This window comes from Polypterus senegalus, chromosome 5, assembly GCF_016835505.1.
Source record: "Polypterus senegalus isolate Bchr_013 chromosome 5, ASM1683550v1, whole genome shotgun sequence".
In the NCBI taxonomy this organism is placed as follows: Eukaryota; Metazoa; Chordata; class Cladistia; order Polypteriformes; family Polypteridae; genus Polypterus; species Polypterus senegalus.
This window is the reverse complement of record NC_053158.1, coordinates 14,299,667-14,371,755: the sequence shown is the minus strand read 5'-3', so window position 1 is coordinate 14,371,755 and position 72,089 is coordinate 14,299,667. Positions and strand designations below refer to the sequence as shown.

The 72,089-nt window shown below is 40.7% G+C and overlaps 1 long non-coding RNA gene across 1 annotated transcript; it reads left to right on the top strand.

Annotated features, from left to right (window-relative positions):
* The first annotated feature begins 36,160 nt into the window (after positions 1-36,160).
* On the top strand, positions 36,161-58,083 carry LOC120529957. The gene is made up of 3 exons (XR_005633828.1): positions 36,161-36,598; positions 51,100-51,338; positions 58,048-58,083. It is a non-coding gene; the product is annotated as an uncharacterized LOC120529957 (long non-coding RNA).
* The last annotated feature ends 14,006 nt before the right edge of the window (positions 58,084-72,089 follow it).

Genomic DNA, 72,089 nt, shown 5'->3' with positions numbered 1-72,089 from the left:
ACATTGGACAGTAGGTGACTGGAAAAGGGAATCATTCTGTTGCAGAAGACATTGATACTTGGTGTGTATTTAAGGATGAAGCTAACTGAGGACCTGTAAGCTGTTTGTTTCTCACACTGCACTCTCCGATGACCTTATTCATTGGTGCACCTGAGCCTGCCTCTTTCTGTTCTGCTCTGGTAAGATGCCATTTTTCCCTCTTCTCTCTAGACACCTTTGTATGAGATCTTCAGTTTCTTGGTAGATGATATATACAGTATCTGCATCCAAGATTTGGGTGGAGCCTGAAAAGTCTGGTTACCACTATATCACTCATGCCCATGAGTAGCCCCTCAGAGTATTATATATTTAAACCTTTAATTGCCTTTTAAAATATTTATTTTAGGTAATCAGGCAAGGTGACCGTCCTCCAGTAAGAATTCACGCAGTCCACCTCCTTCCTCTAAGGGGACCATGTGCTCCCATCCAGCAGGCTGGTGGCCACCATTGGCTCCTGACTTCCAGGCCTCACCTTGAAAAGTGTAATTTGATCAGCCCGTCATGCTGAAGCAACAGTCTACTCTTCTGCTAACATACTGTGGTCTCAACGTCTCTCCCACAGTTTCGCTCTTTCTTTCTCTGGCTCTCCATAAAGATTGATATTCCTGTTACCTCTTGGGTTGCCTGTTGTTTTGTCACAGGTTGGAATACAAAAACATGTCTTGTCGTGTCATTTTCTAACCCACTTAATCCAGACCAGGGTCATGGGGTGGGGATGCTGGAGCCGATACCAGCTGCCATTGGACACAAGCAGGAACAAACCCTGAACAGAGCGCCAGTTAATATATTACAGGATGAACACGTATACAGACACCCAGTTATTAAATGGTTCCTGTATATTTCTTTCAATTGTGCCATTGCCTACTGATCTTCTGGTACACAGGTAGGCCCTCCATTGTCCCTCTCTCTTTGTTTCTCTCTCTCTTTATATATATTTATAATATTAAACTCTGTATATTTCTCTCTCTATAAAAAATCCAACATCTGTCTGTCTGTCCGCTTTTCACGAGAAAACTACTTAACGGATTTAGATCTTTTTTTTTCTATAATTTGCTTGAACATTCCGGTTGATTTTGTGGCTTCTCTCATTGTACTAAGTATCATAGTTCACTTGTGCAAATCCAAGAGTGTCTACGGGCCGAGTGGAGTTGGGAGCCTCACTTCAGGGGTAGGGAGCTGGGCAGGGCCCTTTCGAGTCAGTCTACCACTCGCCACGTGTTGGAGCGTAACTTGCCTCTGCTTAGCTAGTGATACCTCTGTGTTCAGCAGACATTATCATCTAGAGCAGGGGTCCTCAATCACGGTCCCGGAGGGCTTCAGTGGCTGCAGGTTTTTGCTCCAACCCAATTGCTTAATAAGAAGCCCTAATTGCTCGAGTGACACTTCTGCTTCAGTTTAGTGGTCTCGTCCGTGACCCTTATTGCTTAGTTTAGTCTTAAACAGCTTTATTCTTGTTTGTTAATGGCTCCTAATTAGCAGTAACATGCAAATGACAAAAGAGACCAGCATTTCTCCTTTTACCTTGTTACCATTCACACCTGTGTGTCTTTATCATGCACTATTAGGTTTCATTAAATACTTTAAAGAACAGTGAAGAGAAAAAAGTAAAGGACTGAGAATTACTTCTCCATTTTAGCCTTCAAATCATTTTCATGATATCCTTAGAAAGAGGAAGAAAATCACAGATATGAGCGTGAGCTGACATAGCAGAGTTAAAGCACCAACAAGCCATGAAATTAAATTATTGGCAAGAATTGCTTTCTAATTAAGCAACTTAGTTAGAACAAAAACCTGCAGACACTGCGGCACTCCAGGTCTGCGATTGAGGACTCCTGATCTAGAGATTGTTAAGGAGTAATGTTTGACATTTTTGAGAGAGAGAAGAGAGCTACGTGTGTTTTAGAGGGTACCTGCTGATTGGCAGAGATATCACAGCCACATGCTCTTCTCCCCACGTGGGTGACGCTCTCCCATCAGGTGAACACAATCAGAAATGGTGCCAACGTTTGATGTGGGAGCGTCCCTACCTTCCGCTTCACCAGAGATACCTTGACAACTTTTAACATTTTTGGCAAAGAGATCACAGCAACATTCTTGCACCCAATAGCAAAACCAAAAATATTGAATATCAAGAGGCCCTCGGATACAAAAACTATCAATATAATTTTTTCTCAATACAGAATCTGTACATTTTAAAAAAAATATATTTATTGATTTTTAAAGTTTGTCCTGTTTCACTACTACGCAGGTGGAGCCGTGGGAGTCAGCTAGCATATATACATACATATAAATATTAATACATATAAGATAAGATAAGAACTTTATTCATCCCAAGGGAAATTCTTATGTCATTGGCAAGTTCAGTGCAACAAAAAAAATAAAAATAGTACAATAAAGATTACAAAAAAAAAGTAATTGTACAAATATACAAAATTACGACAGAATATGACAAGCATATGACAATTGTGCAATATACAAAAATATAACAGATTATTATTAAATACAGATTATTTGTGTAGGTTATGAACAGTGACTTAGTACCTGTGACTGAGTAAAATGAGCTAGCCGCTTGTGATGACAGAATGGGACTAACATACCACCATAAAGGCTGAAAAAAGATCACCTACAGAATGAAGAGGAGTTATAAAGCCTTATTGCCTTATTGTGTTCAGTTCTGCATTTGGGAGCAATGACTCTTTTGCTGTGTGTGCTCTGATGGTTCCTCAAGGAGGCGTGCATGGGGTGAGAGGGGTTGTCCATGATACTGAAGAGCTTTTTCAGCATTCTTCTCTCGGACACCTCAGTCAGATCCTCTAGTTTGATGCCTGGGACAGAACCAGCCTTTTTAATCAGCTTGTTCAGCCTGTTATGATATGTTATATATATAATTATTGATGAACACTTGGGGTTCCCGGACCATATTTAAAGCACCTTCCTTTGGGAGCTGGTCAGTCATTCCTCTGAACTGAAACATTAGTATTTTTGACTTGGCTCTTCTTCTTTTTCTAATTATTTACAATTTGTAGGAAAGAGGCAGATAAGTTATATATATACAGTATATATATATATATATATATATATATACAGTATATATATATATATATATATATATACAGTATAGTGTATACGTTCTCCACAAGGGGGCAACCGCCCTGGATGATGAGGGGACCATGGGGACGGAACAAATAGGCTCAAACCCATTGGGGCCCGTGGCCACTGCCAGGGGGCAACCTAAGCATCGGGGAGCCCATTCGGGACTTGTGTTTGAGGACACTTGATTAATAAAACGTGTGTGTTTTAAGAACTGTTGGTGACCTTCTAGTTGTGTCCGGGCTGATTATCTCACTATATATATATATTGTCAGGGATGCCAGGGGCAACGACCCGGCTGGAACACCGTGAGGGACCGGATGTGAGTCTAAGCCCACCCTGGATCACGTGGGGGCCACCTTCCTGGTTGCTCTGGGGGCCACGGGTACAGGGCATGGAAGCTCCACCCTGTAGGGGCACTTGGTCACGCCAGGAGGCGCTCCAATGCCTGGGGACCTGTTACCCCAGCACTTCCGCCACACCAGGAAGTGCTGGGGAAGAATTAGGGCCGGCGCCGGAGAGCTGCCGGGAGGACAGCCGGCACTCCCGCCACGCTGGGGCGTGGACAGAGGAGGGGCCGTCTCCATTCATTCAGCGCTAGAGTCGGGTGGAAGAAGGACAAGGCAAGAGAGGAGAGTGGAGGCGGCCCGAGAAGAAGGCATTTGTGGCCAGGAGTGTGACTTTGGGGTTTGTGCTTTATTTTGGACTGGGTCTTAGTAACCATATTGTTGTAAATATTGTAAATAAACGTGTGGTGGTATTTTAACAACATGTCCGCCTGTCTGTGTCCAGGCTGTGTATCCACAATATATATATATATATATATATATATATATATATATATATATATATATATATATATATATATATATATATATATATATATATATGTATATATATATATATATATATACATATATATATATATATATATATATATACATATATATATATATATATATATATATATATATATATATATATCTATATATATAAAATTATATATATGTGGTGCCAAACTTGCAAATACAATGATTTTCTGAATATATAAAGTCATTCCTGATTATATAAAGTCAACGTCGGAGTATATAAACTCATTCCTGAATATTTAAATTTAAAGTCACATTATATATAAAGTTATTCCTGAAATATATAAAGTCAAAGTTAAAATATATTGATTGAAACGACTCAGGCACATTTTTAAATGAGTTCCTAATGTAACGTAATGAAAAAGGTTAACTAAAACTGATTCAGAAAAATATTTAAAAAAACCACTATTCAGTTAATGTATATCAAAATGATGTATGTGCCTGGCATTTAAAACACTATATTTAATTATTCTTTTTCTATAGGTACTTATTTGAACGAACCTCACAAGACTGATCGACATTTACCTTTCACTAGTACAAGTGAAATGACAAGCACAGAAATTAGAGAATATTTGATGGAACTAGACCATTTTATTTGTGAATTGTCCTAACTTTAAATATTCAGAAATTACTTTATATATTCCAACACTGACTTCATATATTTGGGAATGACTTTATATTCTCTGACGCTGACTTTATATAATCAAACTCTGACGGTATATATTCAGAAAATCATTGTATTTGCCTGTTTGGCGCCCCATAATATATGATACACTATATATATATTGGGGAAGATCAGCCTCGACACAGACAGACAAACCAACTCAGAAGTCCCAAAAGCACAAACATTTATTAGTTTGTTCTTTTCAGCACACAGCACAATGTACAAATTACCAATCCAATAACTCAGTCCTTTTCCTTTCCTTCTGTACGCTGGCCCCTTATATAAGGTGCTCGTTGCCCCACTTCTGACAGCACTTGGACTCAGGAACAGCTGCAGTGCCCCCAATGGCAACTCCGGATCCCAACAGGGCTGTAGACAACTCCATCTGCCATGAAGCCCTGCGGGAGTCCAAGGCAGCCCTGCAACCCACGGGGGATGCCATCTAGGGAGGTAACGCCCTGTCCAGGCTTTTTCCCCCAATCCTTCCCAGGCAGAGGCGTCCTGGCTGGACAAGTGCCCTGGCCATCCATGACAACATATATATCAGCTGCAACAACTATAACACCACCTGCCTAATGCTATGTAGGTCCCCCTCATGCCGCCAAAACTGCCCTGACCTGTCGAGGCATGGACTCCACAAGACCTCAAAGGGTGTCCTGCAGTATCTGGCACTAAGATGTTAGCAGCAAGTCCTTTAAGTAAGATGTTTGTGATTTGGGGAATTTTGTGGCCAAGCCAACACCTCAAACTCCTTGTCATGTTCCTCAAATCATTCCTGAAAATTTTTTGCATTGTGGCAGGGGACATTATCCTGCTAAGTGGCCGCTACCATCAGGGAATACCACTGCCATGAAGAGGTGTATATGGTCTGCAACAATCTTTGAGTTGGTGGTACGTGTCAAAGTGACATCACAGTAGAACATTGCCCAGAGTATCACACTGCCTCTGCTGGCTTGCTTTCTTCCCATAGTGTATGCCTGCTGTCCTCTCTTCCCCAGGTAAGTGACACACATGTACCTGGCTGTCCACATCTAAAAGAAAATGTGACTTGTCAGTCAGGCCACCGTCTCCCATTGCTCCATGGTTCAGTTCTAACACTCACATAGGCACATTCATTGATGGACAGGGGTTGGCATGGGCATTCTGACCAGTTTAAGGCTGCACATCCCAATACACAACAAGCTGTGATGCACTGACATCTTTCTCTCATGATCGACTTTAAGTTTTTCACCAATTTGTGCTACGGTAGCTCTTCTCTAGAATTGGACCTGGTGGGCTAGCCTTCACTCCCCAGACATGTCAGAGAGCCTTAGGTGCCCGTGACCCTGTCTCCTATCCTCGGTTCTCCCTCCTTGGACCACTTTTGGTAGGTACTAAGTACTGCATACTTGGAACACCCTGCAAGACCTGCTATTTTGGAGAAGCTCTGACCCAGACATCTGGTCATCACAATTTGGCCCATGTCAAAGACCCTCAGATCCTTAGGCTTGACCGTTTTTCCTGTTTCCAACAGATCACCATCAAAAACTAACTATTCACTCACTGCCTAATATATCCCACCTCTTGACAGGTGCCATTGTAAGGAGATAATCAATGTTAGTCACGTCACCTGGCAGTGGTTTTAATGTTGTAACTGATCAGTGCATAGTCATGGATGGAACCATATTTTCTTGCCTGGTTGGCAGACCATTATAATGGAAGGTCTGGAAGAAAGGGCAGGGAGTTCCCTGTCTCACGCAGGAGGCTGGCTTAGGTTTTCAGATTTGTAGTAGAAAGAGATGGATTGGCGTCCTGCTGAGGTTGGACAGTTCTTCCTTACCTGACTGGAAAGCCAGTATAATGGATGGATTGTATAAATGAAGGAACATCCTGAACATGATGTTTTGCATTCCCTTGCCAAAACAGGGGTTAATGGGAGACTACAGGTTGATTCCCAGTACCTTGGGTGGCAGCCTCCTTTTTAGCAACCTCCCATTCGGACATCTGCAGAGCTTCATTAGAGCATATTGAAAGTTATGTATAAGATATTGTTACGGTAAGTAGGATATGCAAAATAAATGAAACACAACATCAGTCCAATAGGGGTACTTGGCACACAAGATTATAATAAAATTGTCTATTGCAAGAAGGCTTTCTTTGTGACACACTGAAAAACCCTTTAGGGACTTGCTTACTGGAAAACTATTCCCATCAGAACTTCCTAATATAAACCAGGCCACAAATGATGCAATCAAAGTCTTCCAGACGCATGTGTGAGTACAGTATGTGACTATGTCTGTGCTGCTCGAGTACATAATACCAATGCTTCTTCTCTCTGTGTATGTACAAAATATATGCACAGTGCATTCAAAAAGTATTCAGACCCCTACACAGTTTCATATTTTTGCTATGCTGCAACCTTATGTTAAAAGCATTTAAATAGATTTATTTTCAAAAAGCAGTACTCTATCCCTTAGGATTACAAATTGAAAAGAGGATATAAGAAATTTTTGCAAATTTATTAAAAATAAAAAACTGAAATATCACATTTGCACAAGTATTCATCGAAGCACTGGAGATAAGATATGATAAGATTCCTTTGTTGTCATTACAAAACACACATAATGAGATTCCGGTACACTTTGGACAGCACTTATAGCCTGAAGTCTTTCTTGGTCTGATGCAACAAGCTTAACACACCTGGTTTTGGAGGATTTTCTGCCATTCTTCGCTGCAGATCCTCTCAAGTTCTTTCTGGTTGGATGGAGATCATCAGTGGACTGCTATTTTCAGGACTCTGTGGAGATGTTTAATTGTTTTTAAGTCCTGGCTCAGGCTGGGCAAATAAGAACATTTCCAGAGTTGTCTCCTAGCTACCTCTGTGTTGTCTTTCCTTTGGGCTTAGGTGTATCCAGCAGGGGGCACTTTTTCTCCACTGGGATTTGTTTCTTAATGCAGAATTGACTAGAACCAATGCCATCCCCTTTGTACTCATGGTGGAAAATAAATAAAAGAGAGAAATGTGGTACAAAAAGAGATTTATGTATTTAACTTTCTTTAACAGGTAACATTTATTCCCCTTAACACACACACACATACACATATATACAGTATATATACTGTATATATATATATATATATATATATATATATATATATACTTTATATATCTATACTAATAAAAGGCAAAGCCCTCACTGACTGACTCTGACAAAGCCCTCTCCAACTTCCCGTGTAGGTAGAAGGCTGAAATTTGGCAGGCTCGTTCCTTACAGCTTACTTACAAAAGTTAAGCAGGTTTCATTTCGAAATTCTACGCGTAACGGTCATAACTGGAACCTACTTTTTCGTCCATATACTGTAATAGCCTGCAGCTCGCTCGCCGTGTGAGGCAGAGTTGCGTCATCACGCCTCCCACGTAATTGAGTGCCTGCCCATATAAGGCCGTCCGTCAGCAATCCAATAGAAACACTCTGCCGCTAAATATTCACGGGTGAAGGGCTGTGCTTATGCAGACGAAGATGAGATGGTCAGGGTGGTGTTTGGCACAAACTCAGCAAAACTGCGAGAGAAACTTTTAAGTGCCAGGTCATAGCTAACATTAAATAAAGCCGTGGACATCGCATGAGATGTTACAAGCACAGCTGAGAACCTTCGATGCATGTACTTTGAGTGGCTCACATGGACTGACTGTGAACGCAGTACACAGACAAAAAGCAACAGCTCAAAAGAGAGCTGAACAAAAACTGCATTACACAATTGAGAAAGCAGCAAAAAAATATGAAGCGGGTGAGGCATACAAGCATATTCATAAGTGCAGCTACTGCGGAAACAAAGCACACGGTGGAAAAAGTCAATGTTCAGCTAAAGAAGGACAGTGTAAAAAAACCCGTGCATGCAGTGTGTCACGTCTCAGATAAAGAGGAAGACGAGCTGTTTATTGATGCAGTGAGAAACGAATCGAAGAATGAAACCTGTCATCTTTACAACGATTGACAAACATGGAATGTAAACGCCATACAAACTCCAAATATGAACCTGATTGAAAGAAATAATGATAATCAAATCCTTGATGACAGCAACACTCATAACAGTGACAAAACAATTACATTGACAATCATGTTAAGTTATTTTTAAAATGTTCCTTTTTCTTTTTCATAACTTCTTTAACAAACTACCTCTCCTCTGCGAAGCGAGGGTATTTTGCTATAAATATAAATATATATCCCGATCTACATACCGTCAAATAAACAGACCACACGGCTTCACCTCTAGCACTGACGTCCAAGGTTTGATTCCCGAGAGGGGGTGCAGTGAGTGTGTACGTCTGATGAGCCCAGAATTAGGTGAAAACATGTGTCGCGTACTCTTTGCATTATTTGACAATATTTGACAATAAAACTATTTATATATATATATATATATATATATATATATATATATATATACACACACATACACATACCGTATATATATATATATATATATATATATATATATATATATATATATATATATATATACACACACACACATACATATATATCAGCGCTTCCCGATTCATTTTATCCTCACACTCCCTGTGACGGACGAGGCCGACTTCGCACCCCCTTGGTTTGAGAAGTATGAGAAAATTTGAGGTTAACGCAGAAAGACAGATCATCAATTGAAGCTTTATGAATAATGGATACTTTATTCGCCATCAATAATTGTTTTGGTAAAGTCATACTCAGTGTAATTCTCCTTCCATTTTCTAATTTTTTCACGACTAGCCATGGTTAAATGAATGGTGAAAAAGAGTGAAGCGCCGGTGAGTTATATGTATATATATATATATATATATATATATATATATATATATATATATATATATATATATATATATGTGGATGTATGTGTATATATATGTGTATATGTACAGTAGATATGTATGTAAATGTATATATGTTTATATATGTGTGTATGTGTATGTATAAATACAGTATATGTATGTGTATGTGTATGTATGTGTGTATATATGTAGATATGTGTATATATACAGTATATATATGTGTGTATATATATATATATATATATATATATATATATATATATATATATATATATATATATATCTATACTAATAAAAGGCAAAGCCCTCACTCACTCACTCACTGACTCACTGACTCACTGACTCACTGACTCATCACTAATTCTCCAACTTCCCGTGTGGGTGGAAGGCTGAAATTTGGCAGGTTCATTCCTTACAGCTTCCTTACAAAAGTTGGGCAGGTTTTATATCGAAATTCTACGTGTAATGGTCATAACTGGAAGCAGTTTTTCTCCATTTACTGTAATGGAGATGAGCTTCAACGCCGGGGGGGAGTTTCGTGTGACATCATCACGCCTCCCACGTAATCACGCAGTACATAGAAAACCAGGAAGACCTCAAAAAAGCGCTCAAGAAAACATGCATTATATAATTGAGAAGGCAGAGAAACAATAAGAAGCGAGCGAAAGTGACATATACAACCATATTCATGAGTTCTGCTACTTGAAACAAAGCAAGATGTAAACCTACACTTTAAATTAAGTTCATAGACAGGCTGCGCTGGCGCTTGTAATTTAGTGCCTGCCCATATAAGGCCGTCCGTCAGCGCAATCCAATAGCAAACTGCCACGGGTAAATATTCACGGGTGAAGGACTGTGCTTATGGAGAGGAAGATGAGATGGTCAGGGTGGTGTTTGACACAAACTCAGCGAAACTGCGAGAGAAAGTTTTAAGTGCCAGGACTAAGGTAACATTAAATAAAGCTATGGACATAGCACGAGATGGCACCAGCACAGCTGGGAACCTTCGATGCAAGTACACCGAGTGGCTCACGTGAACTGACGCAGTGCACAGATAAAAGCAACAGTTCCAAAGAGCGCTGAACAAAACCGAATTACACAATTGAAAAGGCAGCAAAAAATATGAAGCGCCTGATAAGCATATTCATAAATGCAGCTACTGTGGAAACAAAGCACACGGTGGAAAAAGTCAATGTCCCGCTAAAGGAAGACAGTGTAAAAACCGTGCATGCAGTGTGTCAGGTCTCAGATAAAGAAGAAGACGAGCTGTTTATTGATGCAGTAAGAAACGAATCGATGAATGAAACCTGTCATCTTTACAACGATTGACAAACACGGAATGTAACTTGAACACAACACATAATACAAATACGAACCTGATTGAAAGAAATAATAATAATCAAATCCTTGATGACAGCAACACTCAGTAACACTCACAAAACAAATACTGTATATTGACAGTCATGTTACGTTATTTTTAAAATGTTCCCTTTTCTTTTTCTAGCTTTTTAACACACTACTTCTCCGCTGCGATACGCGGGTATATATATATATGTATATATATCCCGCTCTACATACTCGAATAATGGATACTTTATTCGCCATCAATGATTGTTTTGGTAAAGCCATACTCAGTGTATTCATTAGATGAGCGGTAAAAAAGTAAGAGCAAGGGAGGATGACTCATTGAGGCATGCAGGCTGTAGTCTTGCGTCAACTCTATCTGAATTGCGATCACATTTGAAAAATATATCTTTTCAAGTTCTATTTAGTCCATATGTGTCAAACTCAAGGGCCTCGGGCCACATCCGGCCCGGCGTGTAATTATATCCGCCCCGCGAGATCATTTTATATACTGTATTATTGTTATTAAAGCCCGGGTATATGAAGCGCTGGTAACACAATAAACTACAGATCCCATAATGCAGCGCTTCAGCTGCCTTGCCGAACACTTACCGCTTACTAGAGTTATTGCGCACTGAGTTTGCACGGCGCTTTGGTGACTTTGAAGAACAAAAAAAGTCCGTCTACATGCGGCTCGAACCTTGTGCATGTTTGGTAGCACATATCTGTGTGAGAAGCTCTTCTCAGTGATAAAGACTAACAAAACAGCACACAGGAGTCGCCTCACTGATGAGCACCTGCAATCCATCCTGAGAATCTCCACAACACAGAACCTCACACCAAACAGAAACGAACTTGTGGCCAAAAAAAGATGCCAGGCGTCCAGCTCTAAAATGACATAAGAACAAAGACAACTGAATGATTTGATTTGTTATTGCACTGATACGAAATAGCTGTGTGTGTATATATGTAGATATGTATGTATATGTATATATATGTTTATATATGTGTGTGTGTATGTATGTATATATAAATATATATGTATTTGTGTGTATATATGTGTGTGTATGTATGTATATGTGTGTATATATGTGTGTGTATATATGTAGATATATATGTATGTATATATGTGTATATGTATAGATATGTATATATATATATATATGTTTATGTGTGTGTGTGTAAATATATATATATATATATATATATATGACAACAACACTCATCACTCACAACAGTGACAAAACAATTACATTGACAATCAGGTTACGTTATTTTCAAAATGTTTCATTTTCTTTTCATTGCTTCTTTAACACACTACTTCTCCGCTGCGAAGCGCGGGTATTTTGCTAGTATACTAATAAAAGGCAAAGCCCTCACTCACTCACTCACTTACTCACTCACTCATCACTAATTCTCCAACTTCCCGTGTGGGTGGAAGGCTGAAATTTGGCAGGTTCATTCCTTACAGCTTCCTTACAAAAGTTGGGCAGGTTTCATTTCGAAATTCTACGCGTAATGGTCATAACTGGAAGCTGTTTTTCTCCATTTACTGTAATGGAGATGAGCTTCAACGCCGTGGGGAGTTTCGTGTGACATCATCACGCCTCCCACGTAATCACGCAGTACATAGAAAACCAGGAAGACCTCCAAAAAGCACTGAAGAAAACATGCATTATATAATTGAGAAGGCAGCGAAACAATAAGAAGCGGCGAAAGTGACATATACAACCATATTCATGAGTTCTGCTACTTCGGAAACAAAGCATGATGTAAACCTACACTTTAAATTAAGTTCACAGACAGGCTGCGCTGGCGTTTGTAATTTAGTGCCTGCCCATATAAGGCCGTCCGTCAGCGGCAATCCAATAGCAAACTCCACTAAATATTCACGGGTGAAGGACTGTGCTTATGCAGAGGAAGATGAGATGGTCAGGGTGGTGTTTGGCACAAACTCAGCGAAACTGCGAGAGAAAGTTTTAAGTGCCAGGACTAAGGTAACATTAAATACAGCCATGGACATAGCACGAGATGGCACCAGCACAGCTGGGAACCTTCGATGCATGTACACCGAAGGCTCACGTGAACTGACGCAGTGCACAGATAAAAGCAACAGTTCCAAAGAGCGCTGAACAAAACCGAATTACACAATTGAAAAGGCAGCAAAAATATGAAGCGCCTGATACATACAAGCATATTCATAAATCCAGCTACTGCGGAAACAAAGCACATGGTGGAAAAAGTCAATGTCCCGCTAAAGGAAGACAGTGTAAAAACCCGTGCATGCAGTGTGTCAGGTCTCAGATAAAGAAGAAGACGAGCTGTTTATTGATGCAGTAAGAAACGAATCGATGAATGAAACCTGTCATCTTTACAGCGATTGACAAACACGGAATGTAACTTGAACACAACACATCCTACAAATACGAACCTGATTGAAAGAAATAATGATAATCAAATCCTTGATGACAGCAACACTCAGTAACACTCACAAAACAAATACTGTATATTGACAGTCATGTTACGTTATTTTTAAAATGTTCCCTTTTCTTTTCTAGCTTTTTAACACACTACTTCTCGCGATACGGTATATATATATATGTATATATATATATATATATATATATCCCGATCTACATACTCGAATAATGGATACTTTATTCGCCATCAATGATTGTTTTGGTAAAGCCATACTCAGTGTATTCATTAGATGAACGGTAAAAAAGTAAGAGCGAGGGGAGGATGACTTATTGAGGCATGCAGGCTGTAGTGCGTCAACTCTATCTGAATTGCGATCACATTTGAAAAAATATATCTTTTCAAGTTCTATTTAGTCCATATGTGTCAAACTCAAGGGTCGGGCCACATCCGCCCGCGTGTAATTATATCCGCCCGAGATCATTTTATATACTGTATTATTGTTATTAATGGCCCGGTATATGAAGCGCTGGTAACACAATAAACTACAGATCCCATAATGCAGCGCTTCAGCTGCCTTGCCGAACACTTACCGTTAATCAAGTCTAGCTTATGATGCTGCAAGTTATTGCGAAGCTAGCTCACACGATGCTGAAGAGAAAAGTTGATTCTGAAAATAGAGCCTTTAAAACCGATGGGAGGCTGAGTATATGTTTACTGAACCCGTGTGTCTCATTTGTGGAGCTAATGTGGCTGTAATTACAGAATTTAATCTAAGACGGCACTATGAGACAAAACATCAGGGAGTTCTGTGTTGTGGAGATTCTCAGGATGGATTGCAGGTGCTCATCAGTGAGGCTGAAAGACCTGAATGCAATGCAGAAGATACAGAAAGCAGAAGAATTAAATAAGAATCTGACACTTCAGCGGACGTTTTACCCGTGCACAATCACAAAGTGATTTCAAGTGAAGCTGCTTTTATGGGAGACACAAATGCACCAGTTCACCTTGCCCCACTTTCCCTGTTGCCAAGTAATGTTAAACCAAGTCGTCACTACGGTGTTCCCAAATACGCACTTTGCTGATAAACTGAGCGCACTGAGTTTGCACGGCGCTTTGGTGACTTTGAAGAACAAAAAAAGTCAGTCTACATGCGGCTCGAACCTTGTGCATGTTTGGTAGCACATATCTGTGTGAGAAGCTCTTCTCAGTGATAAAGACTAACAAAACAGCACACAGGAGTCGCCTCACTGATGAGCACCTGCAATCCATCCTGAGAATCTCCACAACACAGAACCTCACACCAAACATAAACGAACCTGTTGCCAAAAAAAGATGCCAGGCGTCCAGCTCTAAAATGACATATGAGCAAAGACAACTGAATGATTTGATTTGTTATTGCTGAAAGGAACACATTTTATTTATATTTCCAGGTTTTGTTATGCAGCATGTTCATATTTGAATTTGTATAATTTTGACAGGATATATTTTTATGGAGAGCAAAATCTTTTGGGATATTTAAAATCTAAGTTTATTTTTTATATAAAATTACATAAGAGTAAAGAAATTTGAATGTTTGTTCTTTTAACGTTTACTTTATTTCTAACTTGTATAATGTAGACAGGATATATTTTTATGGAGAGCAAAATATTATAAGTTATTTAAGGTTTGAGTTGATTTATTCAAGAATAATATTCCTGTCTGTTTTTACCATTCCTACCAAAGATATTTCTGTCGACTAAATAAAAATTCCTTCTATTTAAAATTTAAATAGAACTTGAACAAATACGATAGTTCATAATATCCACGCAGACTTGCACGTAAAAGCGGGAGTTATCCGTTTTAACAAGCAGCGTATTGCACTGATACGAAATAGCTGTGTGTGTATATATGTAGATATGTATGTATATGTATATATATGTTTATATATGAGTGTGTGTATGTATATATATATATGTATATATGTGTGTGTATATTTATGTGTATATGTATAGATATGTATATATATATGTTTATGTGTGTGTAAATATATATATATATATATATATATATATATATATATATGACAGCAACACTCATCACTCACAACAGTGACAAAACAATTACATTGACAATCATGTTACGTTATTTTCAAAATGTTTCTTTTCTTTTTCATTGCTTCTTTAACACACTACTTCTCCGCTGCGAAGCGCGGGTATTTTGCTAGTATATATATATATGTATGTGACCAGAAAAGGTGTCTTCTGGACTAGAAGTGATGTCATGGAGATCAGGCGGAATTTCCCATAATGGGTCTGCGGTGGAAACAGAGAAAGGATCATTGTGTATCTCACCACTCCCTGGTCTGGTGTGGAATTACCTTTCTTTGAGCCCCTTAGCATGTGACAAACGTTAAAGGGTCTCGAGAAGCCATGGAGAATGTTATGCTGCCAGTTGCAGAGCCCTGGAATGAAGCACTTCCACCACACTCAGAAGTGCTGCCAGAAGACGATTTGAGTGCCCATTACGCATTTCTGCCACACCCATGTCAAACAAAGTGCTTCTCCAGAGGGTATCTATCTATCTATCTATCTATCTATCTATCTATCTATCTATCTATCTATCTATCTATCTATCTATCTATCTATCTATCTATCTATCTATCTATCTATCTATCTATCTGTCTATTCATGGTAGCATCTGCAAGCCAGTACACGTTCCTCAGTACATTTTTGAATGCAGCAACTGTCCTGCAATGGGGTTAGAAGTTTATGTGTGGTGTAGTGTGGTCAGGCCTCTGATATGTCATCTTGCTCCAAAGCAAGCAGCATTAAATTTGTACCTCACTGTCCTGGCAATATATCTGCAGGTAATTTCAGCAAGTGTCACTGCATATCTGACACAATCTCCTTGGATGTACCAGTCTGATGTTTTAGTCCTGCTCTTGAGGGTGACCAGATCTTGGCTGGCCATCTGTCTCTTCTAGGTCTGCTGAAATAGGACACAGTGGAGCACCTTAACGCATGGCCTCTGGCAGTGCTACATTATGCCTGCCTATAGCATACCACAGTTTCTTTCTCTTGCTTGTGGTGAAATGTTAGATTTTATGGAATTCACAAAAACCAGACTAACAGTGACATTTGATTTGTCACCTAAAGCAATTTTAACAGTGGCAAAGCCAAGGTGTTTCCCATGCACCCGTTTGTGGTAAAGTCTATTTAATGTGCTGTCACCTGCTTGTCAAGTTGCGCTTCCTTATTGCCCAACCTGTTTTGCCGGTTAGAGGGATGAAACAAATTTGGCACATTTTGTGAACGTACGTAAGCTAAATTATTTTGTAAATGCAAAAGAATGTCAGCTGGCAAGAAAATAGTGCTTTGATGTTGAAATATCACACAAAAGAAAAAATGTGCTTGGTGTTTGTTATAAAACAAAATAAGAAAATTGGTCAAGTGACTGAATAGTTTTGCAAGGCAGTGTAAAAGGGGTACACTGTGGCCCAAAGAGGTCATATGGTCAGTTAAAATGTTTAGGGAACCACACTGCCTATTACTTTCCATTTGATATGACATGTCTACTCTGGTATACTGCATTCAAAAACTAACGATAATAACAGCTATTTATATACAGTAGCGCCTTGCAATACAAAGTATCATTCAAAGAGCTTTATAAATGATTGTAAGTGGAAACAAGAAAAACAATAATCAAATAAACTAATACTAGCTGTTTAGAAGGTAAGCAGAGAGAGGAAAAAACCTCTGGGACTCTGAAACCAAAAGTCCACCTGGATACCGCATGGCTTTCCATTGAATATCTATGATGCAAAATAAAAGCAAAATAAAAATAAAGTAGAGAAGAGACAATCAACCTTTGGAGACATCATCAGGGATAGGACCTCAGTGTTGTTCTTCCTTTCATCAGCATTAGGGAATTTCATCTAGAAGGTGGTGACACAGGACTGCCACCGAATGCCAAGAAGAATAAGCAAAAAGACAAACTGTATGATTAGTCACAAATTTAACAAAAAAACAGGTTTAAGAACCTCGTTGTTGACCAAGGGAACACACATGTCCACCGACGACATCTGCAGCAACTGGGACGTCTGTTTTAATAACTAAGCAGTCCACCAAAATAAACAGGCGCACAGTGCCGCAATCATGTGGTATGCGATTCTAAATCAGAAGCTGCATTTAGTGACTTGAAACAGGCCCTTACGTCAGCTCCAGTATTGAAAGCTTTCTTTACCATTTATCCTCCAGACAGACGTTTCGGACACAGGTCTTGGTGCCGTGTTTAGCCAATGCGTCAATGGAGTTGAACAGCCTGTCATGTATCGTAGCCCGGAAACTGTTGGACCACAAAACCGGGTAAGCGGCAGTGGAACAGGAAACCCTAGCGGTTAAATGGGCGATCACCTAGCTGAGGTACTACCTCTTAGGCTGGAAGTTCACCCCGGTGAAGGACCATGCGCCCCTACAGTGGACGGCCTTACACAAGGAGTCGAACCCACGGTTCACAAGGTGGTTCTTGGACCTACAGCCGTACAAGTTTTCAGTCCTTTACAACGGGGTAACCTGCAGGCCAATGCCAATGCCCTTTCGAGGTGTCAGGACCTCTCAGCCAGGTAAGCCCGACCCAATGGGTCTTTGGGGGGCATGTTACACACGTGCGCTTAGGAGTCAACCGAAGGGGCTAGAAAACAACAATCCTATACCAGGCCACGGGGCTGGTGGTTGCGCTAAACCTCTCCATTTTCTCTCATCAGACCAAATATGAGAAATCCTTCCTGTCCCGGCCCGAGGACGTCACTTCCTGGGAACAGATTATAAAAACCCAACATCCTTCTAATCTAATCAGGTCTACTTTGGAGTTGAACCTGTACACATTGTACCCGACTAAAAGCCTTTTGCAGCTAGGAAAACTATACAGGTGGCTGCCCTAAACCGTTGTTTTGTGTCCAGTACAATAGTTAGACTATTCCAAATTTCGGCAGCATTACAACTAAAATCAGTCTCACCACATCTTTTATATTTTAATCTCAGTATAGCAAGAAGAACTTGAGGATCTAAGGATATGATTGAGAATGCAAGGGGACAAACATTCCAAACTATTTGAAGGAGCAAAATTATTCAAAGCCTTTAAACAATTAGCAGTGTTTTAAAGTTGATTTTGAAAGTTACAGGATGCAGGTGTAAGGATGCTAATACTGGTACACTATAGTCAGATGTCTTCTCAACTAAATGTACTAAAACTTGAATGGCCTCTTACTAGACTGGTGCAGCATTCAGGGGTCTCACTCCAAGCTGGCAAATGAGAATTTCACATGATGCCATGGATGGCGTTGTAGTGGGGCTACATAATAGTAGATATGTTTTGTGTTTGTGCTGAGTCGCATTTTGTTCACATCATCCTGTTTACTATTGTGTGTTTGTGTAAGTAAATGTTGTCGCCAGAAAACAAAAGGGGAAGGACGATGCAGGGAGACCGTGACCCTGAGACTGGAATTTCCTGTTTCCACAACCATTACTGTACATCCGGGATATTTGTTGTTTAAACAAGAGGCGCAAAGAACAGGGAAAGCAAGGAGATCGAGAGGAGAAAGGAGATCGAGAGAAGAAAGGAGCCACCTTACGCATTCTTTTTCCAAATCATCACTTACATTCATTGCGCAATTTCACTGCTTGCTTTTTCATTATCCTGAACATCATCACGTCAGCCAGTGCGGAGAAACCCCGGGGTTTGGATTTCAATCACCATTTACTGATGACTTACATGGTGAGATCGTTTTGTATTTTCGGAAAGGAGTAAGATATAATTTTAGCCAGTATTCAATTATTACAGGACTTAAATAACTTTGGACTCATATATCACATACATTTCAATTGCCGTTTGGTTTTTGATCTGTGTTTGTCTTTCGTGTTCAGTGTATATTCATTTATTGTTTAAGGGCAATGGAGGGCTTTGTATTTTTTTTTATTACTGTATATTCATGTGCTCGAGGAGGATATATATATATATATATATAATTTTTCACTGGTGTTTTTAGGATAGTGGGAAATCGTGTACATATACATAATATTGAGTATTTGTCTGTCCTTTTATATATGTTTGTTTCTCTCTCAATACATTTACAATAGATTTTACATCACTGTTTTCCATTGCCTGTTATTTCATCGCTTGGGGTAAAAGGACTGTTTGTAAGTAGTATGACTTGTTATTATCTTGAGAATCCTCAGGTTAGCCAAGTCAATAGTCTTGGTTGTGTAGTTGCCGGTCTGGGTAAAGGGGTCGGCCTTACAGTGTCACAGCTCCTTTAACCTGAATTGAAATTTTGGCTCAGGTGCTGTTGTGTGGAGGTTTCACATTCATTATACACAGCAAGTTAGATTGATTGCTAACTGTAAATTAGCCCAGTGTGTGAACGTGACACTTTTAAATTATTTTAGTCTTATTTAAGAAAAAACAGAACACACAGAACATTTATATAAATAGTAATTGCAGTATATGTACACATTACAAAAAATAATCTCACAAAGGGGTTTTCAGGAAAGGATTAGCTTCGCAAAATTTGGGAAGCCTGCACTGATCTTGTTAGTTGTCTTGGATAAAGGCGTATAATTACATATTATACATAAAAAAAATTGTTGGTATCCTTACAGTTCATTAAAATGTACTGAACGCCTCTGAAAGTTGATGACATGAAAGCAGTGGTCCCCTGAACACCTGCATGCCCTTGACATGTCATCAAGTAAAGCAAAGCAGGCGTGAAAAGAGATCAAGTATTGCGTATTCGACAAAGATCTTTTAAAATGGCCTCGACACATTTGTTTGAACCTCTAGAAAAGATACTGAGTACCATATATACACGAGGATAAGTTCTCCCACGGATAAGTCAGGACTTGATTTTACAGTATAATTTCCAGCATTTTATAATGTCGGTTGTATAAGTCGAATGTGGAAAACTCACGCTATTGATCCAAGAGATTACGAAATGCTAACATCCACCTGAGAGACTAACCACGGAACACGTTGACATTTTTTCTATGTATTGTGCCTACGTGATCACACGGTAATACCCAAAATATTCCAAAACGACGTTTGCACTGATTTGTGTTTTTTGTATCTCATACTCTCATACACATTTATCGTAAGAGCATCCCTTATCTACGATGGAGCGTTCAATCAGAAGAAAATATGAAGCTGGTTTTAAATTAAAAGTCGTTGAAGTAGCGAAAGAAATTGGTAACTGCGCTGCTGCAACAAAATTTGATGCGTCTGAGAAACTGATACGAGTTTGGAGGAGTCAAGATGGTGTAAAAAAAAAACTAAAGTGTCGCACTTTTGAACGGGTGTATAAGTCGGGGTCAGATTTTATGATCGATTATTTGGGTTTCAAGACCCAATTTATATGCAAGTATATACGGTAATTCCAGATATTACAGCTAAATGTGATTCTATATGACCAGTAACGGCACACTGCAGGATAACATGCAGTGAATACACTTGACTTGAGTATTCTTAATTTTCATCCTCTATCTCTGTACATTTAGCGTTCGTTTGCTCAGAGGTTGATGCGTTTGCAGCTCCCTCAGCAGATCTTCTTTTCTCGACCCTAGCAGCCCACTTCTTCTCTTCTTTCAGTGGCATCTTTTCACATTAAAACGGATTAAGTTAGTGTTTGCATTGCAATTACTTAGTACATTTTCCTTAATTTTTCACTTAAGGTGGCACTTAAGTCTTTACTCTGCCTCAAGAATGATTTAAGATATGACAAGGTAGGGGAAGTGATGGCTAAGGTATTAGGGAAGAGAACAGTGCCCGTACTCATCCCCTGCACGTCCGCCTTGCTGGCTGCTGCCGAGAGTTGATTCAACAATAAAATAAAATAAAAATAAAAACAGGAATAATATTGGAGGTCAATCTTCACCCTGAAAGTGGATAGTAGACGTCACGTAGTATATATGTACCAAATTTCAAGTCAGTAGGTCAAACGGTTTGCAAGCTACAGGTGATTTAAAATCCTGGACAGACAAACGAACAGCCACGGTAGCTTATTATATATAAAGATACTCTAAATAGTTATTCTCAGATAGATTTCGAATTTTGGATTGTTTTAGTTGAATAAAAATTGCAAAAAGTATAGTAGATTCAGAAAGTATTCAGACCTCTTCACTTTCAGTGCATCTTATTGTGTTGTATAATTCAATTTAAATGGATACATTTGCTAATTTTGCCCATCAATCCACACTCAGTAATCTATAATCACGAAGCGAAAATATGTTGTCAGAAATGTTTATAAGTTTATTAGAATTCAAAACTGAAATCATTCATTCATATAAATATTCAGACTCTTAATTCAGTACTTTGCAGAAAACCCCTTTGTAACAGTTTTGAGGCTTCTTGGGTAAGTCTGTATAAGCTGTGCACACCTCGGATTGGGCAGTTTATCTCATTATCCTGGCCGATCCTCTCAGACTTCTTTAGGATGCATGGGAAGTGTCTGTCAGCTGCCATCTTCAGGTCTCTCCACAGATGTTCTATGGGGTGTAATCTGGGCTTTGGCCAAACCACTCAAGGACACCCATGGACTTGTCCCAAAGCTACTCCAGAATTGCTTTGGCTGTATACTTTGGGTCATCACTTAGGCAGGTGAGGAGCAGTGCCTGGTTGTTGCCAAACAGAGTGCTTAGAGATCTTGATTTTGTCTTTTCAGACCAGAGAATCTTTTTCCTCATGCTCTCAGAGCATTTTATGTACCATCACATTTTTGAATGGGTGTATAAGTCTGGGTCTGATTTTATGATGGTTTTTTGGAGTTTCAAGACCCAACTTATACATGAGTATATATATACGTAATTGGATTTGAGTGATTTTTCTAACTTGCTATAATCTTGAATTCATATCAAACATCTCTTCAATTGTGCAATCAGTCGTTCTGTCAACTTAATTTGAAAACGGTCACACTGCTGTTTGGTGTCATCATGTGTCCCACACTGAACATGGAACAGAGAAAGCAAAGGAAAGAGCTGACTGAGGAGATCAGAAAGAAAATGTAAGACAAGCATATGAAAGACAATGGCTAGAAGACCATCTTCAAGCAGACTGATGTTCCTGTGATAAGAACTGCAAATATGATTAAAAAGTTCAAGGTCCCTGGATACAACTGCAAGAGGACAATCAACCCCACAAAGGGCAGAAGGATAGTGAGAATGGTAGACAAAAAGCCAAGGACAATTTCCAAAGACATACAAACTGAACTACAAGGTCAAGGTCCATCAGTGTCTGATCGCACCATCCATCGCTTATCTTAATCACATAAATTGAAATTCAACAATGTTTTCATATATATATCTATATATATATATATATATATATATATATATATATATATACTAGGGGGCTTACCTTCTGCTTGCTTCACTCGCCATCCCCCTTGGCCTGCGCTACGCGTCAGCCACTTTGCGTCTCTGCTGCTCGTGTTGTGAAGAGGGGGGCTGAATGCACCCCATGGATATGTGGTTGCTCCACTGAAACCCCCTTTTAAATGGTGATACAATGGGAAACAAATACAGTTTTTTTAACCTCCTCTTTGGTTGATCAGCTGTTGGCTTGCTACTGCTACTGCCGTGCCACGTGAGCTACATCTCGGCGCTTTGAATATTTAAAAGCTTCTTCAGCAGCTGTTCTACTCTTTGTCTTTTATTTCCGGCCCCGGGTGTGATTAAATCTTTTGGCACAAAGTTTTGTCTCGCAGAATGTGAGTTCTTGATATTTTTTTGTCTATAATTTAAAAACGGAGTAAGAATCTGAAAATCTAACAATATCACATTAAAGTTTGATTAATTCTGAAAAGAATGATACCAAACATATATATGTAAGTTTTAAAATAAGCCCAATTTAAAGTGTGACATAAAACCAATCCATCCATTATCCAACCCGCTATATCCTAACCACAGGGTCATGGGGATCTGCTGCAGCCAATCCCAGCCAACACAGGGCGCAAGGCAGGAAACAATCACTGGGCAGGGCACCAGCCCACTGCAGGATCGCACACACGGACAATTTAGGATCGCCAATGCACCTAACCTGCATGTCTTTGGACTGTGGGAGGAAACCCATGCAGACACGGGGAGAACATGCAAACTCCACACAGGGAGGACCCGGAAAGCGAACCCAGGTCTCCTAACTATGAGGCAGCAGTGCTACCAGTGCACCACCATGCTGCCCCTGACGTCAAATTGTTGATATATATATATCCATCCATCCATTTTCTAACCCGCTGAATCCGAATACAGGGTCACGGGGGTCTGCTGGAGCCAATCCCAGCCAACACAGGGCACAAGGCAGGAACCAATCCTGGGCAGGGTGCCAACCCACCGCAGGACACACACAAACACACCCACTCACCAAGCACACACTAGGGCCAATTTAGAATCGCCAATCCACCTAACCTGCATGTCTTTGTATTGTGGGAGGAAACCGGAGTGCCCGGAGGAAACCCACGCAGACACGGGGAGAACATGCAAACTCCACACAGGGAGGACCCGGAAAGCGAATCCAGGTCTCCTAACTATGAGGCAGCAGTGCTACGAGTTCACCACCATGCTGCCCCTGACGTCAAATTGTTGCACTTTTAGGCTTAGGATTTTATGTATAGAGAGTATATATACATATATATATATATATATATATATATATATATATATATATATATATATATATATATATATATATATATATTCATGGCATTCTAGTCTGAATTACAATCTGCTTGTATGGGTGGTGCTTGTAGTTGGTCTGCAAGTCGGCAAGCATCCACCTTGGTGCCCTGTTTCAGTTGCAAGAAGCAGGTCATAGAATGGTTGAATAGTTTACTGTCAAATAATGCAAAGAGTATGCGATGCGTGTTTCACCTAATTCTGGGCTCATCAGGCACACTCACCCACTCTCGGGGACCGAACCTCGGACGACAGTCAGCAAACATCCGCCACAGTGCCCTCTTCCAACCACAAGCGTTACTTGGTAGGGAACCACCCATACAATCAGATTGTGATTTAGACTACGAATGCCATGAATGTAATTACCCCGATCCACATGCTGTCAAATAAATGAACCATACGCTCTGGCGCAACGTAAAGAGACTTCGCTGCTGATATCCGAGGTTTGATCCCAGAGAGGGGGTGCAGTAAGTGTGCACGCCTGATGAGCCCAGAATTTGGGTGAAACGTGTCGCGTTGTTCGCATACTCTTTGCATTATTTGACAGTAAACTATTCAACCATATATATATATATATATATATATATATATATATATATATATATATATATATATATATATATATATATACTATATATATATATATATATATAGACCGCTGCTGCAGGGGGACACGGCGGCCCTTTAGAAACCCCCACTTAAACAGTTTTTCAGTGGGAAACAAACTCACTCTTTCAGCTCCGCTTTGCGGGATCAGCTGCTGACCTGCTGGCTTCGACATGCTCCTCATGCAGGGCTACGGACATTTAAAAGACCGAGCCACGGCTATACTTAGGTCTCACTCTCCTGTCTCTTTTCCCCCAGACTCCCTCCGCTCCGGCCGCTGCTGAAGAAGACTTTGTGCTCTTTTAGCAGGAGTCAGGGCCAGTGCATCAAAGCTGGACAGCTGTTCCTTGTGAGGCCGGATCGCCACTATAAGAGACTTGTGTTTTTAACTGGCAAAACAGCAACTCTCCTGTGAAACTTAAAGGGTGAAAATGAGTCACATATCTTAAAATACTTTTTTATTCCTAAGCTTTTGGCAGCCTGACAGGTGTCATCATCAACAGGTGAAGGGTGGAGATGGAGATTATAAGGAGGTTGGCGGTGGGTTAGTTAAGGTGGGGTTTGGAAGGAGCTGGTCAAAAAGTCTTTTTTATTACTTAGATGTTCTTCTTTTAAAGTCTGCATATCCTAGGTTTAATTCCAACTGTCTGTTAATGGCGTTTTCATTAGAGAGCCATGATTCAGCCAGCTCTCTGGCACTCTTAGTATTTGCCCTGATTTTTACTTTCACAGTGTTCCAGTTAAATATGTGTCTGGTAGAACTTGTATTTGTATTTCCTTCTTAACAGCATTGCAATGTTTCCGTATACGTGTTGCGAGTCTTTGTTTGTCCCACCTATACCGCTGGGGATGTTCTAAACCATGTTTCTTGTCTCTGTGTTTGACTTTTTTAATTTGGCATTAAAAAGTGCAGTCCGTAAAGTGTTTGCCGGTTTGTGCAAATGACCAACCCCTTTTCCTACAGTATGATGCTGTTGATCACATATTTAACCATGACTCTTATGTGGAGAAGAGAGCCTTATCTATCTATCAAGTGTCTTTAATGTCTGTATTATATAAGGCCACATATCTAACTACAATAGAGTGTGTTTCATATCAATCAAATAAAGTGCTATCTATCCATCTGTCTGTCTCTAGGGTCAGAAGTTTAGCAGGTGAGGACAGAGGGTCTCTGACACGTCACCTTGCTTTATGGCCAGCAGTACAGAGCCTGTACCTCACTGTCCCGTGACTGGTGTCAGTATTGTATCTGTCAGAAATTCCATCAGCAGGGTGGCTGCAGACCTAAACCAATCTTCTTTGGTGGACCAGTCTGGTGGGTTACTTATACTTTGATGTGATCGCTTCATGGTGATATTGTAGAATGTACAGAAAACTGACTCAGTATGGTATTTGTCTTGCTGCTGCCCATGGCTTTTTAAAGATGACATGGTCAGAGATTGTCTTAATTGCACTGTTTTAGGCTAAGGTGTATTTAAAGAGGTTTAGCCTGCCTAGTAAGTTGCAGTCTTTCACTAAACAAACCTGTATTACTGGTCAAAGATCTGAAGCAAACAGGCACAGTTCTGTGAAAGTGTATATATATATATATATATATATATATATATATATATATATATATATATATATATATATATATATATATATATATATATATATATACAGTATGTATATAAATATATATACATATTGCACTGTACATAACAAAACAAAACAAATCTGAAAAATATTATTGACTTAATGTGCTTTGAAGCTGAAATATTACAGTGCCCAAAGTAAAATTTCAGAGTATCATTTATTATTCAGAAAAATTCAAAGATTTGTAAAAGACTGCATACTTTAGCACAATACTAGCTCAACCCATCTGCTGAGAAGAGGTAAAAGAGTAAATTAAAAAACAGTTCAAATTTGATATCTTTTGCCAGTGTGTACTGTCACCATTCCTCCTGCACTTTTCTTCAGTGTCCTCTTGTGTCTTAACCTCTCTTGTCCAGCAGTTCTTCTCTCAGTTGTGATCCTGTACAGCCTGCTTCTCAGAATGTGTCATCATGAGGCACGTTGCTCATCTCCTGGCAGGGCCCTCTAAATGCATGGGCACGCTGGGCAGTTGTCCGGGGCCCCATGCATATCTAGGTATGTTGTGACTTGCTGTCAATAAATAAATATTATATTATACTGAAGTATAAATATTTGTAATTGTGTTACAAGTGGACATTGCCTCTGATTTAGTATCACGGTCACCTCTGCAGTCTGACGGTCTGTGTATGGATGTCACGCACCACATAACGTAAACGTAATACACACGGTAATACCCAAAATATTCCAAAACGACGTTTGCACTGATTTGTGTTTTTTGTATCTCACACTCTCATACACATTTATCGTAAGAGCATCCCTTATCTACGATGGAGCGTTCAATCAGAAGAAAATATGAAGCTGGTTTTAAATTAAAAGTCGTTGAAGTAGCGAAAGAAATTGGTAACTGCGCTGCTGCAACAAAATTTGATGCGTCTGAGAAACTGATACGAGTTTGGAGGAGTCAAGATGGTGTAAAAAAAAAACTAAAGTGTCGCACTTTTGAACGGGTGTATAAGTCGGGGTCAGATTTTATGATCGATTATTTGGGTTTCAAGACCCAATTTATATGCAAGTATATACGGTAATTCCAGATATTACAGCTAAATGTGATTCTATATGACCAGTAACGGCACACTGCAGGATAACATGCAGTGAATACACTTGACTTGAGTATTCTTAATTTTCATCCTCTATCTCTGTACATTTAGCGTTCGTTTGCTCAGAGGTTGATGCGTTTGCAGCTCCCTCAGCAGATCTTCTTTTCTCGACCCTAGCAGCCCACTTCTTCTCTTCTTTCAGTGGCATCTTTTCACATTAAAACGGATTAAGTTAGTGTTTGCATTGCAATTACTTAGTACATTTTCCTTAATTTTTCACTTAAGGTGGCACTTAAGTCTTTACTCTGCCTCAAGAATGATTTAAGATATGACAAGGTAGGGGAAGTGATGGCTAAGGTATTAGGGAAGAGAACAGTGCCCGTACTCATCCCCTGCACGTCCGCCTTGCTGGCTGCTGCCGAGAGTTGATTCAACAATAAAATAAAATAAAAATAAAAACAGGAATAATATTGGAGGTCAATCTTCACCCTGAAAGTGGATAGTAGACGTCACGTAGTATATATGTACCAAATTTCAAGTCAGTAGGTCAAACGGTTTGCAAGCTACAGGTGATTTAAAATCCTGGACAGACAAACGAACAGCCACGGTAGCTTATTATATATAAAGATACTCTAAATAGTTATTCTCAGATAGATTTCGAATTTTGGATTGTTTTAGTTGAATAAAAATTGCAAAAAGTATAGTAGATTCAGAAAGTATTCAGACCTCTTCACTTTCAGTGCATCTTATTGTGTTGTATAATTCAATTTAAATGGATACATTTGCTAATTTTGCCCATCAATCCACACTCAGTAATCTATAATCACGAAGCGAAAATATGTTGTCAGAAATGTTTATAAGTTTATTAGAATTCAAAAACTGAAATCATTCATTCATATAAATATTCAGACTCTTAATTCAGTACTTTGCAGAAAACCCCTTTGTAACAGTTTTGAGGCTTCTTGGGTAAGTCTGTATAAGCTGTGCACACCTCGGATTGGGCAGTTTATCTCATTATCCTGGCCGATCCTCTCAGACTTCTTTAGGATGCATGGGAAGTGTCTGTCAGCTGCCATCTTCAGGTCTCTCCACAGATGTTCTATGGGGTGTAATCTGGGCTTTGGCCAAACCACTCAAGGACACCCATGGACTTGTCCCAAAGCTACTCCAGAATTGCTTTGGCTGTATACTTTGGGTCATCACTTAGGCAGGTGAGGAGCAGTGCCTGGTTGTTGCCAAACAGAGTGCTTAGAGATCTTGATTTTGTCTTTTCAGACCAGAGAATCTTTTTCCTCATGCTCTCAGAGCATTTTATGTACCATCACATTTTTGAATGGGTGTATAAGTCTGGGTCTGATTTTATGATGGTTTTTTGGAGTTTCAAGACCCAACTTATACATGAGTATATATATACGGTAATTGGATTTGAGTGATTTTTCTAACTTGCTATAATCTTGAATTCATATCAAACATCTCTTCAATTGTGCAATCAGTCGTTCTGTCAACTTAATTTGAAAAACGGTCACACTGCTGTTTGGTGTCATCATGTGTCCCACACTGAACATGGAACAGAGAAAGCAAAGGAAAGAGCTGACTGAGGAGATCAGAAAGAAAATGTAAGACAAGCATATGAAAGACAATGGCTAGAAGACCATCTTCAAGCAGACTGATGTTCCTGTGATAAGAACTGCAAATATGATTAAAAAGTTCAAGGTCCCTGGATACAACTGCAAGAGGACAATCAACCCCACAAAGGGCAGAAGGATAGTGAGAATGGTAGACAAAAAGCCAAGGACAATTTCCAAAGACATACAAACTGAACTACAAGGTCAAGGTCCATCAGTGTCTGATCGCACCATCCATCGCTTATCTTAATCACATAAATTGAAATTCAACAATGTTTTCATATATATATCTATATATATATATATATATATATATATATATATATATATACTAGGGGCTTACCTTCTGCTTGCTTCACTCGCCATCCCCCTTGGCCTGCGCTACGCGTCAGCCACTTTGCGTCTCTGCTGCTCGTGTTGTGAAGAGGGGGGCTGAATGCACCCCATGGATATGTGGTTGCTCCACTGAAACCCCCTTTTAAATGGTGATACAATGGGAAACAAATACAGTTTTTTTAACCTCCTCTTTGGTTGATCAGCTGTTGGCTTGCTACTGCTACTGCCGTGCCACGTGAGCTACATCTCGCGCGGCGCTTTGAATATTTAAAAGCTTCTTCAGCAGCTGTTCTACTCTTTGTCTTTTATTTCCGGCCCCGGGTGTGATTAAATCTTTTGGCACAAAGTTTTGTCTCGCAGAATGTGAGTTCTTGATATTTTTTTGTCTATAATTTAAAAACGGAGTAAGAATCTGAAAATCTAACAATATCACATTAAAGTTTGATTAATTCTGAAAAGAATGATACCAAACATATATATGTAAGTTTTAAAATAAGCCCAATTTAAAGTGTGACATAAAACCAATCCATCCATTATCCAACCCGCTATATCCTAACCACAGGGTCATGGGGATCTGCTGCAGCCAATCCCAGCCAACACAGGGCGCAAGGCAGGAAACAATCACTGGGCAGGGCACCAGCCCACTGCAGGATGCGCACACACGGGACAATTTAGGATCGCCAATGCACCTAACCTGCATGTCTTTGGACTGTGGGAGGAAACCCATGCAGACACGGGGAGAACATGCAAACTCCACACAGGGAGGACCCGGAAAGCGAACCCAGGTCTCCTAACTATGAGGCAGCAGTGCTACCAGTGCACCACCATGCTGCCCCTGACGTCAAATTGTTGATATATATATATCCATCCATCCATTTTCTAACCCGCTGAATCCGAATACAGGGTCACGGGGGTCTGCTGGAGCCAATCCCAGCCAACACAGGGCACAAGGCAGGAACCAATCCTGGGCAGGGTGCCAACCCACCGCAGGACACACACAAACACACCCACTCACCAAGCACACACTAGGGCCAATTTAGAATCGCCAATCCACCTAACCTGCATGTCTTTGTATTGTGGGAGGAAACCGGAGTGCCCGGAGGAAACCCACGCAGACACGGGGAGAACATGCAAACTCCACACAGGAGGACCCGGAAAGCGAATCCAGGTCTCCTAACTATGAGGCAGCAGTGCTACGAGTTCACCACCATGCTGCCCCTGACGTCAAATTGTTGCACTTTTAGGCTTAGGATTTTATGTATAGAGAGTATATATACATATATATATATATATATATATATATATATATATATATATATTCATGGCATTCTAGTCTGAATTACAATCTGCTTGTATGGGTGGTGCTTGTAGTTGGTCTGCAAGTCGGCAAGCATCCACCTTGGTGCCCTGTTTCAGTTGCAAGAAGCAGGTCATAGAATGGTTGAATAGTTTACTGTCAAATAATGCAAAGAGTATGCGATGCGTGTTTCACCCTAATTCTGGGCTCATCAGGCGTACACACTCACCCACTCTCGGGGACCGAACCTCGGACGACAGTCAGCAAACATCCGCCACAGTGCCCTCTTCCAACCACAAGCGTTACTTGGTAGGGAACCACCCATACAATCAGATTGTGATTTAGACTACGAATGCCATGAATGTAATTACCCCGATCCACATGCTGTCAAATAAATGAACCATACGCTCTGGCGCAACGTAAAGAGACTTCGCTGCTGATATCCGAGGTTTGATCCCAGAGAGGGGGTGCAGTAAGTGTGCACGCCTGATGAGCCCAGAATTTGGGTGAAACGTGTCGCGTTGTTCGCATACTCTTTGCATTATTTGACAGTAAACTATTCAACCATATATATATATATATATATATATATATATATATATATATATATATATATATATATATATATATATATATATATATATATATATACTGTATATATATATATATATATAGACCGCTGCTGCAGGGGGACACGGCGGCCCTTTAGAAACCCCCACTTAAACAGTTTTTCAGTGGGAAACAAACTCACTCTTTCAGCTCCGCTTTGCGGGATCAGCTGCTGACCTGCTGGCTTCGACATGCTCCTCATGCAGGGCTACGGACATTTAAAAGACCGAGCCACGGCTATACTTAGGTCTCACTCTCCTGTCTCTTTTCCCCCAGACTCCCTCCGCTCCGCCGCTGCTGAAGAAGACTTTGTGCTCTTTTAGCAGGAGTCAGGGCCAGTGCATCAAAGCTGGACAGCTGTTCCTAGTGAGGCCGGATCGCCACTATAAGAGACTTGTGTTTTTAACTGGCAAAACAGCAACTCTCCTGTGAAACTTAAAGGGTGAAAATGAGTCACATATCTTAAAATACTTTTTTATTCCTAAGCTTTTGGCAGCCTGACAGGTGTCATCATCAACAGGTGAAGGGTGGAGATGGAGATTATAAGGAGGTTGGCGGTGGGTTAGTTAAGGTGGGGTTTGGAAGGAGCTGGTCAAAAAGTCTTTTTTATTACTTAGATGTTCTTCTTTTAAAGTCTGCATATCCTAGGTTTAATTCCAACTGTCTGTTAATGGCGTTTTCATTAGAGAGCCATGATTCAGCCAGCTCTCTGGCACTCTTAGTATTTGCCCTGATTTTTACTTTCACAGTGTTCCAGTTAAATATGTGTCTGGTAGAACTTGTATTTGTATTTCCTTCTTAACAGCATTGCAATGTTTCCGTATACGTGTTGCGAGTCTTTGTTTGTCCCACCTATACCGCTGGGGATGTTCTAAACCATGTTTCTTGTCTCTGTGTTTGACTTTTTTAATTTGGCATTAAAAAGTGCAGTCCGTAAAGTGTTTGCCGGTTTGTGCAAATGACCAACCCCTTTTCCTACAGTATGATGCTGTTGATCACATATTTAACCATGACTCTTATGTGGAAAGAGAGCCTTATCTATCCATCAAGTGTCTTTAATGTCTGTATTATATAAGGCCACATATCTAACTACAATAGAGTGTGTTTCATATCAATCAAATAAAGTGCTATCTATCCATCTGTCTGTCTCTAGGGTCAGAAGTTTAGCAGGTGAGGACAGAGGGTCTCTGACACGTCACCTTGCTTTATGGCCAGCAGTACAGAGCCTGTACCTCACTGTCCCGTGACTGGTGTCAGTATTGTATCTGTCAGAAATTCCATCAGCAGGGTGGCTGCAGACCTAAACCAATCTTCTTTGGTGGACCAGTCTGGTGGGTTACTTATACTTTGATGTGATCGCTTCATGGTGATATTGTAGAATGTACAGAAAACTGACTCAGTATGGTATTTGTCTTGCTGCTGCCCATGGCTTTTAAAGATGACATGGTCAGAGATTGTCTTAATTGCACTGTTTTAGGCTAAGGTGTATTTAAAGAGGTTTAGCCTGCCTAGTAAGTTGCAGTCTTTCACTAAACAAACCTGTATTACTGGTCAAAGATCTGAAGCAAACAGGCACAGTTCTGTGAAAGTGTATATATATATATATATATATATATATATATATATATATATATATATATATATATATATATATATATACAGTATGTATATAAATATATATACATATTGCACTGTACATAACAAAACAAAACAAATCTGAAAAATATTATTGACTTAATGTGCTTTGAAGCTGAAATATTACAGTGCCCAAAGTAAAATTTCAGAGTATCATTTATTATTCAGAAAAATTCAAAGATTTGTAAAAGACTGCATACTTTAGCACAATACTAGCTCAACCCATCTGCTGAGAAGAGGTAAAAGAGTAAATTAAAAAACAGTTCAAATTTGATATCTTTTGCCAGTGTGTACTGTCACCATTCCTCCTGCACTTTTCTTCAGTGTCCTCTTGTGTCTTAACCTCTCTTGTCCAGCAGTTCTTCTCTCAGTTGTGATCCTGTACAGCCTGCTTCTCAGAATGTGTCATCATGAGGCACGTTGCTCATCTCCTGGCAGGGCCCTCTAAATGCATGGGCACGCTGGGCAGTTGTCCGGGGCCCCATGCATATCTAGGTATGTTGTGACTTGCTGTCAATAAATAAATATTATATTATACTGAAGTATAAATATTTGTAATTGTGTTACAAGTGGACATTGCCTCTGATTTAGTATCACGGTCACCTCTGCAGTCTGACGGTCTGTGTATGGATGTCACGCACCACATAACGTAAAAGTGTACGTGTTAATATCGCATCAACTCAATTCACTACAAAGAAATTTCACAAATGCTTGTGTTGAACGCTTGATTAATAACAATTAATTCCTAGTATTTTCATACTGTGCCATCTCTGTCTGTATGGTTTACCAATTGATATTTATCAATTATTGACATTTATATGTTGAAATTTTTGTGTTTTCAAGGCTCATTTTATATTGCTCAAACGTTTGTGTTGATTCATCTTTGCTGTACAGCATGTTTTTTAATGTTTAAACACTGATTTTATTGGAAGTACTAATACAATAAAAATACTTAATTTCACTGACCATTTACATTTTTATACACAGTGAGTGGTTGTGTAGGTAGGGGCACCAGTGCACTGCTTTGTTTGGGGGCCTATAATGCTTCCTGGCCAATTGTTTGACCGCTGCCAGCGGTAGATTTTCCCACATTACCTGCTGAGGAAAAATCATTTGTATTCTTGCCAGTAGTTCCTGTCTTTGAAGGCGACTTGGGTTGTGCCTTATTAGTATTTAGCGACCCATCATTGCTCTGTCGGTTACTTGCTTTATTGTTGTTGAAGTGCCTCATTTTAACTTCTTTATTTGAAAATATTTATCCATCCATCCATCCATTATCCAACCCGCTAGATCCTAACTACAGGTTCACAGGGGTGTTCTGGAGCCAATCCCAACCAACACATGGTGAAAGGCAGGAAACAAACCCGGTGCAGGGTGCCAGCCAACCGCAGGGCGCACACATCCACACACTAATCTGCATGTCTTTGGACTGTGGAAGAAAACCAACCCACCCAGACACGGGGAGAACATGCAAACTCCATGCAGGGAGGACCCGGGAAACGAACCCAGGTCTCCTAACTGAAAGGCAGCAGTGCTACCACTGTGCCACCATGCAAATATTTAAATAAATAAATAATAATTAAAACAAAAAACATTTTTGAAAGCAGGAATTGGACTTCACACCCTAAAGGTATTGTGTCCTTATCCCTACCTCTGAGTTATCAAAACCAGGCTGTCCAATTAGACCAAAGCCAAGCTGATCTCATAGATTGCTCAGAGGTACTGGACAAACACACACACATGAACACAGAGTGAGTGTAGCATTTCATTTTATAGTGGATACATACTGCATATATAAATAAAGCTCAAGAACCCGAAGATTCACTGGTGACCACGCACCCAGGCCAATGAGAAGGACCTTCTTTCCGCAGTCCATCCGTATCCTAAATGAGAACAGTGCTCTGAGTTCCATGAAGTCAATTCTCTGTCGTATAACTGAGTTTTTTCTCAGGTGCTTTACCACAGTGGTGGAAACAGTAACCACATTCTCTTAACAATGAACAAATCTTGGAAAACAACAACGCATTCTGCAAGACTGAGTAGTCCAATCACAACAAGACATCCGTGCTACAAAACTGCATGACCCCCTCAAACAGTAACACACAGCATTACAACTGTAACACACCCAATCGTTTACTGGATATTCACTGACACGCACCACACTTCTCACTGAGGAGGAGCAAAAACTGCTTCCCACTTGACGCTAAACTACTGACTGCATAAAATGTAGCCAGGTGTGCCTACTGTGGTTGTTTTTGATTAATCTAAACATGGTGTATAGACAGAGAGCAAGAAGAGGGAGAGGAAGAGCACGAGCTCAGACCAGAAGAACTGTAATATCAGATGACCAGTGACGGCACACTGCACGACTTGACTTGACCAATCCTAGTTTCCATCCTCTTTCTCTGTACGTTTAGCATTCGTTTGCTCAGAGGTTGGTGCGCTTGCTGCTTCCTCAGCAGCTCTTCTTTTCTCCACCCTAGCGGCCCGCTTCTTCTCTTCTTCCGTTGGCATCTTTTCGCGTTAAAATTGATTAAGTCAGTGTTTGTGTTGGAATTACTACGTTTTCCTTATTTTTTCACTTAAGCTGGCACTTAAGTCTTCAATCTGCTTTAAGAATGATTTAAAATATGAATAGGTAGGGGAAGTTAGGTTCGCTTCCCAGGTCCTTCCTACGCAGAGTTTGCATGTTCTCCCCGTGTCTGCGTGGCTTTCCTCCTTGTACTCCGGCTTCCTCCCACAGTCCAAAGACATGTAGTTTAGGTGCATTGGCGATTCTAAATTGTCCCTAGTGAGTACTTGGTGTATGGTTGTGTGTGTGCCCTGCAGTGGGCTGGCGCCCTACCCAGAGTTTGTTTCCTGTCTTGCACCCTGTGTTGGTTGGGATTGGCTCCAGTAGACCCCCGTGAGCTTGTAGTTAGGATATAGCGGGTTGGATAATGGATGGATGGATGGTGGTAGGGGAAGTGAAAGCGAAGGAGGTAGGGATGAGAACGGCGCCCATACGCATGTGCCACACAGCCACCCTGTTGGCTGCTACCAAGAGTTGATTCTACTGTACAATAAAAATAAAAAGAGGAATAACCTTGGAGGCCAGTCATCCCCCCGAAAGCGGATAGTAGACGTCATGTAGTATATGTGTGCCAAATTTCAGGTCAATCGCTCAAATGGTTTGAGAGCTACAGGTGATTTGAAATCCTGGACAGACAAACGGACAGACACGGTAGTGTATTATATAAGAAGACAATGTGCATTTTGAAGGAATAAACAGTGTGAGTCTGTCAACAGTTGACTGTGTCCTGAAATGCAACCACAATAAGGATGAAACAAGCCTCCAGGGTACCATCTGAGTGAAACTCTGAAAGAGCAACATATTCACAAGTACGTAAAATTTTACAGTAAACCCTACACTAAAGACATAAAATACATCACACGGGGTCATTTACAATACTGAGCGGACTCTTTTTTTTCCAACCATGTACAGAGAATTTTTGACTTTGACTCAATGGAGAGGCCTCATGGATACGACTTCATGGATGAAGGAGGATTCAATCTGGCAAAAGGAGAAGGAGGGGCTGCAACATATTTGGTCATCATGCCACTAAAGAAGCTCTTCACTATACTAGCTAACATTCCTGGATGGTCTATAGGAAGCTTTGCACTGACATGAACTGAGAGGTGACAATCAGGCAGAGCATCCCATTTATGTTATCATTTGGAACAATTTGAACTTTCACCATTGTCCAAGAATATGTCATTGATTACAACAATAACCAGCAGTTTATGAATGTTTGTCTTCCACCATATTTAAACCCTTGTGGAATACTGGGGGTGTACGGCATCCCAAACCTGGACACTGACAGGCACAGAGACACAAGTCCAAGGTAAGACACGTTCATTTCTCGTGGGGTAGCACTGTTTCCCACTTCCCACTACAGAGCACAGTACAAAAGCACCAGCAGTAATGCTCAGTCCCTTCTTCTTCTTCTTTCTTCTTCTTCTGCCGCCTCCACTCCTCTCCCAGCAAGCTTTGTCCTCTACCTCCCGACTCTGGCTCCCAGTATGGAGTGAGGCGGCTCCTTTTATTTAGCACCTGGCAGAGCTCCATCATCAGGATGACCTGGAATCACTCCCAGGTGTGGTGGAAGTCCATTATAGGGCTCTGCAGCTCCCCCTGGTGGCCCTCACAAAAGCCAACAGGGCTGCACCAAACTCCAGCTCTCAGCATGCCCTGCGAGAATCTGTGGTGCCAAAGCCACTTAGGACGGTTGCCCTCTAGCGGCTCAGGGGAGGTACTGCTTCAGCGATCCCCTCTCCCCCAGTCATTCATTCCATTGGCATCCCGGCCAGGTAATGCCTGTGGCCACCCGCCACACCCAATTGAGGAATTTTTCTCAGCATGGCAGTGGAAAGTATTATGACGAAACCCCTACTCACAGGAAAGTCTAATCCAAGCAATGGATACAGCATGTAATGATGTACTAAGGGAATCTTGCCAAGGCTGGATTTGGCACGCAAAAGGATTCTTTCCACGTTGCCTTGCAAGAGGGAGCATTGCATGTGATGTAGATGAAGTCCTGTGGCATGAGGCATGATGCGGAAGCAGAATAAACAATTAGTTTTGCTGTAAAAATATATAATCCATCCATCCATCCATTATCCAACCCGCTATATCCTAACTACAGGGTCACAGGGGTCTGCTGGTGCCAATCCCAGCCAACACAGGGCGCAAGGCAGGAAACAAACCCCGGGCAAGGCGCCAGCCCACCACAGAATTATATAATCATATTGTGCAATTTTGTTTTTGCTGCAGTTTTTTTTTTATGATTTAATTTAAATAAGGTTTCATAAGAATAGGAATGTTCATATATTATAAATAAAGATTATTCTCCTATTATCCCAGAGTATTTTGCATTTATTTAGGTAGTGTTCAACGCATTGGTGGGTTTTGTACGTTTGAGTAAAGTTAATAGTTTGGGGTCAATTGTTGGACAAGACAAGTCCAAAGTTTCGTAAGTGGAGCTTGAATTTTAGGGTTTGTGCTTAGTGTTTTCAGAAAAGGAGAGGAGATTTTAGGAAATGCGTTTTAGCAGAAAAACTAATTTTATAGTTTTACTGCATGTATAAAGTGGATTTGTTTTTCTTTTTTGTGCATCGCTTTACTGTATTGCAGTATCATTTTGAGGCTCAATGCATGTGAGAAAATAAAAATTTGGAACTTGGTGTTGCATGTGGCGTACCTGAACACTTTAAGTATTGCGTGTCGAGTATTATCGATCGAAACCTTGATAAGTACGCAATATATGGCTCCTGGCATTGTTATGTTTTTGGAGTAGTGGTCTGAATTGATCTGAGTTGTGCCTTGTAGTCATCGAGTGGGTGATCATTTTTGTCAACTGAGCAGAGTGAATGAGTTTGAGATGTCTGTTGACTTTTGCTGGAATTCTGAATGAGATGTTATGATGCTGTGTTTAAACGTTTGAAGAAATGAGGGAACATTCAGTTCAATGTGTTTAAGTGATTGAGAAAAACTGTAAAATACACTCTATTGCCAAAAGTATTGAGACCCCTTCCTTTATCACGCCTGGACAAACTTGTTAGGAAGGCAGGCTCTATTGTAGGATTAAAGTTGGACAGTTTAACATCTGTGGCAGAGCGACGGGCACTAAGCAAACTCCTGTCAATCATGAAGAATCCACTGCATCCACTTAACAGTGTCATCTCCAGGCAGAAGAGTAGCTTCAGTGACAGACTTTTGTCACCGTCCTGCTCCACTGACAGACTGAGCAGATCATTCCTCCCTCACACTCTTCAATTCCACCCGGGGGAGTAAATGCTAACATTAATTTTATTTTAATTGTTTTCATTTTTTCATTTTTATTACTATTTAATTTAATATTATTTCTTTGTATCAGTATACTGCTGCTGGATTATGTGAATTTCCTCTTGGGATTAATAAAGTATCTATCTATCTATCTATCTATCTATCTATCTATCTATCTATCTATCTATCTATCTATCTATCTATCTATCTATCTATCTATCTATCTATCTATCTATCTATCTGTCTATCTATCTTTACACACACATGAACTTTAATGACATCCCATTCTTAATATATAGGCTTTAATATGGAGTTGGCCCACCCTTTGAAGCTCTAACAGCTTCAGTTCTTCTGGGAAGGCTTTCCACAAGGTGTTAGGAGTGTGTTCATGGGAATTTGTGACCAGGAGAGCATTTGTGAAGTCAGGCACTGATGTTGGACGAGAAGGCCTGGCTCGCTCACAGTATCCGCTCAAATTCATCCCAAAGGACTTCTTTTGGGTTGAGGTCAGGGCTCTGTGCAGGCCAGTCAAGTTCCTCCACATCAAATTTGCTCGTCCATTTCTTTAGAAACCTTGTTTCATGCACTGGTGCATGCGCAGTCATGTTGTCATCCCTAAACTGTTGGGAGCATGAAATTGTCCAAAATTTACGCGGCATAACAGAGGAGGAACCCATGACAAGCCCTTATGTAGAGTCTGCCATTTTCGTCACAGCATTAGAAGAATTTTCCAGATCGGATGACATTATCTCCCATCTGTCCGTCGGCTTCAAAGGTGTGCTGGGCAATGTTCCAAGGCTTTATATTCTTTCTCCATGTGCAGGCCTCTACTTAGGTAAATCATGCCATTCCAAACAAGGAAAGGAAGATCCAATGTCGTGCTGACTCTGACACACAGAAATAGTACAATGTCCATTTCGCAGTTGTTCTTAACTTGCCTTGTCTTAAAATGCTTGCCTAGCAGTTCTAAATGATGAGCCCCTGTGTGCTAAATCTGGCTTTGTGTTAGCTGTACATGTGAGAAGAAAAGAAAAGCAGATTTAAAATATTTGCACAAAGCACAGTAACATATTAAACATATTATTCTGATTACAAATTTACAGATTTCTGGTGGAGTGGTGGCTCTGAGGCTAGGGATCTGCACTGGCAATCGGAAGGTTGCCAGTTCGAATCTCATAAATACCAAAAGGGACTCTGTTCTGTTGGGCCCTTGAGAAAGGCCCTTAACCTGCAATTGCTGAGCACTTTGAGTAGTGAGAAAAGCACTATATAAATGCAAAGAATTATTATTACAGGCCTAGACTTAAACCCCATACAACATGTGTGGAGAGACACGAAGATCGAAGTTTACAGACGCTTCCCATCCAGTCTAACATTAGAACACTCTAGATGAGAACAGGCCATTCAGCCCAACAATGCTCTCCAGTCCTATCCACTTATTTCTTCCAAGAAAACATCAAGTCGAGTTTTGAAAGTCCCTAATGTCTTACTGTCTGCCACACTACTTGGTAGCTTATTCCAAATGTCTATCGTTCTTTGTATAAAGAAAAACTTCCTAATGTTTTTGCGAAATTAACTCTTAACAAGTTTCCAACTCTGTCCCCGTGTTCTTGATGAACTCATTTTAAAATAACAGTCTCGATCCACTGGACTAATTCCCTTCATATTTTAAACGTTTCAGTCATGTCACCTCTTAATCTTCTTTTGCTTAAACTGTAAAGGCTCAGCTCTTTTAATCTTTCCTCATAACTCATCCCCTGTAGCCCCTGAGTCAGCCTAGTCGCTCTTCTCTGTACCTTCTCTAGTGCTGCTATGTCCTTTTTGTAGCCTGGAGACCAAAACTGCACACAGTACTCCAGATGAGGCCTCACCAGAGCATTATAAAGGTTGAGCAGAACCTCCTGTGACTTGTACTCCACACATCAAGGTGCTATATAACCTGACATTCTGTTAGCCTTCTTAATGGCTTCTGAACACTGTTGGGAAGTTGATAGCTTAGAGTCCACTATGACTCTTAAATCCTTCTCAAAAGGTGTACTCTCGATTTTCCGACCGCCCATTGTGTATTCAAACCTAACATTTTTACTTCCTATGTGTAATACTTTACATTTACTGACATTAAATTTCATCTGCCACAAATCTGCCTAATTCTGTATGCTGTCCAAGTCCTCCTGTAATGATATAACGGATTCCAAATTATCTGCTAGTCCACCTATCTTTGTATCATCTGTAAACTTAACCAGCTTGTTACTTATATTCCTATCTAAATCATTTATATATATTAAAAAAACCACACCATCGCCCTCTGCTTCCTGTGTCTGAGCCAATTCTGCACCCATCTAAAAACATCACCCTGAACTCCCACTTTGAACAGAGCTAGAGTGGATCTGCCTGCATAAACTACCCAAATTTAGACGTGCAAAGCTTGTTGAGACTTACTTGAGAAGTTGTACTTGCTGCCAAAGGGGAATGTAAAGAGTACAGAATTAAGAATTGGAATGCTTACATGAATGAGATTTGAATTTTTAATTAATAAACAAACTTTTTCACTATGTCATTATTGACTGTCAATTGATGGGCAAAATAGCAAATACGTTAATTTAAAATTAAATCTACAGCACAGCAAAATGTGCAGGAAGTTGAAGGGGTCTCTGTACTTTCTGAATCCACGGCAAATTGTCTTTCTGTGGTGGTGACAGTGTGCAGCCCTTGGCAAACTGACACCTCCTGCTCCTGTGATCGATTGAATGAAAGGTCCAGGATGAATTCCAGGTCCTATTGTATTGCATTATCAAAGTTTTATTAAGAAATCCCTAAATGACCATTGAAACAAAACTTCTCATTTTCTCTTCATATGAAATGGATTCAGTAGGATGCACATTTAAAATCTGAATAAAAATGATCAGCGCTCATTGTAAATGTCATGGTCACCTGATAACCTTTAAGACAGCTGAATTTCTAAGTTCCAGCAAGTCATCTGTGACTTCAGATATGGTTCACAGAGGAGGAAACGTCTTCATATTAGGTCACAGTAAAAGTCTTCTGTCAGTCGATAAGGTCGGCTCTTTATATAAAACCTTGCAGAGGTCGTCAAAGCCGCCCTGCCTGGAAGTAATCTTAATCTTTAGAAAGTCAAGACAATTGATCTTTGCCTGTATATCATCTTGCTTCTACAAGTCCGCCTGGGCTGTCATTCTTGCTAATGTAAAACAGCAGCACACAGGGAGGCCCAGCCAATAGAATTCTTGTGGATTTTTAAAGTTTATTTTAATTTTGTATTAAATAAATATTGTAACGATTAAGATAAAGCCAAACAGCATAACAAGAATGGATTTAAAACATGTACAGAGGTTGGTAAGCTGCATTTTACTTCCACAAGGAATACAGATGGAAATGATTAGCAGTTCCCAAAATATCTCTCCTTGCTGAAATAGGTTAATTAGATGTACAAAATCACGCGACTACACTGTTATCTATCATCCAAATTCTTTATTTTAAAAATTTTTATTGATTTTAATTAAAAGCAAATAACAATTGATGCAATCAAATTAAACTTAACAAAATCAAAATTCAACCTGCACCCAAAAGTAAGAGAAGACAGCCAACCAACAGAACAAATATTTGAAGCAGCAAGGAAAAGTAACCTTCTTGCCAAAAATAGAAGCTTATTCTAAACTGTTATTGACTGTTATCTGCTGTATCTTAAATAAAGTGCTTAACTGGTCCTCTGAGTGAGATTTGGATCTTTTTTCCATTTCAGATTGTATAGGACATCAGTTACCCAAAGACTTAATAGTGGTGGGGAGGGATTTTTCCAGTTGAGCAAGATAAGTCTACGTGCTAGTAATGAGGTATAGCCCATTATGACAGTTTCTCCACCTTAAGCCCATCTGTGAGCCCACCAAACACAACTGTTAATGGGATAGGAGGGATTGTGACACCAAGGCGATCTGAAAGGCATTCAAAGATTTTTGTCCAAAATGTTAATTTGTTGCACTTCCAGAACATGTGGCCCAGTGAGGCTGGAGCTTGATTGCAACATTCACAGGTTGGCTCTTGTCCTGGAAACACTTTGAACAGTTTTAAACGAGCGAGATGTGCTCTAAAAAAGATTTTGAGTTGAAAAATTGAATGCTTTACACATATGGAGAGAGAGTGCATTCTGTGCATGACTGCCTTCCACTCCTTTTCTGAAATGTTAACTGAAGGATCCCTTCCCTATTGTCCCCTGGGATCTTTGAAAAGAAGATACTTTAAATACATTTTTATATATTGTGGAGGTGCTTTAATGAGCTCTTGAGCACGGCCATCAGCAGTGTGTCTGTCTGCGGAGAGAGTGCCGACCTCGTTGAGAGGTTTACTTACCTCAGCAGTGACATTCATGTCTCTGGTGACTCTTCCTATGAAGTCAGTAGACAGATTGTTAGAGCATGGGGGGTCATGAGGTCACTGGAAAGGGGTTTGTGCCAATCCCAATGTCTCTGCAAAAGGCAGAAGGTCCCAGAGTCCTGGTGCTTCTTGTCTTGCTATATGGTTGCAAGACATGGACGCTATCCAATGACCTGAGACAAAGACTGGACTCATTTAGTACTGGATGATCCTTGAGTACCGCTGGTATGGCTTTGTGTTGTTCATGGAGTCCAGAATGAGGCACATTATCTGCATTGTGAGGGAGCATCAGTTACAACACTATGACAATGTGGCGTGATTCCCTGTGGGTGATCCAGCTTGCAGGATCCTCACTGTTGAGGAGTCGAGTAGCTGGACACCTACAAGGCGACACCTACATAACACCTGGCTGCAGTAAATAGATTGTCATTTCTGGAGAGTGGGACTGGACAGCTTGTCTTCCTTGGGGGGGTTTGCCAACCAAGATCCTGAGCTGTTTCGTCATGTGGTGAGTGTGGTAACGCACTGTATCAGTGCATACTCCCCAATCTGACCTGACCTAACCTATGCCATCTGAGTCTACAAAACTGATCAGTGTTTCTTCGGGAATAGATCAAGGTGAGGGGTGAGGAAAATTGGGCAGGTTCAGCTTAGCAAAGTTTTTAGCTTGAAAGTAGAGGGAAAAAAAATTGTTGACGAGAACTTAAACTTGAAGCCTAATTGCTTGTTGGATGCAAAAACATTATTGATGTACATGTCTCAAAATTTTTTAATCCCAGACTTTTCCAAGCATTAAATACTGCATATGTCTGAGAGGGTGGAAAAGAGTGGTTTGTGATATAGCAGGCCCACAGCTCTGAAAGAATGGCGTTTTTTTTAAATAATCCATTTGGCCATGTCAGTCTCCGTGGGCACGATAGTGCAGCTGTGGGGAGTTGATGAGGTAATCGGGGCGAGTCGCACCTGCATGTGAGGGTGCCATCGTTCTCAATTGCTTATTTGGCTTCCTGCGGTGCAAAACTAAGCTGCTGTGCCCATGGAGCTGTATAAGTATGGGCTGGCATAGGAGATTGAGATAAAATGGAAAGGAGACATTGAGTGGAGGTTAAGGAACTGAAGAAAGACAGGAGTTGGAGTAAGCTGGTGCTTATTAGGAAGACGCAGGCGGACGGGGATGGTGTCTCAGGAGGAGGCATGAGGATCACTCTGAGCAGCCTGGAGTAGGAGTGATCGTTACGCTTCTTGCCGGGCAGAGCCTGGACTGGCAGCGGTGGGAGTGGGAGGAGGGTCTGGATCTCTCCGCGGGATCACTGTGGATCAGACGGTGGGGACACGGGCCAAGTGTAATGGATGTCTGTGCCTGTTGGCGTACATCTCTCCGTGCTACAAGGCCTAGGAAGAATAAGCTGGAGAGGCATCAGTTTGGAGAGGGAAGCACTAGGGAAGGTAAGATTTTAAATGCTCCTGGCAGTATTTTAACCTCGTTTTTAAAGGAATTATTTATTGACATTTTAACGTCCACTTCACTGTTTTTATGGGATTATTTATTAACGTTTGGTTCACTGCACTATGGACACTGTTTGGATTTATTTCTTTTTTTTTAATAAAAAGCATTTGTTTTGCCTTGGTAGAGTAACAAATGATTCTACTTTCCCTTTTCTATTATTAATATGTAGGCTTTGTCAGAATGCTTCAAATCTCACAGACTTACCACTCTTTATAAGGTTTTTAATATTCCTTTTTGTGGATACATCATTCACAAAGTGTGGCCTTGTAGAAAAGAATAATTACCTTTTAAGGGGTGTCACACACGTGCACATGGGAGACAGCCACAGAGACCAAAAGAAGGGAATTCCATGCCCAGCCCTTGCGGGATGCATTCAACCCTCTTAATTTGTCCCCGCAGACCAGACACAGGAAATCTTACCTGATGTGACAAAATATGATGCTTCTCGCACCCTTGTACCCTCAGACTATACGTCAGACACCAGGTAAAATCCAATGATGATATTTTATTATAATAATAAAGTGCACAAAGCACGCTCCTCTCCACAATTCTTCAATAAACAATAAATCACAAATACAATAAACCAATCCTCCACTCCTAGACGCTTAGCCACCCTGCCTCCCAACTCAGCTCATCGTCTGGGAGCTCCCACAGTCCTTTTATATTCCCTGACCCGGAGGTGTTCCTTCCCAACAGTCCACAAGTCCTTATTCCTTCCGGGTCAGGGTAAATAATGTTTCTCACCCCGAAGCCGCCGCTCTTCCTATGACGAACTTCCAGGTCATAGGGCATGAAGAATTCTTCGGTCCTCCCTGCAGCTCCTCTCGTGGCCCCATGGCATCCAGCAGGGCGGTGCACAAAAACTACATGGTCCATAATGCCCTGCTGGTCTTCTGGGGACCTCCATGCTGCAAGGAGGGCTCCACCTGGCGGCTTGGGGGTATTGGCCGGGGTACATGGCCGGCCATATCTTACACTGAATATGAAGACGTCACTTCCGCCTCGGGTCTGAGGACTCCGTCACTTCCTGTCCCAACCCCAAGGACGACATCACTTCCTGTCCCTGCCCTGACAATGACATAATTTCCACAAACCTCCATATGATACCCCACTCCCTTCCTCTTTTGATCAGTTCTGTTTTGGACTCCGTTCTGTACATTGCTGTGCTGAACACTCTGTCTTATTTTGAAGCCAAGGTCAAGTATATGGGTGGCTGCCCCAAACCTTTGTTTTGTGTCAAGGCTCTTTACTTCACAGGGGATAATTACAAATTCAGGTGTAAAAATGTACAAATGTACCCTGAAAGTATTGGGGTAATACATGCACTCACTCACACACAGAGACCCTGGTAAGTGGCTCAATGTATTGATAAGTAAAGTGTCCTTCCACTATCATGGCCTCCTCTTGAAAAAAGACACCAGCAAACAAATTGTCCCTCTTATACAAAAGGAATTCCGACCTGGTAAGGAACCATTGATCCCATCAGGGATGCCCGCCAACTCTTGTTGTCTGTGACACTATTGTATGAAAGGCAAGTTTTCAATTCTTTTTAACTTCATAGAAAATGGTAACCCTGCTTGCCCTTATTAGATACATAGAATAAAGGAGCACTTCCAAAGTGGTGCTAATCATTGAGGAGTGTCTTTCGTGTTACCACCTTTAGCTGTCTGTTTTATTACTTGACCCACAGAAAGTAGTCACCATCCTGGAATGATTTTGCATATTTCACTTTGTGATTACAAGAATCAAGTAGGCAGCAACTTACAAGTTTTTATTTTGTAAGAACCAAAAAGTGAAGTTTTTGTGTTTCTTCTACAAATTGTAAAAGTCCAGTGGAGAGTGACAATGGTGTCTTCCCCACTCTGGCAATATGAGTCACGTCTGGATTTCAGCTTGGCCTCTCAAGGACACCATCTTAATTAACAGGAGTGTTGTTTTTTGTGCTATCCATGTGTGACAGAGTCATGGCTGTTAGCCATCTCTCTCACGCCAGGATGTGAAAACAGGTCCTAATAATCGATTTGTCTTTACCAGGATCCAGGAAGAGCAAACATCTTATCTACTAAAAAGAAAAAAACAGTCCATTAATCAAGTTATTATTTCAACCTCATGTTCTTTGTCATGCGTACACAGTATAGGGAAGTGTCCCCTCCGAACAGTGAAACTGATACAACAACCTCATAAAAAAATACCACAGTACGTTAAAGAAGCCAGTTTAAATCTGGTATACCTGCTGTGAGTGCCAAATTCCACTATTGTTTGCTAGAAAGAAGGAGTGAGAAAACCAACCACGCCTGACACCTGAGGTGTTTCAGAATCCTGCTTGCCTAAGGCAGTTTGTGTTATTTATGACCTGCACAGAGAGGAGTGGCAAGTCCACAGGGTGCTCTGTGGAACTTTACAGTCTTCAGGTTAACTGGGTGGTCAGTGAGGATGGATTACACTGTACACCTGAAGAACTTCATGAGAATAGATGGAAGTAGAGGAACATGTGAGCCTTCTTGACAATAGTTGCAATGTGATGTACCCTCTTCAGTTCCTCACTGATAATGAACAACAACGACATTTATTTATAGGGCACATTTTCATATCCAGAGTTCATGTCCCAGGTCCTCCCTGTGAGGAGTTTGCATGTTTTCCCCAAGTCTGCATCCTCCAGGAGCTCTGGTTTCCTTCCACTGTCCAAAGAGATGCAGGTTAGGTGAATTAGCAAAATGGTGTTGCTAAATTGTCCCTAGTGTGAAGCACTCCAGACGTCGTTGGCAGGTTCATCCGCCATCTTGCCTGGTTTGGCGGAAGTGACAGTTCTCCGGGTCCCACGAGGCTTGAGGTGCCCCCTGGCGGTGGCCATGGTTCCTAACAAGCCAGAACCTCTTTGTTCCTTTCCCGTGGTCCTCTCCTAGTCCAGGGCAGTTGCCCCCTCATGACCCGGGAGCTATTAATGTCCCTTTCCGGTCCCTCCAGGCATCCCGGCCAGGTAAGAACCCCAGACATCTGTGACAGTATCTTAATTTGTTGTAAGTCACTTTGGATTAGAGAGATATGCAAATGTTGTTGTTGTGCATTGGATGGGAATTGTCTGTAAGCAGTCATCTTCAGGACTCTCCACAGTTGATGGGGGCTTTGGCTGGACACTTTCACAGACAGACAAGTCTTACTGCTGTGCCTTGCGCAGCTATGAAAACAGTAACTAGATATACCTGTATATAAACAAAAGACCTGTGTGTGAGTGCATGCACGCACTTTTACATTTTTTGGCACTTGCATGCATCTCACTTCTCACTATGAAAGACCAGCTTGCGGCAAACACCACCGAGCAGCAATGACATTCTGCTAATGACACAGAAGAAGAGACCCAATGTCTACATGAAGAAAATGGGGAGGCTCAGCAACGTGCAAGTGAAACACCTCAGCAACAGAGGGCAAGGTTTGAAGTTTTCACTAAAACATTGTCCATCTGGAGATATTTTCTCCAGACAAAGATTACTAGGACTCATATGCCAGCCATATGGCTAAGATATGGCATTGCCAGTGTCTTCTTATGAAAGTTAGTGGGGGCAGCAAGCACAAGGTGGGTCCATATTCTCTGCACTGGGTAATTTGTAACAGCTAGCTGATGCCTTTATGGTAAAACTGCTAGGGAGTCTTCAGGTTGTTTTTTTTTTTTTGCAAAGACCACATGTAGCTAGTAAAAAATAAATTAGAAAAATACCTTTTTAAAGATAATGTACTAAATAACAGCCAGCATGGGTTTCTGTGAGGAAAATCTTTCCAAGCCAATCTTTTTGATTTTTTTGGGAACGCATCTGCAATAGTTGACAAAAGCAAAGCACACAACATAATTTACTTAGACTTTCAAAAAGCCTTTGACCCAGTCCTCCATTAAAGATTGGTTCTAAAACTAGAAGATGTAGACATCGGAGGTCACCTACGGAAATGAAATGAAGTTGATTAACCAGCAGGAGAAAAAGAGAACAGATAAGAAGAAAATGGGGTCATCAGAGGAGTCCCTCAGGGGTCTGTCCTTGGACTGTTAGTTTTTCTGATTTATATTAATGACACGGATTACGGTATAGTTAGTATATTTGTGAAATTCATAGATAATGCTAAATTTAGAGCAATGACAGACACTGAGGAGGCAGCAAATACAATTCAGAAGGACCTGGACAAGCTTCAGATGACTTGGAAAATGGAGTTCAATGCACAGAAGTGTAAAGTGCTACATGTGGGCAAAAGGAACATCAATTATAAACTCAAGATGGCAGACAATGAGCTACAGGAAGCAGCTTGTGAAAAGGATTTAGAGGTTTACGTTAACATAACATGTTCAACATCTAAGCAGTGTGTAGAACTGATTAAAAAGGGCAAATAAAATATTAGGTTATAATGTTAAAAGTTTTGAATATAAATCAAGAGACGTTACGCTCAGGCTGCGTAACATGCTAGTGAGACAACATCTGGAGTGTTGTGTGTATTTCTGAACACTATGCTACAAAAAAGACATAGCAGCACTTGAAGCTGCGCAGAGGAGAGCAACCAATTGCATCCCAGGACAAGAACATGCCCTGCTGTGACAGACTCAGAGAATTACACCTGTTTGGTCTCAAGTAGAGATGACTACAGGGGTGGATCTAATCCAGGTCTTCAAAATTCTCAAAGGCATTGATAAAACAGATCCAGCAGAATTCTTTCAACTTAAGGATGAATCACATACTCAAGAACCCCAGTGAAAATTAAGATGTAGTACATGTAGTTCTGAAGCCAGGAATCACTTGTTTATGCAAAGAGTAATGGGACTATGATACAAACTACCAAGAAATGGAGTTGATGCAGAAAAGTTGACAGCCTTTAAGAAGAAGATGAGATATTTTGACAGCTTAGCTATTAACTAATCAAATGAATGGTCTCCTCTCCTTTGTCATATTTCTGTTGTTCTTATTATAGTCTCCATCACTGTCAACTTATATCAAACAAAGTAAACTATTTAAAATTTTTCCAATACACAGAGAGTACAATGCGTCTCATTGGACAGCGGAGGGACTTCCACTGATGACATTGTATAACCAGGGGAACAGAATGGGGAAACGTTTTCTATACAACATCACATATAGATCTGACTTTGGCGAAATTCCAAACACCAGTATTATTTTAACAACCTTCTACAGTTATACTTTTGGTTTAAGCTTTCTATCTTATCCCCCTTTGGAAAAGTCAATGTGGAGACCCTTACATTTATAAGTTTATAGCAGCAGCACCTGACTTTGCCCAGGTAAGTAATTTTAAGCTCTGGTACTTTTGTCTGCTAGTCTGTCTTCAGTCTGTTCCAGGTGGCACTGTCCTTACACTTACTTTAGTAAAAAAATAAAAACCCAAGGGTACCCCCAGGGTCAATAGTTTGGGGTTCCAAAGTAGTAATTACAGTCTCTTCAAGACAAAATGGGATGTGGGTGGAAAATTTTATTGAGATTGAACCAAGAGTGTGGAATTGTCTAAAGAATAAATACACATAGACATTGAGCTTTATGTAGTTTACAAGATTGTTTTAAAAATAAATGATTTTGAGCTTTTAATGATTTTACACAGTTTTTTAAAATCTGTTTAAGCACCACAAACACATCATCTGAAAAAAGGTATCTATAACAATGCAGTGAATTGAACTGCCTGATTTTATATCCCATCCCATGTTTGTTCCTGACATCTCCCTGCTGCACGGAAAGAAAAACAATGAATTCATTGAAAAATGTATACTTGAGTTTCAAATACATCAAAAAACATTTTCTAATAAATATAACGGATTCAGAAAGCATTCGGACTCCTTCACCTTTTTTCACATTTTGCTTTGTTGCACCCTTGTGTTAAAATAATTCAATTAATTTTTTCCCTCATCAAACAACACTCAATACCCCAGAATGAAAGTGAAAACAGGATTTTAGAAATGTTTATAAATGTATTTAAAAAAAAACCTGAAATATTACACTAACATAAGTATTCAGACTCTTTACTCAGTACTTATTTGACAGCGAAACTAGCCTGGAGTCTTTTTGGGTTTGACACAACAAGCTTCAGACACCTGGATTTGAGGATTTTCTTATATTCTTCTCTGCAGATCCTCTCAAGCTTTGTCAGGTTTAATGGAGTCTGTCGTTGGACAGCTATTTTCACGTATTTCCAGAGATGTTCGATGGGTTCAAGACTTAGCTTTGGCTGGGCAATTCAAGGACAGTCCCAGAGTTGTCCCTTAGCCACTTCTGTGTTGTCTTTACTTTCTACCTGTGATCATTGTCTGGTTGGAAAGTGAACCTTTGACCGAGTCTGACCACCACAGCACATTGGAGAAAGTATTCATTAAGAATAACACTGTACTTTGCAACATTCAGCTTTTCTTGAGCCTTATCTTGTTAATAAGTCCACCACCATGCTTTACTATTGGAATTGCATTGCATAGGTGAAGAGCAGTGCCAGGTTTCCTCTTGATATGATGCTAATCTTGGTTTCATCACATGAGAGAATCTCATTTCTCACATTGCAAATGTTATTTAGGAGTCTTTTTGCAAACTTCAAGCCTGCATCCATTTCTTATTTACTGAAGAAAGGCTTCTGTCAGGCCACTCTGTCATAAAGCCTAGATCAGCAAAGGGTTGCAGTGATGGTTGTCCTTTTGGAAGTTTCTTCCATCTCCACACAGGTTGTCCAGATCTCAGTCAGAGTGACCATCAGATTTTTCATCACCACTTGTACCATGGCCTTTTCCATTGACTGCTCAGTCTGGCTGTATGGCCAGAAATGGGAAGAGTCCATTTAGGAATCAAGAAGGACCTGGGGAACCTTCAGCGCTGGATTGTGACTTGACAAAATTCTGTCTCTAAGCTCTGCAGGCAATTCCTGTGGGACCATCTATAGACAGGTATGTTCTTTTACTAGTCATTTCATAAGGTGCAATTTACAAGGTTGAGCATTAAGCTAAAAGAAGTGGGAGTTCAAGGTGTTGTTTCTAGATGGATGCAAAACTGGGTCAGACAGAGGAAGAAGTGGGTTATGGTGCTCATTAAAACTGGCTGTCGTTAAGAGTAGTGCTCAACAGGGGTTAGTGCTAGGGCTGCTGCTATTTTAAATATATGTAAATGATTTACATAGGAATATAAGTAACAAGATGGTTAAGTTTGCAGATGATATCAAGCTTGGTGGATTGGTAGATAATGTTGAATCTGTTAAATTATTACAGAGGGACTTGGCCAGCATACAGGTTTGGGGAGCTTTTTGCCTTTAATCAATTTGCAAAAAAATGTAAAATCCCATTTTTGCTTTGTCATTCTGGTGTATTGAGTTGCTTGATGTGACTAAAACTGAATTTAAATGATTTTAACACTAGGCTGCAAAATAATAAAATTTGAAAAAAGTGAAGGGATATGAATACTTTCTGACTTCAATATAACTCAGTACAGTGATCCCTCGCTGTATCGCACTTCGACTTGCGCAGCTTCACTCCATCGCGGATTTTAAATCTAAGCATATCTAAATATATATCACAGATTTTTCGCTGGTTCGCGGATTTCTACGGACAATGGGTCTTTTAATTTATGGTACATGCTTCCTCAGTTTGTTTGTCCAGTTGATTTCATACAAGGGACGCTATTGGCGGATGGCTGAGAAGCTACCCAATCAGAGCACGTATTACGTATTAAATAAAACTCCTCAATGATATGCAATATGCTTTCCCTCGCGGTGCTTCGCATACTTAAAAGCTCTAACAGCCCGTATTGATTTTTGATTGTTTGCTTTTCTCTGCCTCTCTCACTCTCTCTGACAATCTCTACTCCTGACGGAGGGAGTGTGAGCAGGGGGGCTGTTTGCACAGAGGCTGTTTGCTTAGAAGATACGGATGCTCCTCTAAAAAATGCTGAAAGACTACCTTCACATTGATCCCTTTCTTGCAGCCTCTTTATCGCGGTGCTTTCACTTAAAAGCCCAACAGCCCTATTGATTTTTGATTGTTTACTTTTCTCTCTCTCTATCTCTCTGACATTCTCTGCTCCTGACGGCACTCCTTTGAAGAGGAAGATATGTTTGCATTCTTTTAATTGTGAGAAAGAACTGCCATCTCTGTCTTGTCATGGAGCACAGTTTAAACTTTTGACTAAAGGGTGTTATTTCATATCTAGAGGGCTCTAATAATGTTAAAAAACGTATTTAGAAGGTCGTAAACAGGTTTTCTATGCTCTAACTGCGATAATATTATTTATACATAAAGAATCCTACTTCTTGGAAATTAATTTATCGTGGTAGAGCCTGGAACAGATTAACCGCGAAAAACGAGTGTTTGCTGTATATATTTGATATAATACTTCTCTGAGTGAACATTCTACTCTGTGCTCTTTTATAGAATGCTCTATTCTTTATTGGATTAGCCAGGAATGATTGTAATTGAAATGGATTAGCCTAGGAGCCAATAGCCAAAAGTGACTGTCCATTGGAATTCATGGCAAAAGAAGAGTTGTATAGAGCCAAAGCTAGGATCACCTAAATCATAAGGAATTGCTTGTTAGTGACTAGTGATGTCATGTTTATAGCTTTCACTGGGTCATATGATACATTGAGGACTTAGTTCCACAGTTATACCTCATCTGCAACAATTTTCTACCAAAAATATGGAAAAGTAGTTTAAATTTATTTTACTGTGATCATTTATTTCCATAAAACATATAGGGTTACTAGTGACCCTGAATGCGGTAAAGTGTCCATTTTTTACATGCACATTTTAAGTGTTGTGTTTGTAAACAATGCTTTCATAAAATGTGCTTTTTTAAGGATTTCTTTATATCTCTGTATGTTTATTATAGCTGTGTTTCTATCATGTTACTTTTTTATGTAGGCATTTACGAGTTTAGAGAGGGAACAGCTAAGAAAAGTAATGTTGTAAGATTTATTTGCACAGGAGCAAGAAAGAGCTCCTGCCACAGATAGCAGTTTATGGGTCAAAGAGGGACACAGTGCGGAGACATATTTCTGATGCCATCAGATCATGAATGTTGTGAGTAGGGAATTGTAGAGAGCAGAGCTCAGACATGGAGGAGAAGAATGAAAGTGAAGGTGGCAAGCAGCTGCACAGAATGAAACAGCATAAGCCACATCAAATGAAACTGCTTCTTACACAGGAAAAAGTGGTCAAAAAAGCTTACAGAAGGTGTTATTACAGCTTTGATTCTATTTTGTTGCTCATTATTTAGGCACTTATGAGTTTAGAGAAATAAGACATAAGAAAAGAAGTCCCACTGATGCTTATCAGCATAGGAAGCTCTTAAAAGAGTTCTTCTCACTGACCGCAGATGACAAGACAGAGAGATTGAGAGGCACACAGCAGGGAGACAAACAGTGAACAATAGAAAAAAAAAGTGACACTTGTAATGCCAACAGATCAGGAATTTTCTTTACAGGGAATTTTAAAGGGGAGGTTGAATATGAAAGGGTCAGGCAGCTGCAGTAGACTACACATAGTGAAACAGTACAAGCCTCACCACCTGAAACAGCTTCTTACAGAAGCACAAGTGGGTAAAAAATGCAGAAAGTGCCACTGTGGTGCAGCACACCATGAAAAGTGATTATCACTTGTCACAGTATACCTCTTTAGAGCCTTACCTTTGCTTTTAAATAGTGTGAGACATGCCCGGACACCATCAGACTGAGACCACATCTGTATAAAACAGTTTGTGTTTATTTTCTCCACAACTAACACTGTCCCACACAGTACACTGTGCTCCCAGCACCAATCACCCCTACTCCGGGCTTCTTTCTCATATTTCCTTGGGCCACCTTTCCTCTCTCCATGGGAGCTTCATCCTGCTCCCACTCCCGACTCTCGCTCTCTGATTGTATGGAGGCGGCTCCTTTTATTCCCACCTGGACGTGCTCCAGGTGCTTGATGATGTCCTTCTGGCAGCACTTCCTGGGGTGGCGAAAGTGCTACCCTTGTACCCGGAAGCGCTCCGGGCATCCCTGAAAGCATCTTCCTCCATCTTCCTGGGTGTGGCGGAAGTGAATGTTTCCCGAGCCCCCTGGCAGTGGCCACGGGCCCCAACGGGCTTGAGCCTCCTTGCTCCTCTCCTGTGGTCCTCTCCTGATCCAGGGCGGTTGCACCCTCATGGCCCGGAGGACGTATGTGCCACCTCTTGGTCCTTCCAGGAGTCCCGGCTGGGTCTGTCCCCCAGCCTCCTGTGACACTAGCTATCGAGAAAACTGACACACTTACCCTGAGTGAGGAGGAGGTGTGACAAATCTTTGGGGGAGATGTGACTTCACAGCGGTTTCATGTCTGAGGCACGTGTCTGATTCATACAGCATTGCAGGAATTGGACAAACATCTGGATGGGAGAAGTCTGCTGCCTTTTGTGCCATGCCACTGTTTAAAAAGGGAGAACAGCCAATAAGAGCGGTGCATTGCCTAGTGAAAAAGGAGCTCTATGGGCTTTTCAGAGTCCTGAACAAAAAGTGTGAAAAGTGAGGAATACTTACAGGAGGGCAACTGCATGAAAGAGAGAGTGAGGCATTTCAGTTACCTTAGGGATCACATGCTGGCTGATGCCACAGTAAATGGGACAGTTCTGGGAGGAGTGGGAAGCGTAACGCATGCAGCATCACTACGTGTTTCTTGATTGGAGGAATGAAAGTATGTTGGTGGGGATTGGGTACCTCAATCTCCCTGCACATATAAACTTGGGTAATGGACACTAGAGGTCATCTTTTGACCAGATTGGGTGTTGGATTAACTTCCACAGCAACGCGAATAGTGAAAGTGGAGTGTGCATTAAAGCCCTTGTATATTGAAAGAAAACATTAACATGTTTTTCCTTTGATGTAAATAACTTTTGACTTTATTTTTCCCTGACTATTTAAAAAGAGAGAAGAAAGAACGTTTATTTTTATATATAGGTTGTTTCTTTCTCCTTGATTATTATTTCTGAAAAGAAGAAGAGAAAAGTCAAGCAAAATGACCCCTTTTATTAGCTAACTAAAAAGATTACAATATGCAAGCTTTCGAGGCAACTCAGGCCCCTTCTTCAGGCGAGATGTAATACAGAAACTGGAGTTTCCTGTGTTTATATATACACTAGGACAAAAAACAACATTGGTAAATCTTTAAAAAAAATCTTAAATGTAAAAAATTAATAGGTTCATTCAGGCTAAGATTAATTTAACAAGAGAGAGAAGAACAATGTATGGTCAAGATCTTTGGATAAGATAACTGTCCAACAAAGTCCTTTGTAAGTTTGTGATGAGTTTTTCAATATAATGTGGGTCTGTAGTCAGGTTATCTGTGTCAGTCTGAGAGATGCAAACAGTCCTCATATCTCGCCATAAAACTCTTGTCTTTATTCAAGCCATGTTGTATTGTATTAAAATTTTAACATGAGTTTAACTGCCTATTCTTTTCTCTCTTGCTGTGTTCTGAAGTTGCCGATAAGCACAGTGACTTTAAAGTCCCTCTCACAGTGTCCATGGCTGTTGAAGTGGGCTGCTACAGGAACATCTGTGTTGCCACGTTTAATGTGGAGGCTGTGTAAATTCATTCTCTGGCGGAGTGTTTGTCCAGTTTCTCCCACCTAGAGCGCAGTGTCAGGACATTTCATGCAGAGAATTAGGTAGACAACATTAGATGATCTGCTGGAAAATGATCCCTTTATGTCAGTGGTTCTCAACCTGTGGGGCGGGCGAAGTAACAAAAAGGGGGGGGGCGTGAAGATGTGAAAAAAAGAAAACAAGAATCAACAATATGAAAAAAACATCTGTTGAAACCTAAACAAATTAACTTAAAATACATTCTGATACTAGAAAAATAAATATAGAGTTAGATAAATGTCAATAAAAGTTAAGTAGGTATAATAAAATATGTATCTATATTTCAAAAAAATGTAAGGGGGGGCACGATTAAAACTGTTATGAAACTAAAACTCGGGTCGCAAATACTTAAAGGCTGAGAAACGCTGCTTTATGTGATGTTCTAGTTGGCAGTTTGGTATAACTATACGGTCTGTATTGTAGATGTGGGCACACGTTTTACATCTTTTCTGTAGGCAGGGAGGTGTGCCATTTTCTGTTGGTTCATTTAGGGAGCTTCAGACAATTCAATCAATCAATTAACATTTATTTATGTAGCACATATTCATACAAAAAAATGTAGCTCAAAGTGCTTTACAAAATGAATAGAAAAATAGAAGACACAATAAAAAATAAACATAAGTCAACATTAATTAACATAGAATAAGTAAGGTCCGATGGCCAGGGTGGACAGAAAAAACAAAAAAAAAAACTCCTGGAGAAAAAAAGTAAAATCTGTAGGGGTTCCAGACCACGAGACCGCCCAGTCCCCTCTGGGCAATCTACCTAACATAAATCAAACAGTCCTCTTTGTATTTAGGGTTTTCATGGAAGGACTTGATGATGATGGTCACCTAGACTTCTGGCTTTCAGTCCATCAATGTTGGTGCATCATGATGCTTTGAGTAGGTGGTGGTGACGCAGGCCGCCACCACAAAGAAACCGGAAAAAGAAACAGAAGAGAGAGTAGGGGTCAGTACGGATTGTAGAGCCACTGTGAATAGTTACTGTGATGAACTGAACATACAGAGTATCAGGATTAAGTTAAAGTGAAGTTATGAGAAGGCCAGGTTTGGCGGTTGTCTGTATGCCAGGAGGGGAGGTTCAGGAAATACATTTTTCAGTGTTTGGTCATTGTTTAGCATTGGCTGAAGTTCTTTTATGATTTTTCAAAGTGTTTCAAGATGTGGGTTGTAGGTGACAACAAGGGGGATGCGGTTCTTGTTGTCTTTGTTTTTATATTCCAGAAGGTTCTCTCTGGGTATGGCAGTAACTCTTCTTATTTAAGTGTCTGTTGTTTTGGGGGTATAACCTTGAATGATGAAATCTTATCTGAGCTCCTGCAGTTGTTGATCCCGGTCTGTCAAGTCTGAGCAAATACGATTTGTACCGTATTGCTTGGCTGAAAATAATGGAGTGCCTTATAGAAAAGAAGAAGATACATTTCTTTTTGTGTAAATAGTGTTATTGAGTAAGTGCGTATTATTGTTTTGCTTTTTCTGGAAATTATTTTTTTTTGTAAAAATTTGCTGTTTATTTTTTTTTTTACTATTTTTGCTGTGTGGGTGTCATTAGGACTGTTTTATTTAATGACACCATATACTGTAACTTTGTTTTGGGAATTTTGCTTCTCACCTTTGTGTGTGGAAAACCTATAAATAAAGAACACTTGTTTTTCTTCACTGTATAAATTTGTGTCTCTCTGCCATGAACATTTATACGTTTGGTTCATGAAGTACAAGAGCCTAAAATGTAGCACAGTGCCTATTTCCCCCACATATGTATGGTATCATTGAACAGCAAAGCAGCTAAGTGCAGTAGAATGTGCCAGGAGCCACACAGCAATGATTACAAAAACAGAACAGTGGTTTGAGATTATTTCACAGTATCAGACTATGATTATATAATTATATATTGTCACACATGTGAGAGTAGGAGGCAGCTAAAGGGCTCAAGTAATTGTAATAAAACATCCGACCAGGGGGCGGTGGAGTGCGCTGACTGTCTTTCTCTGTTCCCTACAGACCATTCCCGGGAAATCCTGCAAGGTTCCGGCACCTCTGAAGACGTCACTCCCGCCGCCCCTTTGATGACGTCACTTCCGGAGCCGGCCACTTTGATGATGTCACTTCCTCTCAAGAACTTTAAAGCCTCCATCTTAGGCTACTATAGCAGTTCTGTTTTGGACTCTGTGAGATGCACATCGATTCTTTGATAAAGGAAACCCTTTTGCAGCTGAGAAAAACAATATACGGGTGGCTGCCTCAGACCTTTATAATGTCTTGGACTCGTTTTTATGACAATATCTATCTATTATATAAAAAAAATTTGGGGTCGAGACGTGATCATCTCAAAGAGACATTTTGATATCCCGCCCCACTTACAAACAACTTCTCAGAGACACTTTAACGTCCCACGAGACAAGGAAATGGCACAAAAGGACAGCTGCTTTGCAGGCTTTTAAATGATCAACGCCAGTGCGACATGCAGATCACGCAGCTCGGTCCCAGCTAGCAACAAGCCAGCAGCTGACCTGTCTTTAGCTTGTGTTCAGACCCCATACTCCCCCAATTCACAACGTGAGTGGCAGAGAAGTTTAATTGGCGAAGGAAGCGCCTCTGGGGTGGGGCTTATGGGGTGGGCGAGTTAAGCGAGTAGGGGGCAGTATATATTAAAAATTTAAAGTAATTAAGTATTAAAAATGAGTATAAAAAGAAGTGAAATGTTCAGGGAAATGGTTTCAATAAAGGTTTGGACAGTTATGGCTATTTGTGGCTTGATATAAATATATGCTGGGTCTCTAAAACCCTAAGTATGTAATAGTGTTTGTTCAAAGTCTCATGAATGCACGTGTTAAGTCCTTATCACAGATTTTTATTGTAAAATAAAGCTTTATGGTTTAATGTTAAAATATTTTAAATCTGTTGTTTATTAAGCATTGAAATACAGGCAAAAAAAACTTCTTTCCAAAAAAGCATTCATTTTATTTTCGATTAGTAACCCAAATTCTTTCTTATTATTTCTGACACACCTTTAAGAGCTAATTCACCAGCAAATAATTCAAATAAAAAAGCCTTCCAGGTCAGGTTCTTTGGAAAAAAACTTTTTTTGTTGAAAGGTCTTCATTATCCATCCATCCATTATCAATGGCGTAGCTTGAGTTCGTGCCGCTCGGGGCGGAATGGGGTTTTAATTTGCCTCCCTCCAACATATTTGAATATGTTAACCTATTTGATTAGAAAATTAATATGACATATACAGAAAAAGTAAGATACATTTTGCATAGATTTATTCATATATACTGCATAGATAAACAGCAATACATTTTCACATATAATTATTTATAAGCATCAACTAGACAAGAATAATGTATAGACGCACTGATAAGCCATGTTCTGATTATTAGTTAGATAGATAGATAGATAGATAGATAGATAGATAGATAGATAGATAGATAGATAGATAGATAGATAGATAGATAGATAGATAGATAGATAGATAGATAGATAGATAGATAGATACTTTATTAATCCCAAGGGGAAATTCACATAATCCAGCAGCAGTATACTGATACAAAGAAACAATATTAAATTAAATAGTAATAAAAATGAAAAGAATTAAAATAAAATTAATGTTCGCATTTACTCCCCCGGGTGGAATTGAAGAGTCGCATAGTGTGGGGGAGGAACGATCTCCTCAGTCTGTCAGTGGAACAGGACGGTGACAAAAGTCTGTCACTGAAGCTACTCCTCTGCCTGGAGATGATCCTGTTCAGTGGATGCCGTGGATTCTTCATGATTGACAGGAGTTTGCTTAGCGCCCGTCGCTCTGCCACAGATTTTAAACTGTCCAACTTTAATCCTACAATTAAGCTACGAAAACCAGAACCAGTGTAGTGTACAAGTGATAGGTGGGGATGTTTTCTGCGCAGAGCAAGAACACATTCAGATTGATAATGATATGAAATTATAAATTAGTTGTTTATCTTCCTATAAATTATTATCAGTGTAATATTTATGTTTATTTTTGTTATTTCCTCATAAATTTCAAATGCTGTATCTGATGCCGTCACAGAAGGACAATCTGAAAATTATTTTTGAAGCATTTGTGGATAAAAATAAGAGAATTTTACTTTTTTCATTTACGAGTGATATTTTTCCAAACCCTGCTGCTTACACACGAATTGTACTGAGCCTTTTGGCCAATAATGGCGCCCCCAAAATGTGCCGCCCAGGGCGGATCGCCCCCTCCTAGCTACGCCACTGTCCATTATCCAACCCTCTATATCCTAACTACGAGGTCACAGGGGTCTGCTGGAGCCAATCCCAGCCAACACAGTGTGCAAGGTAGGAAACAAACCACAGGCAGGGTGCCAGCTTACACACACAATTTAGGATGCACCTAACCTGCACGTCTTTGGACGGAAACCAGAGCACCCGGAGGAAACCCACACAGACACGTGGAGAACATTCAAACTCCACACAGGGAGGACCCAGGAAGTGAACCCGGGTCTTCTAACTGAGAGGCAGCAGCGCTACCACTGTGCCATCATGCCACCCAGGTCTTCATTAGTAAAGATTAAATTTAATTAATGCAATGAAGGAATATTTTGCTGAAAAGGGTAAGCTACAGCCTTAAAGAACGATACATTAAACTAGCCAACCCACGGTGTACCATACGCCATATAATCAGGCCGTTTTTTTAATGATTTTTAAGCACAGGGAGAAAATTAACATTTGAAAAATCGGTAATGTAATAAATCAGCAAAAAAGCAAAAATTGTAACAATGCACAGAACGAACCAACACACAATCGTCTGAAGTGACTGAAAACTGGTGCACCGTCCTCGCGCCTTCTCCTGCCAGACGGAGGGATGGGAGTGCACGGCGCGGAGTGTGGAACGGGAGGAGAAGATAATGACGTCCATTCAGCTCCGTCCGTCATGCTAGTCTGCTGATTTTTCGTTCGGTTTGCACTGCCCGCTCATGTGCCCACCTCCAACTCGTCAAGTCGCCGTCTTTACATAGTCCAGATGTACCTGTGAGTGACGTAGACTTTTCATTGCTCTGTGCGGATCTGGCTGCTTTTCTATATATAATCCACCAAGACACCCGACCACAGTATTAGCAAGGTGGGAGGGGGGTGTGTACAAAGGGTCGGGACGCAACCAGTAGGAGCGTAGGAGTCGCACTTAGTGGGACTTAGTTTGCAGCCCGAATGGTGTTCAACGGCTTACCCACACCGGGTCGACACACGCTCAATGTCATGCATAACTATTTATTGAATGATAAACACTTCTGGAAAGACACGGTTGTCCAAAACGGGTTGGTGTGAGAATACAACAGTAAGCGAATGAAAAGATGGAACTCTGGAGAGAGCAAAATACAACATAATAGTGAACCCGCGGCATAACAAACGCCGCATAACTATTTAATGATGGTTAAACACTTCTGGAAAGATACAGTTGTCTAAAAAGGGAGGGTTTGAGGATACAACAGAATGAGAATGAAAAGATAGAACTTTTCATTGCTCTGTGCGGTTTTGGCTGCCTTTCTATATATAATCCACCAAGACACCAGATCACGGGGGGGTGTGTGAACAAAGTGCAGGAGCATCTAAGAAGACGCATGTTTGTCGCTGAAGCGAATTGCTGCATGTAGCGTGTAAAACAGTTTGCTATGGTGCACGAGGCGCGTCGTAACCGAAACCTCTTTTTTTTAAAGATTGCCTACTTCATTGTGTTTTAACCTCAGTTGTGAAGGAATGTTTTAACGACCCCATGGAATACCCCTTGGTTTTGGCTGCTTTTCTATATATAATCCACCAAGATACCCGACCACGGTAGGAGGGTGGTGTGCACAAAGGGTAGGGACGTAATGAGTGGGAGCGTATCACATTTAGTGGGAATTCCACGGCTTACCCATGCCTGTCTGCGCTGGGTAGACACACGGTCAATGTCATGCATAATTATTTATTGAATGCTAAACACTTCTGGAAAGACACGGATGTCTAAAACGGGTTGGTGTGAGAATACAACAGTAAGTGAATGAAAAGATGGAACTCTGGAGAGAGCAAAATACAACTCAATAGTGAACCCGCGGCATAATAAAATGTGCATGTGCACTTTTACCGCAGACGAAAGGGACTAACTGGGTGGTCGGTGAGTTTTTGCGTCCGGGCAAATGGGCAGGCAGTGTGAATGCATAGAGAGTAAAGGTAGACGCCGGCCAGTGAAAAAGGAGCGTTGGTGGGCAGGAAAACGTCTTCCGTGTTCCTACAGGAGCATCTAAGAAGACGCATGTTTGTCACGGAAGCGAATAGCTATATGTAGCGTGTAAAACAGTTTGCTATGGTGCACGCGGTCATGCATCATAACCGAAAAGTTGGTTTTTAAAGACTGCTTACTTCATTGTGCTTCAACCTCAGTTGTAAAGGATTGTTTTAAGGATCCCATGGGATACCCCTCGCAAACCGTTTTACACGCTGCATATGGAGATTCACTTCCGCGAGAAACATGCCTCTATGAACAGTGCACATGACATTAACCTGACCTGCACTGCATGTGGCCTCTACGACAGACGAATATAAATGACGCCATTTTTTCTGTGTCGTCGCGTCCGAGTTGGTGGGCGTGGCCCTGCGAGTTGTCGTCGTATCCAATGGTCTTGGAGTTGTTGGTCGTGGCTCTTTCCTGCGTGCGCCATAGGTGTCTCACTAGTCGGCAGCTTAGTGAATCCACACCTCTTCCGGCGTGCTTTCCATGGTTGTCTTGCCTTAGTGAATTATATATATAGATGATGTGAGCAGGATAGAATTAAAAAATTGTAACTGTCTTCAGGCCATGTGTTGTTAGGGCAGGGTGCCGCCACTTTTTTCACTGTGTCAGCCAAAATATAATGACTTATTTTGAGTCATACGTCTTCTTTCTATTCAAAGACTGAATTATTCCAATTCTCTTTTCAGTTGTGTTAAACTACACCTGTTTCAAAAAGCATGCTAAGAATGAGTGTTAAATGTGAGAAAGCCGATACCGAAAATCAGGTTAACTTTTAAAAAGACACATTTATATCTTCACTTTACCAACATATAAAAATCATTGTATTTAATCTGTAGGATGACAGTAGCATTCCTAAAAGTTAGTAGCATCAAGTGCCTTTTTAAATTCAAGCGCTGTCAGAACACACAAATCAGAGATGCTTGATGAACTTACCTGGAGTGTGAGAATGTGAGAAATGAGGTGACTTACAAGTTTTTGAGATCAGCAGACTTTACAATTCAAAGATTTCTTAGGCTAAATCCGTACTACAACATTTTTGTATAAAAACCCAGACATTAGTCTCCATTTTTCTCTTATGTCCAAACTACCCTGCTGTTTTTTAACCCCCAAAAATAGAGACTTTTGAAAATAGTGCTGTTTATTTCTGAAAACATTACAGAATGAAAAAATATAAATGAAGAGTTTTTAAAAATCGTGCTTATCCGTGACTGGATCCAGCTCATTACCACATTTCATTCCCTTCACTGGTCACCCTTCATGGAAGCAAAACATATTTCAACACTGCAAATATAGTGGAGTTGCTTTCCATAGTGCTTGCTGTGTTGCTTACTTCTATGTATCTAAAATGCATTTTGTACAGTTTGAGAGGTGCATACATGCACAAAAGGTAACTAATTTTCCACACTTAACAGTTCTGTGATAAATCCCATGGTCGACGGTGTACTCACCCCTTCAAAGAGGACACTTCTTCATCATGCTTCCATCGATGTGCACATGCCTAGTGTAGGCAAATGGTTACGTCATCGGCATTTTTAGAGTGGATGGAGTAACTTCTGGAAATGAGGTGAAAACGCTAGTGTGGAAAGAGATTGTTTTCATTTAAAAGTGTTATTTTTAAATGAAAATGTGGTACCGTGGACGTTGCCTTAAAACTAACTTCATATATTGTCTTTTTGTTTGACTTTACTAGCTATTTGGGTAAATTACATAAATTTTTTGTGGGTGTAGTTCTAGAATTCTTGTTGAAAGAGTCAGAGACATTTGTTTTGATTACAAACTATTCTAATTGCCTTTTCAACTAGTTTAAAAATCTTGGCACAGACTAAACACTGCTGTCATATTACTCCTCAGCTACTCAATGGCAGCTTTTTGTTTCACTCCTATTTAGGATTGTGTAATCCATTGTCTTTATGTAACTTTGAAGATATTTGTGGCAGACACACGTTTGTTTTGGTTCAGTGGGTACTTTAGAGCCAATGACCAGAACATTTCGCAGCACAACACTCTTCACCTTCTACCTCCTTCTTCTGACCAGGTATCATAACATCTGAGAAGAATAAAAGGAAAGTGTAAAACATTTTCAAGGTTGTCGTTCTAGCATTGGTGATCTTGTCGGTCTTACAAAGTAATTATTTGCTATAACAGGGTGAAACGTACAATTCCTAATGCTTCCTGACGTCAAAGTCTTGGAAAATGAGGCATTTTTTGATAATAATTGGCAAAATCATCGACTCTTGTTACTGGCCAACTGTATTTAATTTCAAAAGCCACAGGAGTGCAGTGCTATTTAAACATAAAGAATGCTGGCAGTCACTTTCAGTTCGCCCTCTGGTGGTCATTCCGTGTGTCAACTGGATGATAACATGTATACAAGACCGCAAGATCACCCCCCACCCTACCCAGTTGGGGGTGGGTTAGGGTTGATTTCACCCTACAGTATTTTTAGTTGACCAATGAGAAACATGTGTACCAAGTTTCATGAAAATCGCTCCAGCTGTTCAGAAGTGATGCCTGAAGACACATACACACACACACAAATACATTGACTTTTATATACAGTGGAACCTCGGGTCACAACCATAAGTCGTTCCAAAACTCTGGTCGTAAAATGATTTGGTCATGACCCAAAGTAATTTCCCCCATAGGATTGTATGTAAATACAAATAATCCGTTCCAGACCGTACGAACTGTATGTAAATATATTTTCTTTAAAGATTTTTAAGCACAAAAATAGTTAATTATACCACAGAATGCACAGTGTAATAGTAAACTAAATGTAAAAACATTGAATAACACTGAGACAAACACCCAGGCTCCCTGCTCAGCAGCTCGCGCGCTCTCAGCTGCACGCGAGCCCGCGCTCGCTCTCTCTCCCTCTCTCTCTTTCATGCTCTCTCTTGCGCTCGCTCGCTCATGCTCGCTCTCTCTCCCTCTCTCTCTCTCATGCTCTCTCTCGCGCTCGCTCGCTCATGCTCTCTCTCTCTCTCGCGCGCTCAGTCACTCTCTCTCTCTCTCCTGAACCGGCTTTCTCCTCCTGCTTCCTGCCTTCTCCTGCAACCACCCGTTCTTTCCTGTTCTCTTCTTTTTCCCTTTAGCCGACTCGCGCTTATATTTTTGAAGCAGCATGGTAGTTGTGGCAATCAGCAGCTCCAGGGAACAATTACGGATGCAAACTGCTTCTCACCTGTGCACTTAGGTGAGAAACGTCCACATCATGAACTCCTCAGGAACCGCTTCGACCACACACCACCATACCCCCGCGCTAAGCTGGGAGTGCGGCGATTATTTATATAAACTAGCCTTTTTGATGGGACCTGTGGATCCGCTATACCACAGGAGGAAACTGGGTTGAGAGGAGGTTACAGTTTTGAGTTCTGTGTGATGCACCGAGAATAATGTACAGTACAAGGAGAGACTGAACACATGTGGAAATCATCGGCACGTACAAACCGGAAGGGAAACTGGCTTGTTGGTCACCCGAGTGTGTGGTCGTGAACAGATGCAAAAGATTTTTGCAAACTTTTTGGTCGTAACCCGATTTGTACGTGTTTAGAGACATTCGTGACCCGAGGTTCCACTAGAGGTGCAAATCAACATGTCCATGAATGAAACAAAACCTAAAGCAATAACTACTGATATGTATTGATGAACAGGATTAGAAATGAGGACATTAGAGGGTCGGCTCAGGTTGGAAGGTTAGGAGACAAAGTCAGAGAGGCGAGATTGTGTTGGTTTGGACATGTGGAGAGGAGAGATGTTGAGTATATTGGGAGAAGGATGCTAAGGATAGAGCTGCGAGGGAAGAGTAAAAGAGAAGGGCCTAAGGGAAGGTTTATGGATGTGGTGAGAGAGGACATGCAGGTGATGGGTGTAACAGAACAAGATGCAGAGGACAGAAAGATATGGAAAAAGATGATCTGCTGTAGCAACCCCTAATGGGAGCAGCCGAAAGAAGAAGAAAAAACAGGAGCACAGTGCACACTGGGTAAGTTGAACATGAAGCTCGTATTTAGTGTTTTTTTTTTCAATATACTAGGGGCCCCTGCTCGCCAACCCCCACCGACCCCCTTCCCTCACCGCTGGCACATCTCTGCCGCTCACATGGTGAAGAGAGGGGCCGAAAGCATCCCAAAGAGACGTGGTCGCTCCTCCAAAATCCACTCTTAAAAGATGATACAATGATCTTTGCTCGATCAGCTGCTGACTTGCTGGTGCTGCTTCCGTGCCGCGTGATCTGCATCTTGCCCGGCGCACTTCTGTCATATCACCTATTTCCATATATTCAATCTCTTTTCGCTTTTACCTTTTCATCAATATCGCAATGAATTTTGATTCCGTGTTTGGAATTACATTGTGACAACGCAACCTATAACTGCTCGTGAGTGAATATTGTTTCTTTCTCTTTACAAGAAATGTGTCTGACAATAGCAGTCACACAAATGAGAAATGATTTCTCTTACGGGATTTTACTTTCACCAAACAACAAATCTGTTAATTCTTGCGGATACGCACCTTAATTGGGAAGAAACACTAATTTTTTTTTCCTTTATGGCAACACGAATTAGACGATCTTAAGTCTCTGACTTAAAGTTTAAATTTGAACTATATATTCAATCTCTTTTCGCTGTTCCATTATTTCACCGAGTACAAATTTCAGTTTGTTTGCGCTAATGTGATCTTTACTATCCTTTTTTTGAGACTTTCAAATTTTTGTACTTCCATTATCTCTAACCTGCTCTACATGTGTACCACACCAACGTTTTGAATTCTTTACGATGTTATATTTAGTCATCTTTTATTTCCGGCCCTGGGAGTAGTTAAATCTCTTGGCACAAAGACTCGTCTTGTGGGCCGTGAAAGCGTCTCTCTGAGAAAATCACGTCTTGTCTCCTTCCAACAATCCAAGATTTTTTTTTATAATAGAAATAATTTTTGCTAAGATAGCTTTTAATGTTAGAATTAACCCTGAGCTTTGATAGCAATGTCTGAAACCTTTTTCTTGTGCGGACAGAAACTTAAAAGAAAAATCAGCATAGTCTCTTATAAGTGCGCATTTGCTCACAGGAAGCTGTTGCTGTTGTAGACCCTTTTCTAAAGAACACCTCCCCACCTTATCTTCCTCTCTCACCTTCCTTTAAAAAGTGACAAAGAATTCTCTGTCTCAATCTTGCTAGGTCTTATTTTTGCTTGAAAACAATCTGAAAGGAAAAGGCCACTTGGGAATAGCATGGTCTTCAGCATCTTATTACTACTACTTGGACTCAATAAACAGTTAAGGCATTCAGGGTTGATGATTTATTGTATCACTTCTAATGAAACCACAAAGAGATAATAAAGAACTGGCCTTTAATGACCACTTAGGCACAGCCATCAGCAGTGTGTCTGTCTGTAGAGAGACTGTCAATCTTGTCGAGAGGTTTACTTACCTTGGTAGTCTCTGGTGACTCTTCCTATGAAGTCAGTAGATGCATTGGGAGAGCGGGGTTCATGAGGTCACTGGAAAGGGGTGTATGGCGCTCCCGATATCTATGCAAAAGGACGAAGGTCCAAGTCTTGGTGCTTCCTGTCTTGCTGTATGGTTGCTAGACATGGACACTATCCAGTGACCTGAGACAAAGATTGGCCTCCTTTGGTACTGTGTTTCTACAGAAAATCTTTGGGTACCGTTGGTTTGACTTTGTGTTGCTCATGGAGTCCTGAATGAGGCACATTACCTGAATTGTGATGGAGCGTCAGTTACAGCACTACGGCCATGTGGCACGTTTCCCCGAGGGTGATCTGGCTCGTAAGATCCTCATTGTTGGGGACCCGAGTGGCTGGAGGAGGCCAAGGGGTCACCCATGTAACACCTGGCTGCGGCAGATAGAGGGTCATTTCTGAAGGGTGGGACTGGACCGCGTGTCTGCCTGGGGGGGATGCAAACCGGGATCCCGAGTTGTTTCGTCGTGTAGTGGGTGCGGCAACACACTATATCAGTGCATGCTCCCCAACTTGACTTGACTTGGCTTGTTAGTGACAGCGCCCCCTCTCACTCCAGCAGGGTATTGCATATCTAGGATGAACCTAAAAGATGTTCCTCTGACTCTAATATACTCACCAACTAAATCAAACACCCCAGAAATATTATTATCATTGGATGCAGAAAAAGCATTTGACATGATTGAATGGAAATATCTTTTTACTATATTGGAGAAATTTGGGTTTGGCCCGAACATTTGTGCATGGATCAAATTACTGTATACCAATCCAGAAGCTTCAGTTTGTATTAACAACATTTGTTCAGACAACTTTAAACTAGAACGTGGTACCAGACAAGGATGCCCCTTGTCACTGCTACTGTTCGCAAATGCCATTGAACCACTGGCAATACACTGTTGAAACAATGATCAAATAAAGGGGATTATCAGAGAAGGACTGGAACAGAAAATTTCATTATATGCAGATGACATGGTACTGTATATATCAGACCCAGAAAATTCTGTGCCAGAAGTCTTAACAGCACTCACAGAATTTCAAAAGATCTCTGGTCTCAGAATTAATCTGAATAAAAGTGTACTCTTTCCAGTGAATTCTCAAGCATATATTAGATTAGATACTCTACCTTTTATCATTGCAGAACAGTTTAAATACCTCGGGGTAAACATCACAAGTAAACATAAAGTTCTTTTTCAACAAAATGTTGCCGTCTGCATGAAAAAAAATTAAACAAGACTTGCATAGATGGTCAACCCTTCATCTCACTCTAGCTGGAAGAATTAACACTGTTAAGATGAATATTCTTCCTAAGCTCCTTTTTTATTTCAAAACATCCCGATATACATTAATAAATCATTCTTTAAGCAATTAGATTCAACAACAATCTCATTTATTTGGAACTCAAAACATTCACGTATCCAAAGAACAACCCTACAAAGACAAAAGGCAGAAGGCGGCATGGCTCTACCTAACTTCCAGTTTTATTACTGGGCAGCATACATACAAGCTATAAAAACCTGGACACAAACAGAAGAACATACACAGGCTTAGTCTGCAATAGAAATACAATCCTGCAGTACTTCTTTGTATTCCTTGCTCTGTGCTCCATAAACACACATTATCGGCAATATACTAATAACCCAATTGTGCTCCACTTACTTAGATTATGGAACCAATGTAGAAAGCATTTTAAGATGGAGAAGCTTCTATCTGTGGCACCCCTGCAAGAGAATCACCTCTTTCAACCTTCACAAACATATGCAGTTTTTAATATCTGGAAAAAATTTGGAATTAACTTGTTTAGAGATCTTTATATAGACAACGTCTTTGCATCCTATGAACAATTACATTTCAAATTTAACATTCCAGCTACACATTTCTTTCACTATCTTCAAATCAGGAACTTTGTTAAACAGAACCTTCCAGATTTTCCTCATCTTGCACCCTCATCCATGCTGGAAAAAATCTTGCTCAATCTCAAGGACTCAGACACCATTTATGCAATATATAAAATCATTTTACAAACCCTCCCTTTCAAAGATCCAAGAGGACACTGGGAAAAAGATCTCTCAATTAATATATCAGAAAAAGAGTGGAAAATAGCAATGCAGAGAATTCACTCATGCTCCATATGCGCCAAGTATACAATTATTCAACTCAAAATTATATATCGAGCACATCAGTCTCGTCTAAAACTCTCCAAAATGTTTCCAGGGAAGGATCTAACCTGTGAACGCTGCAATCAAGCCCCAGCCTCACTGGGGTCACATTTTCTGGGCCTGCACTAAATTAACATTATTCTGGACAAAAATTTTGAATTTCCTTTCAGACAGCCTTGGTGTCACAATCCCTCCTAACCCATTAACAGCTGTGTTTGGTGTTCTTCCAGATGGGTTTAAAGTGGAGAAGGACAAACAAACTGTGATTGCATTCCCTACACTTTTGGCACGCAGACTGATTCTGCTAAACTGGAAGAATCCTAACTCTCCTCTTTTAAGTCAGTGGGAAACCGATGTGTTATCCATCCATCCATCCATTCTCTAACCCGCTGAATCCGAATACAGGGTCACGGGGGTCTGCTGGAGCCAATCCCAGCCAACACAGGGCACAAGGCAGGAACCAATCCTAGGCAGGGTGCCAACCCACCGCAGGACACACACAAACACACCCACACACCAAGCACACACTAGGGCCAATTTAGAACCGCCAATCCACCTAAACGGCATGTCTTTGGACTGTGGGAGGAAACCAGAGCGCCCGGAGGAAACCCACGCAGACACGGGGAGAACATGCAAACTCCACGCAGGGAGGACCCGGGAAGCGAACCCAGGTCTCCTTACTGCGAGGCAGCAGCGCTACCACTGTGCCACCGTGCCGCCCCCTATGTGTTATATTATTTGAAATTGAAAAAAATCAAATACTCAGTTAGAGGATCTGTACAGATTTTTTTCAAAACATGGCAGGATCTAATCAGTAATATTTTAAAATAAGCTCTTAAAGCACAGAGGAAGCAGTTATTTCTGTATTACTTTTTCTTCTCCATTCATCTCTATTGGCTTATCAAACATCAATTTAGGTGTGTTTACAAGCCTTAAGTTTTACTCCGTTTGCCTTGCTCTCTCTCTCAGGGGTGGGGATCGACTTGTTCTCAATTCTACTTTTTGTAAAAATTGATTGATTTGTATGGAATGATTGCAATAAAATTAATAAAATTTCAAAAAAAAAAAAAAAGATGTTCCTCTGACAGACGCACTGCAAAAAATGCATATACAGAAACTAGACAAAAAAACTTTGAATGGGAGTTGTTTTGCTTTTATTTAACAAAAATACCTGAAGGTGGGATGAGCAAAATTTACTTGACAAGATTTCTTAAAGTAAAGTCAATAATTCTTACAATAAGGAATACGAGATATAATGTCATGATATAAATACTTTTCATTTGCGTAGATTTCATTTTTTGCAGTGCATGCATGACAATAGCTTCACCAAACATCTCCTTAAAGCAAGTACAAAGGACACAGTCTGCTACAGAATTAAATCTTATAAGGTGGACAACGTATTAATTGGTCTGTGCCTCCCTACTCTGCCCTTTGTCACCGATTCTGTTCATAACTTTTATGGACAGAATTTCTACGTGCAGCCATGACGTTGAGGGGATCCGGTTTGGTGGACTCAGGATTGGGTCACTGCTTTTTGCAGATGATGTTGTGCTTTTTGCTTCATCAGGCCGTGATCTTCAGCTCTCTCTGGATCGGTTCACAGCCGAGTGTAAGGCGGCTGGGATGGGAATCAGCACCTCCAAATCCGAGACAATGGTCCTCAGCCAGAAAAGGGTGGAGTGCCCTCTTAGGGTTGAGAGTGAGATCTTACCCAAAGTGGAGGAGTTAAAGTATCTCGGGGTCTTGTTCACGAGTGAGGGAAGAATAGAGTCTAAGACTGACAGGTGGATCGGTGCAGTGATGCGGGCTCTGCATCGGTCTGTCGTGGTCAAAAAGGAGCTGAGCCGTAAGGCAAAGATCTCAATTTACCAGTCGATCTACGTTCCTACTCTCACCTATGGTCATGAGCTATGGGTAGTGACCGAAAGAACGAATACAAGCGGCTGAAATGAGTTTCCTCCGCAGGGTGTCTGGGCTTTCCCTTAACGATAGGGTGAGAAGCTCAGTCATCCAGGAGGAGCTCAGAGGAGAGCCACTGCTCCTCCGCATCGAGAGAGAATGCCTCCTGGACACCACCCTGGTGAGGTGTTCTGGGCACATCTAACTGGGAAGAGGCTCCGGGGAAGACCCAGGACACAATGAAGGGACTATGTCTC